Raw genomic sequence first — 62,168 nt, forward strand, 5'->3', positions numbered from 1 at the left:
TGAAAAAATGAATGGAGATATAAAATACAAAACTGGCATTCAGAAAGCATATCAGCAACGAAAACAATAAATACGGGAAAAGAAATATCTGTTTTTCAACCATATTTCATTGGAGAATCGATATTTTTTTTGCTGTTCACAGAAAATGTCATTTGATATCTGTAAAGCTGTTTTTCTGATAACAGCAGCTCTTGTTATTCCTTTATCTATGGAAAAGGTGACCCCTTTTTATCTTTTTTTTTATTATGTCTCCTCCCGCATTTGTAAACAGTTTTGTATGAAATACACAACTCTTCGATGTATCGTTATGCCCCCAAAATAGATAAGCTTATTCAATTAGTGTATCCAATTGGTAAGATTCGCCAATCAACTCTTTTTATTCATCAATACATTCAAACACGTTAATTTTCACCATTTAGACTAAAAAACAACAATATCTGATTGGTTCTTTAACAAATGTTTCTTCTTAATCATTAAAAGATTTTGTCAATCAAATTCCAGAGAGTATCATGTTAACGATCGTCTGAACAGAGGGGACGCTTCAGTTTACCTGTTGGTGTCACATTTGTTCACCGCTACCGGAAATGTTCACCGATGTCAGTCGACACTATTTGCTAACTTTATGACAGAACCTGAAGATGACAAGGAGTAATATGTTTGGTGAATATAAATGTGTAGAATGATATTTCAACTTCATCTTAATTTCAAAGTTTGATAACCTTGAACAACCATGTCTGAAAAAGTTTGTAATGATAACCGACTGGCATTGTACATTGCCGAAAATAAATTCCGTAAAGCATGTGAACAGATTAAACTAATCACCAGACGTTTAAATTTACTACAGATTAGATACGACAAAGCCAAACGAGATGACATGAAGAGCTTTAGATACACATTACGGTTACAACTAGCCACCACAGAAGGTGCCAGAAACATGTTTTATGAGTATGCAGTCAAACAAGCGACACAAGTCGGTCGTCTAAAGAGAGAAATAAAGACACAGCAACTGCCCAAAGTTGAACAGTGAGGTACAACAAATATCAAATCGTTCACTAAGATTTGAATGTTACAGATTTATTGGCAACCATCAGTACCAGAAGAAGATAGCAGTGAGAAAATGGCTGTGGCAACGACGAATCAGAAGATGAAAAGCTGACGACAAGTTGATGAGTTCGAAAACAGCTTTTGCTGAAGAAGGCTCTTTTCAGAGCCAAACACATTTATCAAAAAGAATCTGAAATTGTTGTAACATCTACAAAATATAGCTATTTCCCTATTTATGTCTGATTCCCAGACTTCTCCCCGTTTTTATCCTCCAATCATCTGTTTAGCAATATAAATAAGGCAAACAAGTAAAATAAACTCGTGCCAATAGAAATACAATACAATACAATACAATACAATACAATACAATACAATACAATACAATACAATACAATACAATACAATACAATACAATACAATACAATACAATACAATACAAATACAATACAATACAACATATGGTGTTAAACCACTAGGGTTCTTCTAAAAAACAAGCACCCCAATTGGTAAATTTTATGTTACATGAAAAAATGAATGGAGATATAAAATACAAAACTGGCATTCAGAAAGCATATCAGCAACGAAAACAATAAATACGGGAAAAGAAATATCTGTTTTTCAACCATATTTCATTGGAGAATCGATATTTTTTTTGCTGTTCACAGAAAATGTCATTTGATATCTGTAAAGCTGTTTTTCTGATAACAGCAGCTCTTGTTATTCCTTTATCTATGGAAAAGGTGACCCCTTTTTATCTTTTTTTTTATTATGTCTCCTCCCGCATTTGTAAACAGTTTTGTATGAAATACACAACTCTTCGATGTATCGTTATGCCCCCAAAATAGATAAGCTTATTCAATTAGTGTATCCAATTGGTAAGATTCGCCAATCAACTCTTTTTATTCATCAATACATTCAAACACGTTAATTTTCACCATTTAGACTAAAAAACAACAATATCTGATTGGTTCTTTAACAAATGTTTCTTCTTAATCATTAAAAGATTTTGTCAATCAAATTCCAGAGAGTATCATGTTAACGATCGTCTGAACAGAGGGGACGCTTCAGTTTACCTGTTGGTGTCACATTTGTTCACCGCTACCGGAAATGTTCACCGATGTCAGTCGACACTATTTGCTAACTTTATGACAGAACCTGAAGATGACAAGGAGTAATATGTTTGGTGAATATAAATGTGTAGAATGATATTTCAACTTCATCTTAATTTCAAAGTTTGATAACCTTGAACAACCATGTCTGAAAAAGTTTGTAATGATAACCGACTGGCATTGTACATTGCCGAAAATAAATTCCGTAAAGCATGTGAACAGATTAAACTAATCACCAGACGTTTAAATTTACTACAGATTAGATACGACAAAGCCAAACGAGATGACATGAAGAGCTTTAGATACACATTACGGTTACAACTAGCCACCACAGAAGGTGCCAGAAACATGTTTTATGAGTATGCAGTCAAACAAGCGACACAAGTCGGTCGTCTAAAGAGAGAAATAAAGACACAGCAACTGCCCAAAGTTGAACAGTGAGGTACAACAAATATCAAATCGTTCACTAAGATTTGAATGTTACAGATTTATTGGCAACCATCAGTACCAGAAGAAGATAGCAGTGAGAAAATGGCTGTGGCAACGACGAATCAGAAGATGAAAAGCTGACGACAAGTTGATGAGTTCGAAAACAGCTTTTGCTGAAGAAGGCTCTTTTCAGAGCCAAACACATTTATCAAAAAGAATCTGAAATTGTTGTAACATCTACAAAATATAGCTATTTCCCTATTTATGTCTGATTCCCAGACTTCTCCCCGTTTTTATCCTCCAATCATCTGTTTAGCAATATAAATAAGGCAAACAAGTAAAATAAACTCGTGCCAATAGAAATACAATACAATACAATACAATACAATACAATACAATACAATACAATACAATACAATACAATACAATACAATACAATACAATACAATACAATACAATACAATACAATACAATACAATACAATACAATACAATACAATACAATACAATACAATACAATACAAATACAATACAATACAACATATGGTGTTAAACCACTAGGGTTCTTCTAAAAAACAAGCACCCCAATTGGTAAATTTTATGTTACATGAAAAAATGAATGGAGATATAAAATACAAAACTGGCATTCAGAAAGCATATCAGCAACGAAAACAATAAATACGGGAAAAGAAATATCTGTTTTTCAACCATATTTCATTGGAGAATCGATATTTTTTTTGCTGTTCACAGAAAATGTCATTTGATATCTGTAAAGCTGTTTTTCTGATAACAGCAGCTCTTGTTATTCCTTTATCTATGGAAAAGGTGACCCCTTTTTATCTTTTTTTTTATTATGTCTCCTCCCGCATTTGTAAACAGTTTTGTATGAAATACACAACTCTTCGATGTATCGTTATGCCCCCAAAATAGATAAGCTTATTCAATTAGTGTATCCAATTGGTAAGATTCGCCAATCAACTCTTTTTATTCATCAATACATTCAAACACGTTAATTTTCACCATTTAGACTAAAAAACAACAATATCTGATTGGTTCTTTAACAAATGTTTCTTCTTAATCATTAAAAGATTTTGTCAATCAAATTCCAGAGAGTATCATGTTAACGATCGTCTGAACAGAGGGGACGCTTCAGTTTACCTGTTGGTGTCACATTTGTTCACCGCTACCGGAAATGTTCACCGATGTCAGTCGACACTATTTGCTAACTTTATGACAGAACCTGAAGATGACAAGGAGTAATATGTTTGGTGAATATAAATGTGTAGAATGATATTTCAACTTCATCTTAATTTCAAAGTTTGATAACCTTGAACAACCATGTCTGAAAAAGTTTGTAATGATAACCGACTGGCATTGTACATTGCCGAAAATAAATTCCGTAAAGCATGTGAACAGATTAAACTAATCACCAGACGTTTAAATTTACTACAGATTAGATACGACAAAGCCAAACGAGATGACATGAAGAGCTTTAGATACACATTACGGTTACAACTAGCCACCACAGAAGGTGCCAGAAACATGTTTTATGAGTATGCAGTCAAACAAGCGACACAAGTCGGTCGTCTAAAGAGAGAAATAAAGACACAGCAACTGCCCAAAGTTGAACAGTGAGGTACAACAAATATCAAATCGTTCACTAAGATTTGAATGTTACAGATTTATTGGCAACCATCAGTACCAGAAGAAGATAGCAGTGAGAAAATGGCTGTGGCAACGACGAATCAGAAGATGAAAAGCTGACGACAAGTTGATGAGTTCGAAAACAGCTTTTGCTGAAGAAGGCTCTTTTCAGAGCCAAACACATTTATCAAAAAGAATCTGAAATTGTTGTAACATCTACAAAATATAGCTATTTCCCTATTTATGTCTGATTCCCAGACTTCTCCCCGTTTTTATCCTCCAATCATCTGTTTAGCAATATAAATAAGGCAAACAAGTAAAATAAACTCGTGCCAATAGAAATACAATACAATACAATACAATACAATACAATACAATACAATACAATACAATACAATACAATACAATACAATACAATACAATACAATACAATACAATACAATAGAACTCATGGTGTTAAACTAAACCACTAGGGTTCTCATAAAACAACAAGCACCCCAATTCGTAAATTTCACGTTACATGAAAAAATTGGATGGAGATATAAAATACAAAACTGGCATTCAGAAAGCATATCAGCAACGAAAACAATAAATACTGGAAAATAAATATCTGTTTCTTCAACCATATTTCATTGGAGAGTCGATATTTTTTTTTTCTGTTCACAGAAAATGTCATTTGATATCTGTAAAGCTGATTTTCTGATAACAGCAGCTCTTGTTATTCCTTTATCTATGGAAAAAGTGACCCCCTTTTTTTTTATTTTTATTATGTCTCCTCCCGCATTTGTAAACAGTTCTGTATGAAATACACAACTCTTCGATGTATCGTTATGCCCCCAAAATAGATAAGCTTATTCAATTAGTGTATCCAATTGGTAAGATTCGCCAATCAACTCTTTTTATTCATCAATACATTCAAACACGTTAATTTTCACCATTTAGACTAAAAAACAACAATTTCTGATTGGTTCTTTAACAAATGTTTCTTCTTAATCATTAAAAGATTTTGTCAATCAAATTCCAGAGAGTGTCATGTTAACGATCGTCTGAACAGAGGGGACGCTTCAGTTTACCTGTTGGTGTCACATTTGTTCACCGCTACCGGAAATGTTCACCGATGTCAGTCGACACTATTTGCTAACTTTATGACAGAACCTGAAGATGACAAGGAGTAATATGTTTGGTGAATATAAATGTGTAGAATGATATTTCAACTTCATCTTAATTTCAAAGTTTGATAACCTTGAACAACCATGTCTGAAAAAGTTTGTAATGATAACCGACTGGCATTGTACATTGCCGAAAATAAATTCCGTAAAGCATGTGAACAGATTAAACTAATCACCAGACGTTTAAATTTACTACAGATTAGATACGACAAAGCCAAACGAGATGACATGAAGAGCTTTAGATACACATTCCGGTTACAACTAGCCACCACAGAAGGTGCCAGAAACATGTTTTATGAGTATGCAGTCAAACAAGCGACACAAGTCGGTCGTCTAAAGAGAGAAATAAAGAAACAGCAACTGCCCAAAGTTGAACAGTGAGGTACAACAAATATCAAATCGTTCACTAAGATTTGAATGTTGCAGATTTATTGGCAACCAGAAGAAGATAGCAGTAAGAAAATGGCTGTGGCAACGACGAATCAGAAGATGAAAAGCTGACGACAAGTTGATGAGTTCGAAATCAGCTTTTGCTGAAGAAGGCTCTTTTCAGAGCCAAACACATTTTCCAAAAAGAATCTGAAATTGTTGTAACATCTACAAAATATAGCTATTTCCCTATTTATGTCTGATTCCCAGACTTCTCCCCGTTTTTATCCTCCAATCATCTGTTTAGCAATATAAATAAGGCAAACAAGTAAAATAAACTCGTGCCAATAGAAATACAATACAATACAATACAATACAATACAATACAATACAATACAATACAATACAATACAATACAATACAATACAATACAATACAATACAATACAATACAATACAATACAATACAATACAATACAATACAATACAATACAATACAATACAATACAATACAATACAACACAATACAATACAATACAACACAACACAACACAACATATGGTGTTAAACCACTAGGGTTTTTCTAAAACAACAAGCACCCCAATTGGTAAATTTTATGTTAAATGAAAAAATGAATGGAGATATAAAATACAAAACTGGCATTCAGAAAGCATATCAGCAACGAAAACAATAAATACGGGAAAAGAAATATCTGTTTTTCAACCATATTTCATTGGAGAATCGATATTTTTTTTTACTGTTCACAGAAAATGTCATTTCATATCTGTAAAGCTGATTTTCTGATAACAGCAGCTCTTGTTATTCCTTTATCTATGGAAAAGGTGACCCCTTTTTATCTTTTTTTTTATTATGTCTCCTCCCGCATTTGTAAACAGTTTTGTATGAAATACACAACTCTTCGATGTATCGTTATGCTCCCAAAATAGATAAGCTTATTCAATTAGTGTATCCAATTGGTAAGAGTCGCCAATCAACTCTTTTTATTCATCAATACATTCAAACACGTTAATTTTCACCATTTAGACGAAAAAACAACAATATCTGATTGGTTCTTTAACAAATGTTTTTTCTTAATCATTAAAAGATTTTGTCAATCAAATTCCAGAGAGTGTCATGTTAACGATCGTCTGAACAGAGGGGACGCTTCAGTTTACCTGTTGGTGTCAAATTTGTTCACCGCTACCGGAAATGTTCACCAATATCGGTCGACACTATTTTGCTAACTTAATGACATAACCTGAAGATGACACAGAGTAATATGTTTGATGAATATAAATGTGGAGAATGATATTTCAACTTCATCTTTATTTCAAAGTTTGATAACCTTGAACAACCATGTCTGAAAAAGTTTGTACTGATAACCGACTGGCATTGTACATTGCCGAAAATAAATTCCGTAAAGCATGTGAACAGATTAAACTAATCACCAGACGTTTAAATTTACTACAGATTAGATACGACAAAGCCAAACGAGATGACATGAAGAGCTTTAGATACACATTACGGTTACAACTAGCCACCACAGAAGGTGCCAGAAACATGTTTTATGAGTATGCAGTCAAACAAGCGACACAAGTCGGTCGTCTAAAGAGAGAAATAAAGACACAGCAACTGCCCAAAGTTGAACAGTGAGTTACAACAAATATCAAATCGTGCACTCAGATTTAAATGTTGTAGATTTATTAGCAACTATCAGTACCAGAAGAAGTTAGCAGTGAGAAAATGGATGTGGCAACGGAGAATCAGAAGATTAAAAGCCGACGACAAGTTGATGAGTTCGAAAACAGCTTTTGCTGAAGAAGGCTCTTTTCAGAGCCAAACACAGTTTCCAAAAAGAATTTGAAATTGTTGTAACATCTCCAAAATATAGCTATTTCCCTATTTGTTTGATTCCCAGACTTCTCCCCGCAATACAATACAATACAATACAATACAATACAATAATACAATACAATACAATACAATACAATACAATACAATACAATACAATACAATACAATACAATACAATACAATACAATACAATACAATACAATACAATACAATACAATACAATACAATACAATACAATACAATACAATACAATACAATACAATACAATACAATACAATACAATACAATACAATACAATAGAACTCATGGTGTTAAACTAAACCACTAGGGTTCTCATAAAACAACAAGCACCCCAATTCGTAAATTTCACGTTACATGAAAAAATTGGATGGAGATATAAAATACAAAACTGGCATTCAGAAAGCATATCAGCAACGAAAACAATAAATACTGGAAAATAAATATCTGTTTCTTCAACCATATTTCATTGGAGAGTCGATATTTTTTTTTTCTGTTCACAGAAAATGTCATTTGATATCTGTAAAGCTGATTTTCTGATAACAGCAGCTCTTGTTATTCCTTTATCTTTGGAAAAAGTTACCCTTTTTTTCTATCTTTTTTTGATGTCTCTTCCCGCATTTGTAAATAGATTTGTATGAAATACACAAGTCTTTGATGAATCGTTATGCCCCCAAAATAGATTATTTTATTCAATTAGTGTATCCAATTGCTAAGATTCGACAATCAACTCTTTTTATTCATCAATACATTCAAACACGTTAATTTTCACCATTTAGACTAAAAAACAATAATATCTGACTGGTTCTTTAACAAAAATTTCTTCTTAATCATTAAAAGATTTTGTCAATCAAATTCCAGAGAGTGTCATGTTAACGATCGTCTGAACAGAGGGGACGCTTCAGTTTACCTGTTGGTGTCACATTTGTTCACCGCTACCGGAAATGTTCACCAATGTCGGTCGACCCTTTTGCTAACTTAATGACATAACCTGAAAATGACACAGAGTAATATGTTTGATGAATATAAATGTGGAGAATGATATTTCAACTTCATCTTTATTTCAAAGTTTGATAACCTTGAACAACCATGTCTGAAAAAGTTTGTACTGATAACCGACTGGCATTGTACATTGCCGAAAATAAATTCCGTAAAGCATGTGAACAGATTAAACTAATCACCAGACGTTTAAATTTACTACAGATTAGATACGACAAAGCCAAACGAGATGACATGAAGAGCTTTAGATACACATTACGGTTACAACTAGCCACCACAGAAGGTGCCAGAAACATGTTTTATGAGTATGCGGACAAACAAGCGACACAAGTCGGTCGTCTAAAGAGAGAAATAAAGACACAGCAACTGCCCAAAGTTGAACAGTGAGGTACAACAAATATCAAATCGTGCACTCAGATTTAAATGTTGTAGATTTATTAGCAACCATCAGTACCAGAAGAAGTTAGCAGTGAGAAAATGGATGTGGCAACGGAGAATCAGAAGATTAAAAGCCGACGACAAGTTAATGAGTTCGAAAACAGCTTTTGCTGAAGAAGGCTCTTTTTAGAGCTAAACACATTTTCCAAAAAGAATCTGAAATTGTTGTAACATCTACAAAATATAGCTATTTCCCTATTTGTTTGATTCCCAGACTTCTCCCCGCAATACAATACAATACAATACAATACAATACAATACAATACAATACAATACAATACAATACAATACAATACAATACAATACAATACAATACAATACAATACAATACAATACAATACAATACAATACAATACAATACAATACAATACAATACAATACAATACAATACAATACAATACAATACAATAGAACTCATGGTGTTAAACTAAACCACTAGGGTTCTCATAAAACAACAAGCACCCCAATTCGTAAATTTCACGTTACATGAAAAAATTGGATGGAGATATAAAATACAAAACTGGCATTCAGAAAGCATATCAGCAACGAAAACAATAAATACTGGAAAATAAATATCTGTTTCTTCAACCATATTTCATTGGAGAGTCGATATTTTTTTTTTCTGTTCACAGAAAATGTCATTTGATATCTGTAAAGCTGATTTTCTGATAACAGCAGCTCTTGTTATTCCTTTATCTTTGGAAAAAGTTACCCTTTTTTTCTATCTTTTTTTGATGTCTCTTCCCGCATTTGTAAATAGATTTGTATGAAATACACAAGTCTTTGATGAATCGTTATGCCCCCAAAATAGATTATTTTATTCAATTAGTGTATCCAATTGCTAAGATTCGACAATCAACTCTTTTTATTCATCAATACATTCAAACACGTTAATTTTCACCATTTAGACTAAAAAACAATAATATCTGACTGGTTCTTTAACAAAAGTTTCTTCTTAATCATTAAAAGATTTCGTCAATCAAATTCCAGAGAGTGTCATGTTAACGATCGTCTGAACAGAGGGGACGCTTCAGTTTACCTGTTGGTGTCACATTTGTTCACCGCTACCGGAAATGTTCACCAATGTCGGTCGACCCTTTTGCTAACTTAATGACATAACCTGAAAATGACACAGAGTAATATGTTTGATGAATATAAATGTGGAGAATGATATTTCAACTTCATCTTTATTTCAAAGTTTGATAACCTTGAACAACCATGTCTGAAAAAGTTTGTACTGATAACCGACTGGCATTGTACATTGCCGAAAATAAATTCCGTAAAGCATGTGAACAGATTAAACTAATCACCAGACGTTTAAATTTACTACAGATTAGATACGACAAAGCCAAACGAGATGACATGAAGAGCTTTAGATACACATTACGGTTACAACTAGCCACCACAGAAGGTGCCAGAAACATGTTTTATGAGTATGCGGACAAACAAGCGACACAAGTCGGTCGTCTAAAGAGAGAAATAAAGACACAGCAACTGCCCAAAGTTGAACAGTGAGGTACAACAAATATCAAATCGTGCACTCAGATTTAAATGTTGTAGATTTATTAGCAACCATCAGTACCAGAAGAAGTTAGCAGTGAGAAAATGGATGTGGCAACGGAGAATCAGAAGATTAAAAGCCGACGACAAGTTAATGAGTTCGAAAACAGCTTTTGCTGAAGAAGGCTCTTTTTAGAGCTAAACACATTTTCCAAAAAGAATCTGAAATTGTTGTAACATCTACAAAATATAGCTATTTCCCTATTTGTTTGATTCCCAGACTTCTCCCCGCAATACACTACACTACACTACACTACACTACACTACACTACACTACACTACACTACACTACACTACACTACACTACACTACACTACACTACACTACACTACACTACACTACACTACACTACACTACACTACACTACACTACACTACACTACACTACACTACACTACACTACACTACACTACACTACACTACACTACACTACACTACACTACACTACACTACACTACACTACAATACAATACAATTCAATTCAATTCAATTCAATTCAACAGAATTCAATACATAATATTAAGTACCCAAGTAGGAAATTAGTTTCTGCTTCATTAATGGAAACTATCGTTTTACTCATTGTAAATAGAAATACTGTGATGTTCAAGCTATATTCCATAATGCCTAAATCGAAGTATGGAGGACCAAATTGTTTAACATATATATATTGTCATCTGCGACACAGAACCAAGTGTTGATGTCGTGAAATATGACCCCATCTTTTCCAGGCAGATACCTTTTTGCAATAGCGTCCTTGTATGAAGCAATACGCCTTAGGGGAAATCCTGATAGGAAACGAAAGACCTTAAATATTGTATCAACTGCAAAATATATACTCTAAAAAACAGATCCTGCTAAATGTCACTACAAACAAATGAAAACTTCACCATATGAAAATTGAAATTGTCTCTTTTGTTTAGAAGTATAATATTGTCAACCAATCATCATTGTCAATTTCTGCATGAAGTAGCCTGATGTGTACATATGGTATCGGTTTTCACAATCGAATCAAAATATAGTTCTCTGTTTTGTTATTCTCATATGTACGAGCATGCAAGTTATTGTAGATATGACTTTTAATTAGATTGCAGTTTTTCTTATGTTTGTGCTCACCGGAATCTATTTGCATCAACTATTGCCACTCTTTAACATTGTAGACCGGAATATCATTCATTATTATTTTTTTTTTATGCCTTATTTATGGGCATTATGTATTCTGGTCTGTGCGTTCGTTCGTCCGTCTGTCCCGCTTCATGTTTAAGTTTTTGGTCGAGGTTACATATAAGTTTTTGATGAAATTGAAGTTCAATCAAATTGAAACACATGTTCACTATGATATGATCGGTCTAATTTTTGGACACTTTGTTTGGCTTGCAATATCGTTTGTAACTATATACAACTTAATACAGACATGACATGATGTACAAGTACCAAATATAGTGGTTCTATTGCTAATAGAATCTGAGAAACAGATGAAACTAAAAAATCCTTACATTGACTAATGAACCGTAAAAATGAAGTCATTGTCATATGAACCCTACCAGACAAATATGTACACCTTACAATCATTCCATACACCAAATAAAGTTGACCAATTGCTTACTGTATAGTTCGAAATGTGTTGTTTTTTTTAACAACAGTTGTAATATTTCGCTGGACACTCAAATTATATTTATGAAAATATGAAAAACAACAGCAGAACATAAATGATGGGAAATTTTTGTTAAAGTCTTCAGAAGTAAATCTTTACTCTTGAACAGCTGGGGATGAGTTTGAATCTTTTACAATGCAGGGACGTTTGACGCTCCAGCTACCTCCACCAATACAAACTGACCACCATGAAATACCACAATAGTGTTGAAAATGACGCTAAACCACAATCAATCAATCAGTCTTGAACAGCCTTTTCAATATCTCATAATTATCTGTCTACAATGACTTGGGTATTTCAGACATACCATGTAAAATATCTTGAACAACCTTTTCAATATCATATAATCATCTGTCTATTTCATAAATTGTAAATTTTACGGACGCCATCACTGGTTGGTTGACCGTTATGGGATAATCGTTTCACATATGCTATTGGATATGTTCCTTATGTGGTAGCTACAATACCCTTTCCCTTTTCATGAATGTGACCTACTGAATAAGACTGTTTACCAGATTTGTAATAACATAAGCAACATGACGGGGGACACATGTGGAGCAAGATCGGCTTAACCCTTCTGGAGCTCCAAGTTTTTGGTGGGGTTCATGTTGCTTAGTCTTTAGTTTTCTATGTTGCGTCTTTTGTACTATTATTTTTCTGTTTGTTTTTTTCTATTTTTAGCCATGGTTTTGTAACTTTATTTTCTATCTATGAGTTTGACTCTCCCTCTGGTATCTTTTGCCCCTCTTTCATACATATCATGTAAAAAAAGGAAAAACAATGGTGAAGATATATTGTTTATTGGAAGCCTCATGAGATGAAAACATATTTTTATATAGAAATAACAAAACAAAATGGAATGTGAAATATAACAACGAAATACCAAATTTAACTAAAATCATATAATGCATAAAATAGAACAGTATGATGAAATAGTAAATTACTGATAGTAAAACTACTTAAATAGGTTATTCATGATAATTTAAAGATAAAATGTTAGAACATGATATAAATATACTCAATCAAGAACAGATATACAAAATTATCATAAAGAAAGAGTTTAAATGAGGTAATGTTAAACATCAAGGGAGATAATGTGTTGTTCAACAACAGTTACTTCCCTTGCACTTTTAAATGAATTTGTTCATTGCTTTACATATGATACAAAGCCCATTATTTTTCTTATAGTCTAAACTACAAAAAAGTATATATCAAAATACTAATATTATTAATTTATACTAATTTTAACTACTTGAGCAAATGTCAAGGTATCCAAGATAGGTTCCCTTTTCAGTCTGAATAAATAACTATTTGTTCATACAATGATTTTTTTCTGTCTTTTCTGTGGTTAAAAAAACCTCAGGGTTTTATTTGTTTTTTTTGCAATCATTTTAATAATAAAAAAATTACAAACATCTCAAGCCTATAATTCTTATGGATATAATTGAAAAGTATTTGGCCTATGAGCTCATGTCGTCTGCTCTTTCAAACAAGAAATGAATTCAAAATCTAAGAGATATCAGGTTAAGCAAGAGTAGCCTACCTTTATATGTGAACACACGCTTACATATTAATGTGTTAGCTCTCTTACGAAATGATACATTTAATATATTAAATGTATCATGAATACAATAATTTTTCTCACCAGAAATACTTCATGTGCCCCTTGATATCATTCTGTCATCACAAATAACTCATAAAATGAATAATATAAATAAAAATAAATATATCTTTAAATAATTAAAAAAAATAGTACACAACCATTTTATAAGTTAGTAAAATTACACAAATTTTTCACACATTCTTTCTATGAAGATTACAAATAAAACATATGAAAAAAAACAAACATCCATCTGAGAAGACAATCATTGAAGCAAATAATGTCTACCAATACATATACTTGGATATATATGAAGACTGCTATTTCTCTAAAAAAAAAATATACATTTCTGTTTTCATCAATCAATTTTCTAACGTGTGGAGCACTCTTCAAAAACTATATATATATTATCTTTAATAGATAACTTGATTAACGGTATCTTAAAATATTCTTTGAAAATTCTGTTTTGAAATGTAAATTATAAATGTAATCAAGTTACTAAGATACTATAGATATCCCAGACACCATAAAAGTGTTTTAAAATCATCATCTTATAAGGGTTTATTACTACACAGTAGTATCACTGAGAAGAAACATCAAAATCATGAAAAATAAAATCTATAGCAGTTAACTTCATTATTTTGGGTTGATTTTATGGGTACAGGGGAACTATGGGTTTAAATGTTAAGAAAATTACAAATTTTTGTATTTAGGAATACATGCAGACTTTTTCAAAACCATGGAATTAAATATCCTCAATAATGCAAGTTTTCCTAAATCCATGCAAATTGGTATGTACTCACGAAAATAATTGAATTCACAGTAAACACAAATTCTTAACAAATTAACTTTCAACGGTATAAACATTACAGTTTCAGTGTTCATGAATGGAGCCATACACATCCTTTTCACTCTAAATCTGCATTTAGATGAATGCAGACAGTAATAAGAAATGTGTAGGCTGATGGAATTGAGAGTTTATCTTTTCTTCAGGTGATTTGACTATTGTACTAAAATGGGTGATAAAACTATTTAAAGCATTTATATTCGTTGTGATTTTGTACATGTGTATCCAAAAATTCAATTTCTGTTATAGCTTATAAAATGCAATACTGCAGCACCTATCAACAATGATAACTATGTACACACTGATTGAAGACACACAAAAAATCTGAGTATCAAATAATTACATTTAAGGTGGTACCTAACACTACAGGGAGATAACTCTGTAAAGTCAGCTAAAAGTTTTAATTACATTGTGTTGTAAAGGAAATATTAAGCTTCTCAATGATCAAAATTGGTGTTTGTCAAATTGCTATATAACCAGTGTAATTTTTCTGACAAAACGGTTGGTTCAATTTTTTTTTTTTTTTTAAATTTTTGTTAAAGTTTCAAAGTAAATACTTTGACAAAATTTTATGAAAATTAAACGAGCCAAATTAATTTTAGTGAAAGTGTTGGGTACCACCTTAAGCTTTCCCAATTCTGGCTATTTTTTTTTTTCAACATCTTTTAATTTTATATTACTCTTACAAATAATGCATTTTAGACTTAAAAGGGTACAGATCTAGATCACCTAAGGGAATCAACTACCCCGAAATTTCTTGAGTCAAGGAATTTGTCAAATAATAGAAAAGTTTGTTTGCATTTAATCAAAGGACAAGATTAGGGTTAGTTGACACCTCCCCAGACCAATTTGAAATATAGGATTTATACAATTATTGTTATTATATATTTGAGTATATACATGTACTGGGTAGTATAATTAATTGCTTGACATGGGCTTGTCTATAACAAAGTAAACCTGACTGCACTATTTTGTACAAAACCTCAACCGTACAGTTTAGGCCTGGAAGATATAGCTATAAAGCCAATGAAAATAGGTTTTTGATAGCATTTTATGCAATCATTTCCCCAAAAAATATGAAACACTGATCAAAATAATAAAAATCAATACAATAAAATAATAATATGTTTATACAAAGTTCCAACTGCAAATTCTGGATTAACATATGCATGCATGTACATATTCAGGGGTTCTATTTATGCAAATAATATACATGATATTTCCAACAGATTACATTTTTACATTTTGAGCTTTTAATACTGTCTGATCTATAAAATAGTACATGTACTATAAAAAAAATATTAAAATACTTATTGACATTAAAATTGTTTTCTCCAAATTGTTTTTTGTTCAAATTGTAAATAACATTGTTGAACATACAAATATTTCATGGTATACACACAAACAATAATTATATTCAGCTACAGTCATGACAGTAGGAATCGCTTTCACACATTTTCTAACGTATACTTACATTATCAGTGTTCCAGCTAGGTTTTCAAAAGGGCAGGGTGCCAATCCTGAAAAAGGGCATTTAACGCACGATATGATAATATGAAAAGGGCATATTTTAATAAAACATTTGTGTTTATTCGTTGAATCACAGGTTATACAAGAACAACATCGTTAGCCCATATAGAACTCTATCTTTCTACTTTTAAGGCTGAAAAACTTGTCAAGCAGCTTGTCACACAAGTTTTTTTATCATTGCTTGGCACAGTTGAACTTTATATGCAGTATGTTTTGAAAGGAGATCTGTTTCATACTGTTTCTATGGTCTACCACATTTTACCAGTTTCACCTTTCTACCCCTGCTGTGCTTGATGGCAATACAGCACAAAACAGCTGTGCTCAGTAAATTCACAATTTTAGGATATAAAGCAACAGTGAAAAATAGTATCAAAAATAAAGAATACAGAAAAAGATGACCAAGGCACCCTACCAACACTGCTACTAAGACCCTCTTTAACTTTTCCCATAACTCAAAATAAATACCTAAACATATATATTCTTAAGCAAGAAGTATGGAGACACATTTTAGAATATGTAAATGGGTTACTCAATGCTAGGAAAAAAATCAGATTGAGTTATTTTTCTTTATTCGGGTGTGCTCCTTCTTTGGAGGATTATAAACAGTACGTAAATATGATGTAAATATGATCACAATATGGCGGTCGATTTTGTTATTTTCGTATCAAAAATGAAGGCAGTCAATGACAAATACGTCTGAATTTTCTGTTTATTTTACAGAAAACAAGTAAAACAATGTCTTCAACGAGTTTATAATGGTTTTCCAACTTTCTGTCATTACATTTCTTCCATGAAACTACGGTAAACATATCGCAAATTGTGCCCAAGTTGTTGTATGCACATTTCTTCAAAGATAATTGCCAACTGACCGATTCTATTTGAACGAATTAATGTTGATGATCATTAATGACCCATCCGATAAACGGATTACCTATAACAACAGATTATGACACCAGTTGTAACCATTGATTAGCTTGGGGTGGTAAACAAAGTCATAATCTTTTCCCCAGGTAAAATTTAGTAATTAGCGTATCATATCAATACGCAAATTAATATGCAATCAATCTTCAAAAAAGGCAGGGCGCCCTGGAAACTGTAAAAAGGGCACAGGGCGCCACTCGGAAAAGGGCAGGCGCCGCGCCCTCTGAAAACGGCCTAGCTGGAACACTGATTATTAAAACAATGAATTTTGACACAATCAAGATTCAAATATGAAACTGGCTTTCAGGAAAATGATATGTTTACATGGTACAATATGCATAACTAATAATATTTCTTATTTATCTATTGAAATTTTAAGTGGAATGTATGACTGAATAACAAAATTTTAGATTACCTAATCAAGTACAAAAAAATGTAGCATTTCTATAATTTGTAGATCACCTAGATGAACTAGTGTCTACATGTAGATGGGGTAAGATAACTTCTAGAGGGTAAATTAAAAAAGAAGTACTTTCAGAGGAGAATATTTAGTATGTAAGAATCATAAAAGAGATATTTATATTAAGTTCCATAAAATAGTACACGTTTGTCTTTTTTAAAATTACACAAGTAATTTAGTTTATAAATTTTGATCTATTGTACATGTATAATTCATGATAATTCAAAATGTATTGGAGAAAACAGTTAAAAAATTGGGGAATCAGTGATTCAAAAAGATGTGCCACTGATCTTAGTCATCTAAGAGGTTTAAGATTTGAAATGCATACTAGTTAGGAATAGTTTAAGATAAAGTGTGATTAAAAATGTGGCAAAATCTTAACTTATTCCCATGACTTTATCGATACAATAAGATATAAAGTAAGTTTTAAAATACAGGCAAAATATGTCAGTAATTCAAAAGAATCAATAAATTAAGAATACAATAACAAGTTTGATATGCAAAAGTATCATTCCTAACAGCCTTCACCACTCAGATTTATATGTTGCTTTACAATGCTGTAACAGATACAAAATATAAAAGTTAAAAAAAAAAGCACCAATTTACAGTTTGGTTTTTGTAAACACTGAGATTTTGGCTTAGCTTTCAGCTAGAATAGCACTATTTAGTGACAGATAATACTGGTTTATTTTAAACAAATGTGCATTTAAAAAAGGAGATTACAAACATTTCCAAATCACATGCTCTTTATATATGATAAATAACGTTGAAAAATATAATACTAGTTGAGAGTATATTCTACAGATTTATATGTATTTTGCTGCACTGCTTTTTTACACAAGATATGATTGAATCATCCTTTCCTTTTTATTTTTGGAAGAACTACTGTAAATTCAGAAATATTTATGGCATTTTTTATTGTGATCTTGTCATTTTAGACTTAAATGTGAATTTAATTTTTGTGATATTGAGAAAAAATCCTGTTAAATTCATATCAAATTTCAAAATGCATGTTTACAATTTATAATAACGTTAACCCTGTCACGTTTTCACATAATAAAAACATTGCAATAATTTCTGAATTTACAGTTTAATACTGTAAATTCAGAAATTATTGCACTGTTTTCATTACTATTGAACTTTAAGATTAAGAAAGTTGGTTTGAAAGATGCAAAAAATGCATTGATAAAACCTTCTATCACAAATACAGAACCAATTTATGAGTAAAGTCCTTTAACCAAGATCTACCACCTAGCTTTTACCATTATTACTTAGTAATAATAATAAACATATTTAGCCACATAGATACATGTATGCAAATGAGATACTGTTAGTGATTTTATAATAGAAGTTATGATAAACGATAATTAAGAAAATGAATACAATGAGACATTAATTATGCATGCTCCCATTTCCATTTTTAGCTTTCCTAATGCCATATAAAAAAATAATATGATGCAAATGTTATTACCCTTAAGACATGTCAGATCTTGCTTTTCAGAAAACCATAACAAAAATGTAATAGTTACATTTAGCAAACTTATCTTAACATACATGTATATCCCACCACTATACTTTTTGACTTGTGACATCTACGTCTGATTAGACAATACAATGGAACTAAAGATGAAGGTTGAGTCAATGTATCAATTAAAATGTGCTTTCTTTACAAGATATGGAAACAAAATTGAGTACATCAAGATTTAAAATACCATTGAAAATTCATCAACTTGTAAACACCCAAACAAAATCTGAATTATACTGTTGGTCATTCATTCTCATGGAATTGATCAAATCTATTATTATCTCAGCCTGTTAGTGAGTGTTGATGAAAATATATGGATAGAGATATTCCAAATCCTCCTAGCCCCATATTTGTTTAGAAATAAAAACCATAGTAACCATTCAAAACGGGTTATTTTTTATGGTACTCTTGTGAAAAAAATTACCATAAACACATCAAATTCTGAAGCAAAAAAGGAACATTTAATTTAAATAATACATAGACTCTTTCAATTTAACTGTAGGACTGAGTGTGGGAAAAAGAAATCTTAAGTGAATAATGGTACCAGACTCATTCAAAATTCAACAGCATTTTTAAACCTGGTGTAATAGTCATTTCATCATTTACAAATATTTATAAAAGCAAATGAATCAGAATTGTGTATTAGAAAATCTTTTGCCATCAGATCCTATTCCACTGCCATTTGAGCGATTTGATGGTGATCTTGGAAGAGAGTCTGGAGGTATGTTACTTTCCAAATAATCATCATCAAATTTCATCACTTTTAATTTTTTCAAATTTGTCTGATGCTGTGCAGTTAGCTTACGATTTACATCTTCTGGTAGTTTCCAGCTTGTAACACCAGCCTCATTTTGAAAAAATACCCTCCCATAAGTTGCAGCATCTTTACTACGATGCACTGTCCAACCCAGTGGTAAATCAGATATGTCTCTTGGAATTCCACAGTCACATCTTTCACTGTCACGTATGACTTTTTTCAGTTCTTCTTTTATACTTTTATCAACGTTTCTTGCTTCAGAATAATATGGGTTTACATCACTTTGAGGAATTTGAGGAATCGGAGGCGGAGGACGTTTAGCAATGTCATCATTTGGTGAAGTTGGAGATGGTAGCTGTGGAAATGAACCACCACTTGGTCCTAATGTCCAGTTAGAATGAAATGACCCATCTTTATTAATACTATTACTCGATGCACCTTTAGGAATTGGTATAGGTCCACTATTGCTATGAAAAAGAGGCGTAGCTGAGCTCATAGAACCTGTATCAGTAAAAACAGACATCTGACTATTAAAACTTTCTTGACTTCCTCTCCGAACATGGTTCCTTTCAGGCAAAGGTGGTCTTTCATCATTCCCCCCTACACATGCTGAACGTCCCCCACCAGAACCCTGACTATTAATTGTGTGATAAGAACCACCTGAAGAAGATCGACTTTGTTGATAATTGGATGGTGTTAGTGGATAAAGAAATCGTACATGGGTGACTTTCTGTAAGTTTTTCACATCATGATCATAGTAGTATCTAATGAGTTCATCAACACTGTGAAACTTCTTTTCCTTTACAAGGTAGTACTTTTTTAGAGCACCTGTTCCTTCTATGACAATGTTTGTATGTCTCACTGTTTTATCTGCCACTCTGAAAAGAAATCAAAATCATAATTAGTGATTTTATGTTTATAGAAAAATAAGATGTGGTATGATTTCCAATGAAACAATCACTCAAATCCACTGTATAGACCAAATAATACAGAAACTAATAACTATAGGTCACTGTACAGCCTTCAAAAATTAGCAAAGCACATACCACAGTGACACTGTTTGTTTTTAAGTGATAACCGCCACTTTCATTGAGAATAAGAATCATCATGAAACGTGTACTTACATTTACCATGAGAAACCTGACATGTAAAACTAATGAAGCAGGATTTGCTTACCCTTCAGGAACACCAGAAATCACCCCCATTTTTAGTGAGGTTTGTTTTTGCCTAGTTTACAGGTTCCTATGTGGTGTTTTGTGACTTTGTTTGCTTTTAGTGGTCTTTAATTTTTTGCCATGGTATTGTTTTGAAGTTTTAAATGTTCCTTTCCTGTCTTTGAGATTCATTTTGTACTTGTATCATTGGGACCACTTTTAATTAAGGAAAGAAGCCAGAGTGTCAAGTAAGAATCATCAACCATCAAAAGGACAACCTAGCAATCCTGGTCAATTAAAATTGGAGTCTAACATACACATCTCCATGAGCAGGGGTTTAATCTATCAACTTCAATGTTGACATGCAGATAATCATTTCCTTGTAACGATATGGTTTTTTTTTCATACAAATAGCTTTTAATTCATTTTATGTATCTATAGTATTTTTCAAAGTATCAACAATGGAAGTTTGAATTTTAAAACAAATATTACAAATACTGTTGCATGTTTCATACTTATAATAAATTGAATATATCTTTCCCATATTAATGCAGTTTTTTTTTATTCGATTTAAAAAATCTGACATGGGAGAATTCATAAGTATCATAAGTATCAAAATCTCCTGTTTTATCATGTTTATCAAAATATATTCTACTAAAGCTGGTACAGGGCTCAAAATAAATTAATCTCATATTTTGGCAATAGATTCAATGTAGCAAATGCATTTAGTATAACATGTTGTAAACTAAATGCAATACTCTTCCTGCTTCAATTTTCAAATTAATATACTGGTAACAAAAGTAACTCTGTGTTAATATATTTGTAAACTGACTAAGACATGCAAAAAGGTAGTTTATAAAACATATGCTAATTTAAAATCCTGGTATTGAGGAAGGTTGTTTATGATTTAAAATGTTTCTTCCCTATTCATTCATACATACTGTATATAAAGACATAATCATTGGATCATTGGTATGCAAGAATTTAAGTATGTCAGTCTGAACTTTAAATTATCGGTGAAATAATTTCGTTGAATAGATAATCATACATAAAATAATGATTTATGCTTTTAAATTTTTTCAAACATTTAAATAGGGGCAAAATATCTGTTCTAGATTTATATGTGATTATTCTATTCAAATATTTCATATTTGATCCCTTTGTCTAAATTAAAAGAATGGAGATTTTAGGTTTAAAAAGTTTTCATCTCTGATAAGAAATTTGTTTGTCTGGAAAAAGATAACCTATAAATTTTTAACAAACAGTGAACCCATTTATTTTATTATGTTAAATCCCAGATATCAAACTTAGCATAATTACAATTCATACAAAGGGATCAATCCAAACTAGAGGGCTCCAAGGATATTTTTATTTACAAATGCATGAAATAATGCAACTGTTATCCTTTTGCTTCAGTTTTAGAAATTGAAGTCAAACTGCTTTTTTTTCCCTAAGTTCTATTTTTAGCCATGTCTGCTTTGTTGTTTGGCAGGCAAAGTCATTGGACACATTTTTTAAACAGATACCCTAATGCTGAAAGAGGCTAAATTTGATGAAATTTGTCTCAGTTGTTTCCAGAGAAGACTTTTGTAAAGGATTACAAAAGTTTACGAAAAATTGTTAAATTTGACTTTAAAGGGCAATAACTCCTTATGAGGTCAACTGACCATTTTGGTCATGGTTACTTATTTGTAGAGACTTTGCTGAACATTATTGCTGTTTATAATAATATTCAAGATAATAACCAAACTTTTTTTGTTCGATCAATATAACCAGTAAATAAATTTGTTTAAGAAAATCAAAGGCCTATTGCATTAATATATAAGTTGTCAATACCATTAGTTTTCTACAAGGAATAATATTCACTATCATAGTCATAAAAATATAATTGGAAGAAGGTTATCTCCCTTCTTGGAAAGTAAAACTGTATTGTAGCAAAGGAGCCTAATAAAGAGTCAACCATTAGCAGTTTTTAATCCAGTTGTTTTAAAGATAATATTTGGTTTATATACCAGTAAGTATAAAAATATAATAATTGTCTTTTGTCTTAGATCATTCATGTCAACTTAATTATAAAGTAAGAAATGTTTACACGGTGTTTTACTATCTCGTCATTATTCCACTCCAGCAGGGGGTTACTTCCTATATTTTATCCAGATTTTAGCAAGTTATATAGAAACAAATTTCATGATATTAACTTGACTGCTGGACCTTCAAGCCTTATTCATGACAACCAAGCATTTTGAAATTTTAGCCTTAAATGTGGCACACCTTTTGATGGTAGAGTATTAAAGTAACATAAATAAACTTTCTTGTCACATATCTATAATTAGTTTGTGACAAAAACAAACCACAAACTTAATATACACATAGCAAAGAAATAACAATTCTAAAAGAAATTAAAAAGCAAATGAAGGTCTTTCCACTTAAATTAACTGAAAATGTTAATAAAAAACAATATATCCTGGCTTCAATGATAGCTTATCACACACTGATTTTGAAAATACAATGTTTGAGAAACTTTTTTCATCAATTAAGGGAGACACATGTAATATAAAAAAAAGAAGATGTGGTATGATTGCCAATTAGACAACTGTCCACAAGAGACCAAAATGACAAAGACATTAACAACTATAGGTTACCGTATGGCCTTCAACAATGAGCAAAGCCCATACCACATAGTCAGCTATAAAAGGCCCCGATATGACACTGTAAAACAATTCAAACGAGAAAACTAACGGCCTTATTTATATAAAAAAAATAATCGAAAAGCAAATATGTAACACATAAACAAACGAAAACCACTGAATTACAGGCTCCTGACTTGGGACAAGCATATACATAAATAATGTGGCAGGGTTAAACATGTTAGTGGGATCCCAACCCTCCCCCTAACCTACAATGTAGGACCGTGGTATAACAGTACAACATAAGAACAAACTATAATCAAAGAGCTGAAAGCTCTGAGGAAAAATGACGCCACTGTCTCTAATATTGGGATATTTTTTATGCAAGTCTTGATTTTCACATACCGTAATTAGTTTAACAATACAACATGTCTCGTAAGCATATAATTGATATTCGTGTATGTGTGTGTGTGAAGTGAAGATGACAACTGGCTGGGTTTTTTTAAGACAAATGAATACATGGAATAGGTCAAGACTACCTGAATTGTACAAATAAATACTGTAGAAAGGCTTGTATATTTCTCACTGGTACATAGTCTGAACCCCCTTCTCCCCACAAAATTTTAGGTAAATGATTTTTTTTTTTTACTGTTATCAAAGGTCTAATGAAACTCAGGTAATTTCAAAGAATTCTAGTCAAACCGGCACCTGGTTAAATTAGCACCCGGTATAGTCAAATCGGCACCTGGTTAAATCGACACCTGATATGGTCAATTCGTCACCCATGTTAAATATATATTTTTAACAGTATTTTAAGCAAAAAGAGTAAAAATAAGAAAGGGGTTGCCAGAATTTTGTTCAGAATTTAAGCAAAAAGAGTTAAATACCTATAAATGAAGGGATTGTCCAAAAAACTTTCACATTTTTGGGGGTTCATGTACATTTTGTATATATTTATTTTTCTCAACTTTAGAAAAGTGTATTTTTAATCATATATATGGGGTATTGGATATTTTTTATGCATTTTTTAACCAGTTGAGCATTTTACAGGATTGTTGGTTTAATGCTGTATAAACTTTCCTGAAAAAAACACCTTAAATTTGCTAATTATTTGGCATGAAAGTTTGATTTATTGAAAGGGACTCCATAGTTTTCCATATTTTATTTTTCTAATTGTCTCATTGTTAAAACAACAGCTTGGGTAAGGGCTTCGTTGTTTACCTTTATAAATACACAACAGCACATAAACGGGCGATATCTTTTTGCGCCAAAAAGTAACTCATTTGCGCCACAACTTAATTGCGCCAATACCTCTTTTGCGCCACCTAATTTTCAAAACTATAGGTATCATTTGCGCGAATAAAATAATCATCTAATTGCGCCAATTTTATATATTTTTATTTATATATAACAACTAAATGATTGACTAGGTACCAACAGCAAAAAATTCCTCTGACATTGTAAACTGAAATTTCAAATTAGCCTCGCATTCTAATAAAATTATACCGCTTTCTGGATCGTTACACAATACAAAGTCATCATCTTTGTTTGTAACAACACCAATATCATCCAATATTCTGTGAAATTCTGCTCGATTTTTAGATTAAGCCGGACACAGTTTTCTTCTCTCTCTATACATAGACTGACACACATATTTTAACTCTTTCTTTTCTAAATTTTCTTCTTCAATTTTGAAGATCTCTGAATTTATTATTTTTGAAGGTCGCTCTGACAACACATTGGTTGCTTTTATTTTACACGCAGTTCTCAAAATTTGACGTTCTAATTTCTGGACACTGATAATGAAAAAATTATATTTCTTTCTACAAATGAAAATATGGTAATTTATACTGCGAAAAAAATGTTTTATAGTCTCTCAAAACTCTTTATAGAGTGGCTCTTGTTGTATTTTATACTCGTGATAGTTGACTTGTATTTGCATTATAATTTTAAGAAAAAAATGTTTTATAGTCTCTCAAAACTCTTTATTGAGTGGCTCTTGTTGTTAACTTGTGTTTTAAAAAGCTGTATATTTTATATGAAACAAGTGGCGAGACTTTAATAAAGTATTTGTCTTGTCTTGTCTTGATATAGGTAAAACATGTACAGGTATGATATAGGTAAAAAATATTAACAGGTAAATGCGGCGCAATTTCATTTCATTTATTGGCGCAATTAATACCATCAAAATAAAAGAGAGTGGCGCAATTAATACCTTTTCAAAACTGCAATTGGCGCAAATTGATTCTGCCCACATAAACTATGTACTTGGTAAAATTTATTAATCAATTGAATAGAAAATATTATAACAAATATAATTGGATGCCGATTTGACTTGTACATTTCAAATCCTCTGCGATCGTTTGCGGTATTTTCTTGAGAAAACCTGTTTTCCATCATCAAACAGAAGTAGAAACTGCTGATTCTAGAACGCTTCATGATTGTTAAAATAAGTTTAATTCACTTAAAAAATAATTTGAAACTTGCAATGTTTAAAACAAGAAGTTTAAAAAGCATGTGTAAAAGAAGAAATTAACCAGTGAGAGTCGAAATCCGTACCTGACAGATATCACTATAATACGACTTTGAAAGTAAAACAGTCCATCCTTTTGTAAAACAGTCTTTATTATACCTATCACATTAATGTTTTTAAGGGTCTTAAGCTTATACAAACCATATAAGTCGGTATGAAACACCAAAACGGAATGAACAATAACCGAATATGTTTTGTGGTTTACAAATTCTAAGCTGGTTTTCGGTTGTCTTTTTTACTATGTTTGGATCGTTTCAATCTAGCAGATACCAGTTTATTTCAAATGCATTGAAAAGAAACAAGAAATTTGTAATGAAAGGTTTAGTTTTTATATTAATCAGTTTTACTTTGATATTAAATAGAAATAACTATTAATATGGAAGAGTTAAAATTATTAGTTTAAAATTGTTCTCTTATTTCTTGCTTATTGTACTCTATAGTCCGCACCCCCTCTGGAAGGTCCAATTTTGGAGAATAAAACCGCAGACTATACAAGCCTTTCTACGGACAGGTCAACATTTTTGTTGTAAATAAAATAAAGTAAGTAAACTGGTTCCCTTCCGACTACAAAATTTTGTTCAAGTGCAGCGGAATACAAGCAGATACCAGTTAGTTTGTAAAATAATAAATATGAAACCAAGTGCGGTAGGCGGAGGCAATAATTGACTTCCTGTTGTTCTGGTCAATGGTATCGGAATAATGCCGCTGAAGCGTCATTTTCCAAAATTCACTTGAAAAAGGCTTAACTCATCAGATGGACAAAAATACAAGTGGATGTGGCCGGGTACTTGAACATCCAGACAACAAAAAGACACTAACCACAAATAAGCCACTTCCGTTTAAAATCAAAGTATTATCTTATATTTCAAAACCCCATTTTTCTCAAATCTTTATTTTTTTGTCTATTTTCTTCTATTCTTCATTCTGCACTTTTTGCCTATTACTGTGTGTTGCATACCCTTCTCCCCTTTCCCACATGGTAAAGATCATAAAAATCAAAGCAAAAAAAATGAAATTGAATTACATCATTGACACTGTGCAAAAAAGTTCATTCAAATGGATAAATTGAATGACACAGCAGAGAGTGGGTATATATGCAGGCCAAAACATTACAAATACAATGATATATGTCATGTATGTACTTACACAACAGAAACTGTTAGCATAGATCTATTCTTAAAACTTGGTCTGACCAGAAAAACTCCAACTTTGGACTTTGATTTATGGAGCAAGTAGTCAGCAACCTGGAAAACAAATCATGAACATGTACAGTAAATAAGGTAAAGAAGGCATGATTAGGCAATATTTTTGGATTTTAATGAAATTTCGTTTTTTATAATTAATGAATACATTTAAAAATCAATGAAGATTGAACTGTATCAGTCTATCAGAATTTCAGAAAACCAAGAAAATATATGATATTTATATTATCACATTTTACTTCCAGAGATAAATCAATTACTGTAAACAAACTTATTTTTGGGTTAAGTCCATTCTAGTGTATTTCAAACTATATTTTTGTTTCTATTCTCTAATAGGCAGAGCATAGCGACATAGTGGTAGGTAAGTTGAAAAAAAAGTCAAAATCCCATTATGATACAAAACGGGCCATTGCAGTTAAATAATCCAAATATGGTCTAAGTCCCATAACTCCAGTAACAATTTTTAAAGAACACCATTGCATACCCATTTCCCTTTGCTTTCCAGGTAGATCTGGTGTCTTTTTTTAAAGGCATCCCTTTTGGGCATGTTGCAAAATACTTTTCTGATTTTAAAAATTGTTAATACAGTATCATTTAACATACAAAAAAACATCTAAAACTTCTTTTAACTCTTTATCTACCACTGACGGATATATACGCGGTTATTAAGGTTTATGTACCCTTCTGTAGCCATTTTTGTACGAACTTTTCAAACTTCAATTGTATCAAAACTACAGATATAATGAATAATAGAGATAGGCCATTTTGTACATATTCCAAGGGGAAACTTGATGCAAAGCATTATTTTTTACTGTTCCATTGCATTTAATAGAAAAAGAGGACTTTGTGGCAATTAAATCAAGATTTTTATAGAAAATCCACAGCCTTTATCCTTGTACTCTCATATTTGGTAATTTGATGACTGATAGATATAGGATTATTGCATGCAGTGCTAGCATTGATTTCCTTAAAACAAGTTTATAAATGTAGTTATTGGTTAAGACAAGTATAAATATGGCAAAAATCAAGTACACCTTTTAGGGTGCGCTCGACTTTAGTGACTCAGCACGAGGTGTTTTGGAATTCACAGGTTTCTTAGAACTTTTTGTAAAAAATAAACACTGGCACATCATAGAAAATCAAGTGAGTAATTTATGTTTCAAATTTTATAACAAAAATCTCTGTATTAAAGGCTGTGGATTTTCTATAAAAATCTTGATTTATTTGCCACAAAGTCCTCTTTTTCTATCAAATGCAACGAAACAGTAAAAAATAATGCTTTGCATCAAGTTTCCCCTTGGAACATGTACTAAATGGCCTATCTCTATTATTTATTATATCTTTAGTTTTGATACAATTGAGGTTTGAAAAATTCGTACAAAAATGGCTACAGAAGGGTACATAAACCTTAACACCATTTAGTTCGTAGTGACTGATAAATCCACTTGCCAGTCGACCTGTGTATTCGCAGTGACTGATCTATCCGCTGTAATCAATGCATGCGCAGTCGTGTTGACGGATATTCCCGTAAAATATACCACTGTCAAAACTCTTTAGATTGGACAATACCTAGGGGGAATCCCGAAATGAACCAATCAAATTCGGTTTAACAAATGAATAAACTTTCAACTTGTATATTCCTTTCCATTGAAAGGTAATATGTTTACATTAAAATACATTGTTTTTAACACGTGTTTTTGTTTGCGAAATGCGATTGAAACAATGGCCGTTAAATGGGCTTCATTCTTCGAATCGGAGGAAGAAGATGAAGAGTTTGAGGGTTTTAAGCAGTCTGATATAGACGAAAGTGAAGTTAAAAGTATCGGCAGTTATATCAGTTAATCGGAAATAGTAAGCGAGGAACCGGAGTTGGATAACGACATTTGGACAAATAATTTGTTTTTCAACATAGTTTATTGACTTAATTAGTGTACATAATTGGATCAAAATCAGAAATATAAAAATTCAAACAATTGTGAATTAAATGCATTTTTTATTTTTAATTTCTATACTGTTATTGCTTAATAATTTCATATTTAATTGCACCGTTGTAAAAATTATCTCTGGTAGTTAACCTACAAATCAGCTGCAGTAGCTAACTAATAAGCTGTGTGTAGTAATGAACTGTATGATCGCCTGTGGTAGATAAGAAGTTAAGAGTAAATAATAAAACAAATTAAGTGATGTTATGTATAATTAAAATTTCAGAAAAAAAATCCTTTTAAATCAAGGGCAGATAATTATATTGAATTTGACAATTTGTGTTTTTTTAGAATTTTATAAGAAAATAAAGCCCATATTCCAATATTTCAATTTGACATTTCAGTGATACAATGTATTTATGAAAAGCAATAAATCTCATTGAATTATAATCAATTTTATTAAGCTTAATGTTTTCTCAATAAAGAACAATCCCGAAAAGTTTCGGGATTTAAAGTAACTGTAATATCTTTAATTTCAATGTATTTTCATGAGAAAACACTGAATGTGATGCCCAGTTTTATAATGAAATTTGAAACAATGTAAGCCCAGATTGGCATTAAGTCTTTTACACAAGTTTAAGAAAAATCTATTGTCGAACATTTAGACACCCCAGCTACATTTACAGACACAATTCAAATCTCCAATATTCTATACTAAATATGATTCATACCTCATCTGTATTGCTAAAATTGCTATAAAAATAAGGAAGTTCTCTGCTTTCAATTGAGACAAGGCTACCATTGCTGGCCTCTGATGCAGGTAGTGGGCCGTTTGGAGTCTTCCCTCGTGGCATTTTTATAGATATTCATTTATACAGTTATGCTTATTCTAAATTCTGAAAAACAAAGCATTAAATTATTTGCATTTTTTTCTACAGTTAGAGTTGTATGATCTTTCAAATTAAAAAAATAATATGTTTTTTTTTATATTTCAGTCTTGATTTTTATTTGGTCGGGTTGTTGTCTCTTTGACACATTCCCCATTTCCATTCTCAATTTTATTCTTGAATGACGATGTTTTGCTATACAATATGTGTACATAGACTACCACATTCTTTCAAAATAAAATTGTACCATACAAATATTCAGAAATGAACTACAATGTACTATTGAATTGTTGTCTTTCTGTATCCTTATTCACCATGTTTACCAACTCTTTTTTCCATATGCAGTGACCTTTACCACAACATCTCTCATCAACTTAGGCTATCACACAGCGCAAGTGTGAAGGAAAAAACATGATGAAAAAATACAACAAACGTGGCAGGATGTTTGTATATACAATTGTATAATTGTATTTATAAGTACGTCTGAGTCAGTGACAACTCTACAACAGATGTATCCATCGGATCGCCATCAATGATGGTGATACATGGCTGTGTACATAATGTATATACAACTCGTCTAAACATCAACCCAACAATGTTAGATCTGTAAATTGTATATATATATATTTTGAAAAAAAAATGATAATACACCAAATCATTTGAATACTGTTAAGACCAGGTTACAGCAAACTTTTGTGAAAATTTGTTAACAAGCTCACCAGAGCTCATGTTTTGACCTGCTCTTAGACATGTTAAAACAAAAGTTATGAACATGATGAAGAATTTAAATAAATTTACTTACTTTAAACAGTTTTATGTGGACAAAAGGACATAAAGATATGTATGAGAATAGGTCTGAAGGGCACGGAAAGATGCTTTGTTGGATTTTTTTTAAATTTTGTAAGTCATGTAAGTTGTGAATGAAATGTTTGGTTATTTTAAAATTGTTTAGAAGATTTTTGTGACTTGGGCTGATAATATAAACGCACAAATGAAATATATATATTCTCTACACAACAAAACAGGTAGAAAGCATCAATTGCATTATAAAACTTATTTTATTACTCTAAAGGAATATTCAATATATATAGTCTACATGTAAATGATTTGCCAATACCCTAATTGACCCTGTAATCATTTTGAACTAGTTTCAATGAAACTGATCATGAATGAACATGAAAGCAGAAAATGCAAATTAATTTGTGTGTACAGTAGTGTTGGTAATCTTTCAGTTTTTTTTTGTTCCTTAAATTCTAATTCAATCTTTTCTAAAGGTTAAAACTTTTGAAATGAAAATCATTTTTTTTATTAAAAGTTGATTAAAATGCATAAATGAACAATGCATCACTTTCAACTTATCTGACTTAGTGACAGAGACAGGTTCCCATTACCCCTGGTTTAAAACCAGTCTAAAGTTGGAAAAAAGAAACAAATTGGGTTAAAAATGTTAAAAAAACAGAATTAAATTGGTAATTGGCAAATACATGTAGGCCATTATAAACTATTATATATGTATTTATTCTGCAATCAGCTAACTAATGCACAAATAGCAGGTACAAAAATAATGTTTTGCTTTATTTGTACTCGTACAAATAAAGTCTCCAGGTAGCCCTTTTCCATGTTGAGCAGGCATTAATGTGGATCATATTTCTTTTTCCGTACCAGTTCATTTTGGGATCCTCGTCACAGTGCATGTTTAAACTTTTTGATTTCTTTCAAAAATAAGAAACCAAGATTTAGATATTTTAAATAACTGAAGTTTCAAGTATTGGGAGTTAAATTCAGTATAAAAACAATATATGTACAAAGAATGTACATTGTCGGAAAATATCAAATTTATTTGTACTTGCTGCGAAAAAGCTCAGTGAGCCTTGCTTAATGTCTTGTTTCTAAAGCACATACAAATAAATCTATATTTTCTGACAATGACTTTATTATGTACATCCATTGTTTATTCATTTATACATGTAATTATATATATAAGTTTGTTTTAGTTATAGATGCTTTCTTCTTATCATTTACATATGTTTGTTGACTAAGTTTTTTGTTTATTTTGTCACGTGTGTTTAGTAGTTTAAGTTATGACAACAAAGTTTTCAGTTAGATGAATAATGATTAAATACAAAGAGTGACAATATACTATTTAATATGATAAGTCAAGCTGTAGCCTGCATCAATAATAATACAAGTTAATTAAAGATCTCTAAAAAATAAAATAAAAATATATGTTTTTCAAAGCATATTATTTAAAAACTGTAGGCAAGAATATCACAGTATCCTACTTACACTTTTTCTTAGCCTTGTTTAAGGATAATAATATTATTAAAATTTTAAGGAATAACCTCAAAGGTAAGGGATTTTCCAAAATTAATCAATACATTATCTTACAATAACAAACATGGTAGAACCACGTTAAAATACTTGTCGTGGACAATTTCCCGTATATTCCGTCCCAGGGGTCTATTTAAACGAAAATGGACTATTATCTCTTTTCGAATGTTTATATTTGAGGCAATCTACTGTCTTATATTACCATGTTTTCTTACAAACTTGCTGATATTTTCCATCAACAACAGGTCAACGAAAGCAACCAACCCGGAAGTTTATAAATAATACGCATGACAAGCGGATGTTCGGAATGTCTCGAAATAAACCAGTTTTACAGTTATGTACTGTTGAAACATACTTAAACTGTGAGTGTCGATATTTTTCGTGGAATTCAGTTTATACATTGCCACAGTTACCTGAATTTTCTAGCAATCAGCAAAGTTTTGTGTTTAAAGATCAAATTTATGGCCCAAGACTAAAAAAATATATTTGAATAAACTGGCCAAGGATTTCTATATAGAACCAGAGACATAAAAGATCATATAATACAATTGTTGTATTATATGTCTCTAATAGAACTTTAATATACTATTCCTGGGACTATTATACTAATTATAAGATCAAGGCACATTGTCACTGTCAAAAAAATATGATGTATCAATAAATAGCGCAGAAAAATTTGGTTGCCGATTATATAGGGAATCACTGAAGCATAACTGGAGCCGCCCGCCCCTTTTAGGTCAGTCAGCGCCCACTCCCTTATAAAAAGCTCTGGATCCGCCACTGATGTCTATCGTTTATTTATCATATATCGCACATCATGTTAGAAATCTGAAACGATGCATGAGTGTTTAATTGATTTAAATTGAGTTGATTATAACATGTCTCCTGTGCGGACGTGAAAGAAGCAACGCGATCAAGCGGACGTCAAAGAAAGCAACGTGATCAAACGGACGTCAAAGAAAGCAACGTAATTAAGCGGACGTCAAAGAAAGCAACGTGACAGCGGACGTCAAGGAGAACACTTGCTGGACGTCATTAGGGTCAGAGACATATATGTCTCTGTTAGGGTGAACTCGAAAGCCCTTAAATATCCGAACGTGTTATGGGAGCGAACGGACCCAGTACCTTAATTTTTTGTTTTACTCTTACGAAGAGTTTTTGGTTTAGAAAGAATAACACAATTATGTTTTATTGTTATCTTAGGTTTGCAATATATATGCGTTTTATAGGATAGCACTGGTTAGTACCAAGTTTGGTCTTAAGCGATTATAAGGTGTTGAATGACGGAATTTCGGAAGTTTTGACAATTTTAGTTTATGTTGAAAGCTTTTAGTTTAGTTCAAACATATTTTATTTGCTGAATTAAAGCAAAATGGATCTGACACACTGAGTAAATCATCATGACTGATGAAGTCTTATCCACAATACAATATAAATAAATACTGTTTACAATAATAGAATAATGCGCATGCATGTAAAGCAAACAGTATAGAGCTTTAATAATATAAGCTATACTATATAATGTTGTGAGCACCTCTTATTATGTTGCTACCACTGCATATAATGCTGATCATCAACATAAGGCAGTCATGGCGTTCCATAATTATAGGTCATTGTAGGTAAAAAAAAAAAAAAAAAAAAGAAGAGACAGAGAAAAAAAGTTTAAAAAAGTCATATAATTCTTTGATGATGACACCAGTGTTGATGATGATATTGTTCCGTGTCAGTATCAATAACGCTTTATGAAGGTACAAGACATCTGTTTGACCTTTTAGATGAAATTATGAACATGTTTGAACATTTGAATATTTTGTTCGTTGGAAAGGTCCAAGTTTCCGCTAATTTATAGTTTTGTATCTAAAACAAAGTTTTCGGAAAGCCAGTTAAGATTATCGAATAAGGTTTTCTATATGATGTATTTTGGACAGATGAAGAATTATGATGAACATCCTCAATATCTGACCCGCATTGTCAAGAAGGATCATTCATCATATACGCTCGAAAAGGTCATAGTCAAGTTAAGAATAAAGTGGAGTAACTGTATCGCAATTGCTTTAAGCAAGGAATTGTATAGTGACACTTTACAAATCCTTGCTTTAAGCTAATATTCAATTTCCTCGGGCTGTACAAATAAAACATTTCAACTTAACTTAGTAGAATATCGTTTTACAATTCTTTCTTAAATTTAGCAATAAAGTCGACCGGCTGCGAATTTTTGGATCAAGTTTATTCGACTCACGTAATAAGAGGGAATACACGATTCAATACAAATTGGAACAATAATATCACTAGTGACCATTTCGCAACAAATATTTGATTGTACTCTGGTGCATGTTTTTGGTTCATGTTAATTGCTATATATAACACATTTGTAATCTTCTTTGTCTTTTTTCAAAAAGAGATTCACAGCCAACCTCAGAGTATAAAGATTGAATATCGGTAGACCGGTAACTATTCTTGCGGCCTCTATAAACTACTTTTCGAATTTGTGTGAGTAGCATATTCCACAATTATTCCACACTTCCGTGGCATATTCAAAAATGTATCGAATTAAAACTAATGTATAGTTTTCTAAATTGTTTCGAGATACTTGGTATCTTAAGTTTATGTTAGTTTATGTACTACTTGTCATCTCAAATGTGTGTCGTCATTCGTAAATGTACATTGTTTCAAGATAAAAAAAAAAAAAAGGAAATACATGAACATATATCTGAGATTACTATAGTATATATGTAGTTATAAAACATTGAGACTAACCCGTGGATGACGATTTGTGGTCTTGGCACTACGATACTTTAATACACCATAGACTAGACTCATTGTTGAAGGGCGTACAGTTACCTATAGTGCGACAAATGAGTTGTTTGGGGCTATTTTTCAGGTTTTCAGGTCTTTGAACGCGCATGTTACTGTCGTGTCACTGTCGTGCCACTGCCGTGCCACTGCCGTACGATTGTTGTACGACGGTCGCATAATAGTCGTGGGTCATTCCCGCGTTTGGCTCCGACTCTGAATACTAGTATCTGGGAACAGTATATCTATATCTGCTAGTCACATAAAGAAGGCCCGATATTTTGTGTGCCATTTGTCATGCTTTCAATATTGTTCAGCGTCATTATAAGTTCGGTCCAAGTAAACGAAGTTTTTCGTATAAAGTTTATATTATAGTTCTGCGAATTTAAACCGTTCGATTCATGGCCTAAACCAACATCGAGCGTATCGCTGGTTCCTATACTGTTCATGGGCTCGAATCAACGCTAACAATACGATATTTTGCTCTTGTTGGGGTCTGGCAAGTCGTATATTCAGCAGGACTAATCATAATCGTTCTGGTGGAATAGCCATCTTCTTCTCCCGCCAAGTTGTCTTCTTCTTAATATAACGAAAATATGTTGCACGACGAACGTACCACTGTCGTACGACAGACAATCAATGTTGTGCGAGCATCGTAAGAAATTTGGTATTCGTGAGACAATCGTGCGACTGTATCAAGAGGGTCTTGGGACAGTCGCAGGGGCGGATCCAGCCATTTTAAAAAAAAGGGGGGGGTCCCAACCCAGGACAAAGGGGGGTTCCAACTATATGTCCCCATTCAAATGCATTGATCAGCCAAAAAAAGGGGGGGGGTTCCAACCCCCGGAACCCTCCCCTGGATCCGCCACTGAGTCGTGAGATTGTCGTACGACAGTCGTACGATTGTTTTTATTAAAACTGTTTATGTTGGTACCCACGACATTGTGTTTAATAATAATAATAATTTTATTTGCAAAATACAACATTTAATACAGACAGTGAAGAATTACAAATATAAACATAAAAAAAACATAGTTATAAATGGTAATTAATGTAACCTTTGATCGCATGACAGTCGCACGACTGTGGTAAGACGCTCTCACGACAGCCACCGGACAGTAACACGACAAAAAATCGTAGAGCAAAAAAGGTGCATGTCCAATTTTCGTCCCATGACAGGGCCACGATGCTAAAAATATCGTGCGACTGTCGTACGACGATCACAGATAACCGCGATTTGACTAAATTTCATGTCGTGGGTTCGTTGTGACCAGGGCTTAATTAAGGAACAAATTTATGATCATTTATGTAACATCAATTTGAGCGTGTTATTCCGTGCAATAAGATTTTTTCTCATACAAACAAAAAAAGCATTTCTTTAGGTTTGCCCGTCCCTCAAGTTGCAGGCATGATTTCTTGGTAGAGTCTGACAAATAATAAAGCATAAATTGGCATTTTCACTTTGGTACTGTCATTATCGAGGTATGTCCTGTCATCAATTGACAACAATTGGCCAGGTCACATTACCGCAAGCTTTTTATACCTTTTTCTTATATTTATGTATAAAATGGTCTAATCTTATTATATTTCAAATTTCAGAGATATATTCTGAGAAATAAAAGATTAATTAGCAATTTCATCTAATCCAGTCATTATCGAGTTTGGTCTTGTCAGTCAGCGATGTCACAATTTCGAAAGTTTTTGAAAAAAATCTATATTTTTTATAAAATTTATGTATTTAAAGATGACATCTCATTTTATATTTAAATCTGAGATAATTCCTTTGAAAAATAAAAAAGTTATTAGCATTTTTAGTTGGTCCTGTCATTATCAGCGTTGGTGTTTTCTAAAGTTTCTTGAAAAAAAATCTATTTGTTTCTTAAATTTATATATCAAATGATGAAATTTTATTTTGTTTCAAATTTGAGATTAATCCTTTTAGAAATGAAAAATTTATTAGCATTTTTCATTTGGTTCTGTCTTTCTATAAATATATAATTATATAAAAATCGATTTTCTGTAGATTGCGTGTGTTTTTATTAATTATGAACGCCTTAAACCTTATTATTTATTGTATGCTGTTACACTAATTTAAGCAGTATAACACCTATAACACCATTAAAAATCTTTTTCTCGGGATATATTAGTTTGTTTTGGGGATACATGTATTACGTTTTTCTCGTATTTCTCGCTGAGAAATCGTGGTACTATTGTTTCACTTTTTCCCATGGCCGACCTGGTTTTTACACGCTAATTCGTATCTCTACACGGAGACCGTACTGTAGTGATCGGCTGCAGCTGCAAGGTGCGTGCTAATCACTGAAGAATTGCATTTATTTGTAAGTTTACAGGTATTTTACTAACCTAAATAATTTAGGGTTTCAACCAAACGAAATCTATAAAATAATGTTATGCCTATGCACACATATAAAGTACACAAAATGTGGTTAGAGGCCTAGCTAGGGTCACCAAGAACTAGTAAATGCACATGTATATGACATGCTGATGTGCAATGGGTTAAAGCAGTGCAGTTTACAAGTCGAACCTGTTGCATTTATAGCTTGAAAATGTAATAAAAAAACTCACCAACAGTGACCAATGCCAGTTGAGGTAACATTATGCAGATTAGCTGGCTGAAATGCACACATGTCTTGTATAACCTGTCAGAATGGGTTTGTAATTTTCCTGCGGTCTGTCTACTCTATACATGTGTTTATACATATTTTTCTGCTGTCTGTATAAATGTATCATGGTATGTTCATACATGGTTTCCTGCCTGTGGTTATGTATGCTTTCCTGTTGTTTGTTATCTTGTTGATAAACAATTAAAAGGACAACTTTACATGTCTGTCACTTTTAATTTCACATGTTTTTGTTCCAAATATGCATGTGATATTGGCCACTGCAAATAGAGTAAACATTTAATCAATACTTATTTATTATAAGAAATTAATCAGACACAATTTGTTTATTATTTTTCTGTCAGTTGTTCTGTACACATTACAAATGGTCAAACATGTGACAGTTAAACTACTGACAGCGACAATATTACACAATAGCATAGGTATGGTTCTGGATAGCGTTTTAATAATTGAATGATAGGCCAAAGAATTATGAATAGAGAAAAAATGGCTTGAAAATCAAAGATAATACAGAAATAAAGACCAACTAGACCCCACAGTGTAGATACTATTCTGTACGCTTTCCGGAAGTCGCGATTTTCGAAGCGAGAACTTTTTGGATCAAATTTTAAATTTGTCGGATATACTATATTAAACGGTAAGATGTTCATCTGTACATTGCTTAATGATTAATTCAGCTGACATCGATACTCACAAATGGTTTATAATTAAATTTAGCACATTCATTATTCGTATCTTTGCCTTAATTAAGAGATTTTCAAGTGCATCACTAAGGAAAATCAGTTGGTGAACCTAAAAACAATCTTTTTGCACTCTTACTGTACAAATTAACGTAAAATCCAGACTTAATTTACTAGATAAAGTGTATTTTAAGTGGTGGTAAAAGTTTCAGCCAGATCTTTGAAGCCAGAAATAAGAAAATTACACTTGTTTGAATTTCTCACTGTACGATCAGTCTCGCTTGTATATTTTGAAACTGTATGATCAGTCGTTATTTCACTGTATTCTAGTAGTGATTTCAAAGTTATTTACGATACATTAAAAGATGGCATTTTTCTAAATAACACAAATATATTTTAATAAATTCACATCCTGTAAACTTTTCAAACATGTTTTAGCTTGATAGGGTGTACTCGACTTACTACATTAAGTATAAGGATGTTTGAATGTGGCTGAAATAAGAAAAAGGTTTGTTTGTTTATAGAAGTTTCAGAAATGTCCTCCGTTTTACTTAAAATTGTACAAACACACAGATTTAATAGTTACTATATAAAAATGCATGAATTTACAAACATTCGAGGCCGTACTGTAGCCTATAATTGATCACAGTTCCTTCACTTTGTTTTGGATGTAGATCTGTCTCTTTCACACTCAATTGTACACCACTTTGTGAGGCGATGGTTTATAGTGATAATGAAGTCCGTCTTTCCGTTCGTCCGTTGGACCGGTACAACATGTTTCGCCGGTTTTGCAAGCGCATCTCCACATACACCACTTAACATACATTGGTGTTTCCAGACATTTTTAAATGGAGAGGGGGTCCAATCCAGGAGAAAAGAGAATTCCAAATATATGTTCCCATACAAATGCATTTTATTGACAAGACTCCAATAGAAAACTTGCATCTTGGGTATTGCAAGTTTACCCTTGGCACTAACAAGAGTGCCTCAAATTTTGGTACAAGGAACGAATTGGGAAGACTGCCTATTGAATGTCATATAAAAACCCAAACTATTATGTATTTAGCAAGGCTTTTCACCTCAAATTTGAATCCCTTATTACATGAATCTTTTCAATTAACTAAAACTTTGGATTCTAGTGGCACCTATTCATGGTTCACTTTTGCAAAAGATATTCTTTCTGAATCTAACATTGATATAGATAGACTAAAAACCTGTGATAATTTAAAACAATTAAAAAATATTAAAAGCTATATTAAACCCCAAATAAACTCATACTACAACAACCTGTTGATAAATAAGTTAACATCTATTGATGATAAAAGTAAATTAAATTTTTATAAAGCACTTGAGCCAAATCTATTGATCAAACCTTACCTCTCTAACCCAAACTTTGAATTTAGAAAATTAATTACAAAACTTAGAATCAGTGACCATTCATTATTAATTGAAAAAGGGAGGCATTTTAAAATTCCTCGCGAAGAGAGACTTTGCAAAAAATGTAAAGTACTAGATGATGAGAAACATTTCCTAATAAATTGTTCTCATAATTCAAATATTAGATTAACATATTTTGATTGCATTAATAGAGAAAGTAATTTATTTGCTAATCTCACTGACAATGACAAAGTTATATATATACTTAACCCATCAACACCAACACAAGTGAATAAACTAGGATCCTTTATAAAAAAGTCAATGGAACTGAGGACAGGGGACCCTTTAATATTTACCTGAATTTGTGTATATATATTGAGTTACTTAGTTATTGTCTTTATTTGTTTTTGTTGTTGTTATATGTCACAAACTGTAAAGTTTATATGGCAATAAAACTTTGAATTGAATTGAATTGAATTGAAAGTTAAAAAAAAGAGTTTCAAACCGCCGGATCCCAATTTTCTTGAATCCGTCACTGGTATAACTATTAATTATTTTTTTCTCGGATTCCGTATCATAAATATAAAAAATATAAAAAAGAAGATGCGGTATGATTGCCAATGAAACAACCGTTCACAAGAGATCAAAATGACACAGATATTCACAAATGTAGGTCACCGTATGGCCTTCAACAATAAGCAAAGCCAATACCACAGAGTCGGCTATAAAAAGCCCCCAAATGACAATGTAAAACAATTCAAACGAGAAAATTAACGGCCTTATTTACATAAAAAAAAGGAATGTATTTCTGATTTTATTAAGAATATTTTATGGGGTCTCTTTATATAAGATACGGACATGAACATTGCATTATATGGGGGCACCCATCAGATATTTCCAACCGTGACCTCCAAAACCAATTGTTAAACTTTTCTAAAATTGCTCCATTTGTAATCTATTAATGTATGTATGGACCTTCTATTTCGAATATTTTGTAAAAATATTTTTGATGTTTCTCTATCGTAAATACGGACTTTGTCATAACCTTATATTGGGCGTACCTATTTTATATCCACAACTTCCTTCAGACACTTGTCATAACTTAATGAATCTTTTTTTTTCAGATTCCTTATCATTTAATTCAATTGTGTACCTCTTATTTTGGTTTTTCGAAAAATCATCAGTTTTTTATTTCCATGATATGGACTTTTCCATTACCTTATTGGGTGGTACCCGCTTACTATACGCAACTTTCAAAAACTTACCATATACTAGTATTAATAAAACTTTCTCATATTCGTTATTAAATGATGCCCCTGTGCACCTATAATTTAGTTTTTCTGGTGGTTTATTTTTTTCCAAAACATGGACTATAGAAGTGGCGGGGTATAATTTCGTTAATTCTTTCCTCAATACCTAAAGTTTTTTAACAAAGCTTTCTCTATCTATTTTTTGTCATTTTAAAAGAGACAGGCTTGATGTATGTAATCACCAATTGATCAACGGTAGACGGTGTAAATAGTCTTTAAAAATGTAATAGTTAAACAGATAACTGCAACGACACACTAATACAGTCCACAAGCGAATCATGTATTGCTTTTTAGGCATTTGATTTAAAGTAAGACTGACGGAACAAAAATTAATTTGCCGTCTACAAAAATCATCAGAAATATATTTGTATTGTCTGATGAAAGAAATTACACGTTATAGTTCCATGGACACAATCATAATATCACATAGACACGTATATACCTTCAAATTGCCGTTGTTTTTCAGTCAAGGTCGTTAAAAACTTCCATTTGTTGTTGTTTTTTTCTTCAAAATCACGACTGGTCATACAGACAAAAAATCTGAAATCGCTACTAGAATACAGTCAGTTTTAGACTGATCGTACAGTAATTTATTTTGGGTTCCTCAAGGAAAGCATATTTTTTTATTTGAAATACGAACATTCTACTTAAATACGGTAGGAATATTGAAACAGTATATATTTTACTGTAAACTGATGCAAATCTTCGCAATAAAAGATTATCTGCTTTGTACTACGAGAGCAAAATTGTCAATCGATTTCACTTTTTTCTATGAAGTTGGTGTGATGCACGCGAATATTTTATATTCTACTGCATGTTTTTGTTACAGTTACTCATATTTATGATGTTATACATACATTTAAGATGTGCAAAGCACTTTATAGATATAGGAGTAAACAAATGATGAGAAAAAGCACCAAAACAAAACCGTTCTGTTAGCCAGTTTGAAATCCTCGCTTCGAAAATCGCGACTTCCGGATAGCGTACAGAATAGTATCTACACTGTGGACCCTTGTACATGATCATAGTGAAACAAAATTTTATGACCATCATTTTTACAAACTAATGTTTTTGTAGATCTGTCAAAATCTCAAATGGTCAGGTTGCAATTCCATAAAAGCAGGTATATACATCTTCATAAAAAAGAGAGAAAGTTCTTTAATAAATTCCATTAAAACAGGTAACAGACTATTATTTGAACTTGGAATTATTTTTAATTATGGAATTTGCTTGATTTCTTGTTATTGAAATTTTTAATAAATTCCATGTTTATTCTGTACTGAAATGTTCTGTGCTGCGCACAACACTTTCTATTACAAAGAAAATAGTATATTTTCATAGAATGTACTGTGCCGCGCACAACACTATCTAACCAAAATACATTGTATGGAAAGTGTTATTTAACCGCTCAAAAGATTATAATACCAAATAAACATGGAATTTATTAAAAATTTTAAACACAAGAAATTATGCAAATTCCATAATAAAAAATAATTCCAAGTTCAAATAATAGCCTGTTAGGTGTAAAATTTGAAGATGTCATGTTTGTGTGATGTTTGAAAAATGTTTGAGAGGGTCCCCTCCAGTCATTCTTAGGCTCCCCTAAATTTGATCTGTCTCCTACAGTTTTCAACCCAACCTCTTTTATAAGTTTTGCTGTTAAAGAAGTGATCAAGTTTGGAAAATTAAGTAAAAATTTCTCAAACAATTATATGTGTGCATGTGATCAGCTTTCACATATGTGCAATTTTTTAATACTTATCAATTACATTACACAAAAGTTACCAACTTTTCCCTACCCGTAAGCCAATCTGCTTGCCCATCATCACATACTATAAGCTTGTTTTAGAATAAGTCCAATTTTACCACTAAAAAAAATATTCTGCAGAATAAAAAATAAAGTTATATGTTCTCATTACTTGTCATCCGTCGTCATGGTTTGTCGTCGTTAACTTTTACAAAAATCTTCTACTCTAAAACTACTGGGCCAAATTTAACCAAACTTGGCCATATTCATCATTGAGGTATCTTGTTTCAAAAATGTGTCTGGTAACTCAGCCAACCAACCAAGATGGCCGCCATGGCTAAAAATAGAACATAGGGGTAAAATGCAGTTTTTGGCTTATAACTCAAAAACCAAAGGATTTAGAGCAAATCTGACAGGAAGTGAAATTGCTTATCAGGTAAAGATTTGTCTGCCCTGGAATTTTCAGATGAATCAGATAACCAGTTGTTGCTGCCCCTGAATTGGTAATTTTAGGAAATTTTGCTGTTTTTGGTTACTGTGGATTCATTTATTTTCGTGGGTATCAATTTTCGTGGATAGAGAAAAAAAGACGTTTCGTGGTATACATAAATTTGTGGATCGCTGATTACAACAACAAAAATTAGATACGTAATTCGTGGATTTCTTTTTGATTTAGGAGATCATATAACATCCTTGGTTCGATCAATAATAAAACAAAACAAAAAAGAAGGAATTCATTGAAAAAGTTTTGAAATGTCACAATCCTTGCTTAATTGGTCATTCTAGGTTAAAGTGTTCATTGATAACTTCAATTACAATAATGGGCAGAGACAACTAATTATTTGTTTGTTTTACAATTTATAAATTCTTGTCTGAATTCTATAAGGCATTCAAAACGGGCGATATCTTTTTGCGCCAAAAAGTAACTCATTTGCGCTACAACTTAATTGCGCCAATACTTCTTTTGCGCCACCTAATTTTCAAAACTATAGGTATCATTTGCGCCAATAAAATAATCATCTAATTGCGCCAATTTTATTTATTTTTATTTATATATAACAACTAAATGATTGAAGAGCTCTGAATTTTTATTTTTGAAGGTCGCTCTGACAACATATCGGTTGCTTTTCTTTTGTACGCAGTTCTCAAAATTTGACGTTCTAATTTCTGGACATTTGTTTCATGACTCTTGAAAAAATATTCTATTACTAAACAATTTATTTTTTGGTGAGTTTTCTTTAATTTGATGAGTGATCAGTTAAATCATAAATGGAAAGGTTAATTATAGTACATAAATAATTAGATAAATTTTATTTTATTATTGTGTCACATATTGATTGAACATTTTACAATGAGAAGGGATAGGACATTTATCAGGACTCCGGGATCGGGTGTTTTTAAGCTCAGGGTTTCGGGATTGACCATTTCGGGACCCAGGAATTCTTTTTTTGAATTTCAGGATGTCAGGATTTAAAATTTGAATTCGGGACCTCGGGATTTCGTGTTTTTAAGCCCAGGATTTCGGGATCAGAACCCCTCCTATCCCCTCTATACAATGACATAATAAAAATATACATTAAAACAATCAGCACCCACCCATAAGATTGGCTTATGAGACAAATATCTCCAAACATTTCACACTAATTTGTTTTTTGTACATGTATGATATAGGTAAAACATGTACAGGTATCAGGGGCGGATCAAGCCATTTTAAAAAGGGGGGTTCCTAACCCAGGACAAAGGGGGGTTCCAACTACATGTCCCCATTCAAATGCATTGATCGTCCAAAAAAAGGGGGATTCCAACTACATGTCCCCATGCAAATGCATTGATCGTCCAAAAAAAGGGGGGTTCCAATAAGACCCAAAAATAAGTCAACACAACCAAAATGGTCAATTGACCCCTTAAGGAGTTATTGCCCATCATAGTCAATTATTAACAATTTTCACAAAATTTGTAGGTTTTCACTAACATTTTCCACTGAAACTACATGTGCCAAGTTCATTGTAGATAGAGATCATTGTAAGCAGCAAGAATGTTAAGTAAAGTAAGATCTATAAACACATCACCATTACCAAAAGTTGAAAACACAATTTTGTCATGAATCCATCTGTGTCCTTTATTGACCAAGGTGAGCGACGCAGGCTCTTTAGAGCCTCTAGTTAGTGTCCCCTATTCAACAAACTGCAGGGAACATAGAAATACATGGGTTACATCCCTCCCACTGTGTATGTCCATACTTGTCTGTCGCAAGTTTTGTTTCTGGTTGAATAAAAATAATAAATAACAACTGTACCAATATTTTGAAATTTTAACAGAATGTCTTTGATCCTGAAATACAGGTCAATTTGATACATTGATGGTTTTGACAATACCTTTGAAGAGTTATGCCCTTTACTTGACCATTAGAGTTCGGTATCTTCAGTTTTATTGAAGAAAATGATAACAAGCCTTTATATAGCTTGCTGTTCGGTGTGGGCCTAGGCTCTGTGTTGCAGTCTGTACCTTGACTTATAATGGTTTACTTTTATAAACTGTGACTTGGATGGAGAGTTGTCTCATTGGCACTCATACCACATCTTCCTATATCTATTAAGATAATTAAATCATTTGAAACTTAAAACACAATGTTGTGAACCATCAAATACAAACTAATTAGGTTTTGATTGTTTTAATATTTACTGTGTAAAATATGCCCCTTGTTACCTTAAAAATAGGTATTTTTATTGTTGGAGTTTACAATGAAAAAGTCAGTAAGACTGGACAAAATCTCTAAACACAATGTCATGGACCGTATGATCATTAATTTTAGGTCAAAATCAATTATGATTACATTTACTTAAAAGAGTTATTGCCCTTATTAACCTTAAAATTTAGACTTTTGTTTAGATTTTAAATGCATGATAATAAAATTTGATAACAGCTTTTTTTTAAATTATTATTTTTTGTATTTTAACGCATTGTCACAAAACATAAAAAAACATAAAATACAGGTACCATTCAATACAAATTTGGGTATATTGGTATGAAGCTGTCGTCATTGTAGTCGTTGTCCGAAGACGCATTGGTTTTCGCACTATAACTTAAGTTTAAGTAAATAGAAATCTATGAAATTTTAAAACAAGGTTTATGACCACAAAAGGAAGATTGGGATTGATTTTGGGAGTTTTGGTCCCAACAGTTTAGGAATTAGGGGCCAAAAAAGGGCCCAAATAAGCATTTTTCTTGGTTTTCACACAATAACTTTAGTATACGTAAATAGAAATCTATGAAATTTAAACACAAGGTTGATGACCATATAAGGAAGGTTGGGATTGATTTTGGGAGTTTTGGTCCCAACAGTTGAGGAATTAGGGGCCCAAAGGGTAAAAAATTAAACTTTGTTTGATTTCATAAAAAATTGAATAATTGAGGTTCTTTGATATACCGAATCTATCTGTGTATCTAGATTCTTAATTTTTGGTCCTGTTTTCAAATTAGTCTACATTAAGGTTCAAAGGGTCCAAAATTAAACTTATTATTGATTTAACAAAAATTGAATTCTTTGGGTTCTTTGATATGCTGAATCTAAACATGTATTTAGATTTTTGATTATAGGCCTGCTTTCAAGTTGGTCCAAATCCGGGTCCATTAAGGTTAACAAATTGGTCCACATTGAGGTCTAAAGGGTCCAATTGAACTTTATTTGATTTCATCAAAAATTGAATTCTTAGGGTTCTTTGATATGCTGAATCTAACCATGTATTTAGATTTTGAATATTGGACCATAATAAGTAAATGTCCAATTTAAAATTTTTAAGTTTTTGGGGAAAGACGGCTTCAAGCCGTCAATCCCCTATGGGGTTGACCAGAGTGACACTCCCTCACATCATTCATTTTGTTTTTATACATGTTATAGTGTGGGAAAACCCCCAACAAATCTTACTTAGATTGAAGAGAAGGAGACCCAGAAATGAATAGTTTGACTTTAAACACTTTTTTACACATTTCCCTTCTGTTTCTCACGAAATTATCGTATCTTGAACTCTCCTTTACACTATTTACGTTTATTTAACAATCCGGAAAAATTAGTATGACGAGATATTCTAAATATATCCAACCTACATTGTATTTTATAGTGACGTCATTCTTGGAAGAAACAGGGATATCCTTCACCAGTTCACTGGTTATTTAAATCATTCTTAGAGATCGTGCACTAATCACAAATTTGTATTTGTTAAATCTAAACATAAAATTGTTTACTGTAGATGATTTAAACATCAACATGCAATACTTTAATTTGTAGGTCAACAACTTTCAAAATAAACAAAGATCGTGGGGTTACATGACACAGGGGAAAGAAACGATTTTATTACTTTTTTCGGGTCTCACTAATTAGAGACAAGAAGCGTCAAAAAGCGACAAGAAGCGTCAAGAAGACTATTTAGCGACAAGAAAAACATATTCTTCTTGTCGCTTCTTGTCGCTAAAATTCTTTTTGTTGTTAATTAGTGAGACGCTTTCGGGTCGATCCGGCCCCACGTCGATCCGGCCCAAGTCGATCCGTCCCAAGTCGATCCGGCCCCACGTCGATCCGGCCCATATGTCAAGTCGATCCGGCCCCAATAAAAAATATTTTTATAAGGAATGAAAATAAAGATATATATTAATGTAATTCATAAATGTTTATGATTTTTATATAATGTAAAAGGTATACGGTAAAAAAAAAAAATTTCAGATGAGTATAAAACAACATGTACAAACTAGGTTGATTATGTTTTTATTACAAGTTTTTAAGAGTATTGGGTATAATTATATTAAAACAATTCAGACAAAAATTTGATTTAATTAAGTGATTACAAGTGGCATTATCTTATAGTTCACAATCGCCAGACTATTGTTGAATAAACAAACCAATTATAGACTAATGATTTGATTAATCAAGTCATTATGATGAGTTAAATTTTATAGGTTTCAGTGGACTGTAAATATTTATTTAGATATTCTGTGTATGAACTAATAAAAAATAAATAACCTGCAATTCAACAATAACACTCATTTTCGTATCGATTTAAAATAGTTCTTTAACTGGTACTCCAATACTTCACTTACCTTTTGTCATCTATCATCGGACACTTTTTGAAAATTCCATTTAAACTGTTAAAATGTGTCACAAATTCCTCCAAAATCAATATAGTTATTTCATATTTTATTATGGGGCCGGATCTACTTGGGGCCGGATCAACGTGGGCCGGATCGACTTGGGCCGGATCGACTTTGGGCCGGATTGACTTGGGGCCGGATCGGTTTGGGGCCGGAACGACCGGATACCTAGTGAGACCACTTGTTTCTGTAAAAATTCTGAGAATCTTCCTCCAATTCAGGAGCACCTCAATTGATGAGTAATTATCCACTAAAATAAAAGTTAAAGTTTTTAAACACTTCAAATGTGACATTTCATTGGATTAGTAGTCTTCTATTAAAACTAAATTTTTGTGTACCTACATAATCATTGTAATGGTAAAAAAAAAAAAAAAAAAAATTTGCATTTTTATAGTTTTAACATATTTATATTTACAAATATTTCAAAATTATGATTTGGAAACAAGCTTCACACAGTTTACATCACTCATATTTTTTTTTTTTTTTATTAGTACCTGTTTCCCTGTGATGAGAGTTGTAACTAAGAACTTTAACAATGGAAATTTAAAACTGAATAGATTTTTCAGTCCACACTTTCTAAAGAAAAAACTTTAAAATCCAAGAGTACTGTCACAAAAAATGGAAAATGCCCTAGCCTGCAGTTCAGTGGTACACAATCAAGATTTCAAAAAATATTGTAGTTGTTGTGAAATGACAGAATTCAGTTGAGTTTTAGATAATTAGCTATCAACTTTAATCAAATGTTTAGATTTAGAAGATGCAGATCACTTCCATTGGTCCAAATTGAATCCTAAACTAAGGAAATGAAATTACATAAACAACAATTGATTTCAATATTGTCAACCTTTCTACATGTTCTAGCGGTTCTCTTTTTCATTCTTCATATGTAAACTATCAAAAGATACCCCCCCCCCCCCTTTCCAAAAACATAATAAAATAGAAACAAGGGCCGTCTTTCCCCTCAGAGCTATTCAGCTCTTTGATTAAGTTTAAGTTCTTAGACCACATTCATTCTGTGTCAGAAACCTATGTTGTGTCAACTATTTAATCACAAGCCAAATTCAGAGCTGTATCAAGCTTGAATGTTGTGTCCATACTTGCCCCAACTGTTTAGGGTTCGAACTCTGCGGTCGTAATCTTTGCTGTGTGCAAGACTTTTAGAATGATGTTTTTTTTTCATTTAGTTTGTACTTTTATCATGGTTATATCTTTTTGAAATTGATACATATTGTAAGGAATATATAAAAGCTAAGACAAAAGCTTATTTGATTCTTCTAATTTCATCATCTTTTCTGAAAATCTTGAAACAGCTGATCTTGTCATAAACTTGAACTATTCAGACTTTGTATTTCTCTATCTAGGCCATGTAGGCCAACCTTTCAGTACTTCAAAGAAATTGGGTCACTAACATTTTTCCTAGTTAAAACATAAGAATATATTGAAAATATTATTATTACAATAAATCATATTAAACTAGTATTTAAGTTTAAAGTTTTAAATGCTACATTTTAAGAAAATGAAGGATAATTGATAACTTTAATGTAGACCTGCATTAAAGTAGACCAGACAGAAAAATTAGCTTAAGTTATGAAAAGTATATTACAAAAAAATATTTTAATTTTATTCTTGGGTTTGTTTCTAAAATAAATTCTATATCTCCTCCTCATCTATCTAGTTACATTTGAAGATATAACGTCAATACCACCATGATCAGACTTCCAGCTACGGTGCATCATGCCCTAGAATAGATTTTTCTTTGTCATTAAACAGCTGATCAATAACGTCCACGGGTTTTCAGACCCACACAATTATGTATTCCACTTTTCTGTGATGTCTCAATACACTAAGGTAAAATATTCAATATTCTCGCTTTTTTGCTTTGTTTTTAAAAAAATCTAATTTATGAGTTTGTTGGTCTTTTTTGTTGTTGTTTGAAGAAAGATGTAGGAAGATGAAACGCAAATCAATATCATTGCAGAGAATAGACGAACAATAACATTGCAGAGATGCTAAAACTAATCTGTTCTATTTTTATCCCTTTTAGTTTCCATATGATTTGGTTGAGATTAAAATTTTAATTTCTATTTGAAGTGTGTTTTCAATTAGTTTTTATTTGTCACGATTTGAGTTATTATAAATGGATAAGCATGACAACAATAGCATACACAGATAAAATGACACAGCAGGTCAGCTTGACCACTGGCCATTATTGTTGTTGATTTAAGGTTGCTATATTTATCATGTTAATTTCCAACTAAAATATATGTTCTGGTAGTAAGATGAACTTGAAAGTTGTCAAATATTGACCATAATTATATGTAAATACATTTGAAAAAATATTTGAATTTTGAAATTTAAGATGTACTGTTTCTTTTAAAAGCAAGAAATTTTATTTTATTTTTATATTGGTGATGCTCGCACTTCTCCTCCCAGAAATGATTGAAAGTTAGTGAAGTCAAAAGAATAGGAAGTTCTACATATTAATAATGAATTGAATGTTCTTTTGAAAAATAATTGTCATCATGGCCTAGTTGTACTTAACTTGTAGTAGAAATGTGACAATATATATGTGAACAGCTGGATGGAAAAATGTGAAGATCATTTCTCTGCCATTATTCTTAGTACATGTATATGTTGGGTTTTTTTTACAGTAGATTCTTTTTAATGATTTGCACTATAAGCGTTTCACCATTTGTTATTTGTCTACCAAAATGTATTTGCCTGCTCAACAGTGCAACTAAAAAATGCACTTAATGAAAAACTACACCTACTTTTTTATTGAATTATTAGAAACAAGTGGGAAGACCAATTTAATGTATTAGAATTTAATATTTACTGGCTTGAATGTGGGTTATATCATATATGACAAATATTTATGTCAAACAAAACTAACAATCAATTTTTATATGATCAAGAATGCAAAATCGTGTATATAGAGATACTTTTAGTAAGTAAACATTTAATATATTAGTTGCTTGTTCAATAAGTCTTGTATTTTTTTCAATTTCAGTTCATTTAAACGTTTTGGAGTTTATATGTTATAACTTATATGTCCATTGAACTAGTACACATTTTTATTTAGGAGCCAGCTGGTGCCCACCTCCAGCTGTAGGATTTTCTTACTGCATTGAAGGCCTTTTGGTGGCTTTCGGCTGTTATCTGCTCTTTGGTCAGGTTGTTGTCTCTTAGACATATTCCCCATTTCAATTCTCAATTTTACTTTTTACACAGAATTCCAATAATATGAATAAGCAGTCATTTGATTATTTGTGTATATCTGTAATGATCCCTTAACCTTTTAGATATCATCACCAAGACAGCTTTTTGAGTCTTCAAATACTTTGGTCTCACGTCTGGACCTTTACAGGAATGTACAATGACGAGAACTTATCTATCTATTTGTCCATAATAGCCTTTATCACATTTATAAGTCTTTGTGAAAGCAGATTTTTAATGGTGTTTTTGGAAATACGGTTATTAAACTGGTATAGTATGGATGGCCGGCGACAGACAGGAGGCTGCAAACAGTTACAGTACAATAACTTATAATCTATTTAACCAATGCTTTTTGAATTTGAATATGTTGTTGTTGATGACAAAATGGAGATCAGTTTTGATATTGACAATTTCACTATTACTGTTTAGGTTTTTTGAAAAATTGGAAAACGGCAATTTATGTTATTTCCGTGCTAAAACTTCAAACCTTTCCACCGATGCTTTTCACTTTAAATATATTGCTACTGATGACAAAATAGAGTTCAAGTACAATGTTGATGATTTTTAATTTTAACATTTATAAGTTATGGTCCTTGATAGATTGCAAAATGACACTTTTATGTTACTTTATGTGGTTCTGTTCCATCAATGCTTTTCAAATTTCAATATGTTGTTACTGAGGTGGCAGGAAACAGTTATTTTACAATAAATCTTTAGAATTTCATGGATTTATGATTTGATTTTCTTGAAAATTCATTCAAGCTTATATACAAATAAAATGTATGGTTTCAAGGAACTAAGATGTGTGCGTGCTTATGTAAATATATAGAAAGCCTTTAAATGTGGGTGCCTGTCCAGCATGGAGATTTTAAAATTTATAAATGCATTGCAAATAAGGCAAAAAATGTGATGCTCTGATACCAATCTAATGCTCACCTGCAGAATCCTGCTAAAAGCCGACAAGAATTTTAGGCAAAATTCAAGAGATAAAGGATATTTAGTGAATTAGAGCTTTGTCCGAACCTATCCTTACCATCAAAATCTCAAGATATTTTTGTTTACAAAAAAATGAATATTTCCCACTTTGATTGGATGCCGTCAAGTGAGGAGACCACAATTTTGACATCTGATTGGACTAATGTGTGAAGGAAATCCCCAACCTGTGTATGCAACTACTTACTTGTGTAGTACACTAGCCTAGAATTTACATTCATTTATTTTTTTAGTCCACATGATGCAATTGTATACCTCAATGCTTAACTATAACAAAATTTCTGTGTGGGACACATGTTCTGGTACAACAAAACCGGTACCTGCCACCTGATAACAAAATGGAAATCAAGTTGAATATCGATGACATGGCAGATTAAAATACCATAAAAGTGCATACAAAAAACAGGTTTACTGTCAATTTGACAGCTCATTTCTTGTCTTTTTATTTAGAAACATATTGAAAACTTCTCTAGTTCTGAACAAAAATGAAATACGGTACACTTGTTCATTTCCATAAGGTATTATGGTTTTGGATAAAAGGGAGGTACAATAAGACATGTAATGATGTTTAGTTATTGTGAGACATTAATCATGTTAGTTGTAAAAATTGAAATTTCTTTTTCATTATGTAATATTGTTTTTGTTAGGTTTTTTTTTAATACATATGCAATAAAACTTCAGCTACAAATGAGATATTTGACAGTTGGCCAAGTGCAGTTTTGAAAAACTTATGCAAACATGTAATTAAAACTAAACAAAACAAAACAATTCCTTTATGTTAGGCCAAAGAAAAAAAAATGTTTGTTTTGATATAGTATAGATTTTCAGAGCAGATAGATTTTCTCTTTTATAAACTAATTTGATGTGAAGAGGGGTAACCGTCAGTGTTATTTGAAACAACTAATTTTGAAGTGTTGGTCTGATTTGAAGAAAAAAAAATCAGAAAATATAAGAAGGAGCAAAAGGGTGATTAAGAGGACTTGAAATTTAAAACATAACTTTTGCTTTACAAATTGTTGAAGTTTAGTATAGCAAGTATTTCATAATGTAAATAATAAGAACAGGTGGATATTATGAAATGAACTTACAGGTTCATCAGCCATTGTAAGAAGAGAAGTTAAGATTTGACTCCATAGAAAACTTGTTCACACGTTGTCTCCTTTTGACATTTTAAAGAGTTGCTCTGTCAGCCTCTGGTTTATTATACCCCACGCAACGAAGTTGCGGAGGGTATAATGTTTTTGACCCGTCCGTCCGTCAGTCAGTACCGTCCGTCAGTCCTGTTTCTTGTCATCGCAACTCCTCTCAAACCACACAACAGAATTTCACGAAACCTTTTCAGATAATAAGGACATATTATGTAGTTGTGCATATCGACGGGAAATTGGGATTCAATTTTTTTTCTAGGAGTTACGCCCCTTTGAACTTATTTACTTTAATGTACTACTGCAACAGTTTGTCATCGCAATTCCTCTCTAACCACACAACAGAATTTCACGAAACCTTTTCAGATAATAAGGACATACTATGTAGTTGTGCATATCGACGGGAAATTGCGATTCAATTTTTTTTTCTAGGAGTTACGCCCCTTTGAACTTATTTACTTTAATGTATTACTGCAACCGTTTGTCATCGCAACTCCTCTCAAACCACACAACAGAATTTCACGAAACCTTTTCAGATAATAAGGACATACTATGTAGTTGTGCATATCAACGGGAAATTGCGATTCAATTTTTTTTTCTAGGAGTTACGCCCCTTTGAACCTATTTACTTTAATGTATTACTGCAACCGTTTGTCATCGCAACTCCTCTCAAACCACACAACAGAATTTCACAAAACCTTTTCAGATAATAAGGACATACTATGTAGTTGTGCATATCGACGGGAAATTGCGATTCAATTTTTTTTCTAGGAGTAATTTGCGCCCCTTTGAACTTATTTACTTTAATGTATTACTGCAACCGTTTGTCATCGCAACTCCTCTCAAACCAAACAACAGAATTTCATGAAACTTTGTAGATAATAAGGACATACTATGCAGATGTGCATATCAACAGAAAATTACGGTTCAATTTTTTTTCTAGGAGTTATGCCCCTTTGAACTTATTTGCCTCAATGTACTCTGCAACAGTTTGTCATCTCAACTCCACTGAAAACCCACAACAGAATTTCATGAAATTTTGTAGATAATAAGGACATACTATGTATATTGACAGGAAATTATTATTCAATATTTTTTCTTATACAATTTTTTTTTCTTATACTTTTTTAATTTCTCTAATGACAATGTGGGGACGTGGGGTATGTGAGCGTGCTCACTAAGGTTCTTTAATTAAATATGTGGATAGTAAGACAATATATTAGGAGGTTCCCATAGGCTTCTAATGTTGACATGACCAAATATTAAATTATGTTTTATAACTGTAAGAAGTAAAAGTTTTGCCAGAGTCAGTAAAAATAGCTTCTCAAACCAAGTGGTCGAAAAGATTTCGGTAAACAATTATGTGAACCATTTTAAGTATTCTATCAATATATTATTGTTGAATTTATCTGTAATTGAACTGCAGAATAAGATACAGACCACCATATATCTCATGTTCTGCAGGTGAACGGTGAACGGGTAATTGAATGGATATATATTTATTGATAATATATCTAGTTATATGACCCCCAAGGGTGACTGGGGAATAGAAATATGGTCACTTGGTCTTCTTCCGAACGGCAGTAAAACGCTTGCCGTTTGGCTGTGCGGGATGTATCAAATTTGCCGTCATGTCCGGTCAGATTGGGGACGTTAAATCCAATGCCTCGTGGAAGGAGAGTGCCACGCTATTTGCACATTAAGAACCCTTGCAACAACTCTTTGAGGGGTCCGTAGGTGGCCAGTTGCAAGGCAAAATTTCTGTCCCTATCCAATATACCCTCATTTTCCATTTCCAGTGGCAGTCCAAATTTCCCCGACCATCATCCCAGATGGCCTCTATTATTTAAAGACCTACCTTGTTCTCGTCCTGAATTAGCATGAAATATTTGCCACTGGACATTAAGCAACCAACAATCAATATATCTAGTTATATGAATGATAGAAGACTAAAAATGACTCATGTCATGTTAAGCTATTGATATTTAATAAAAAAAAAAATTCAAAATTCTGGGTTTTATGTCCTTTGAATTTTATGCATGTAAAAATGTATAATGTATTAGTATAACACTGAATTTTGTTATTGTAGGTGATGGTATATAATTAAGAAACAAATTATTAATTGTAATTGTAATGAAAATGACTAGATTTTACTTTTTTTGGCTAGATTCCATGCTATGAGAGTCCACGACCTTGTAAAAATCTTTGTATTTTCAACTCCTTTGAATTTCTATGCATGTACTTAATAGTTATATTAAATTTTCTTTTCTTTTTTGTAGACAAATGTCGAATTAAGATATGAAGAGCCAGTATCACCTTTAAGGTGACTTGCCATGTCACAGAGACCAAAAAGGAAAACTGCTATGATGACTGCTGAGGTTGTGCCAGGACCTTCAAGTGCAATAGAAAGAAGTATCAAAGAAGCTACTACATCACTTGAAATGGAAGAGAAGGAGGATGCAAGTCCAGACAAAAAGATAAAATTATCAGCAGAAGAAGACTCAAATGACGAGAAAAAACAAGAAGAAATCCAAGCATACATGGATGAGACTTTCGATATAAGACGTTCTTTCATTACCGTGGAAATGCCCTCTGCATTAGCAGTGAAGCAGACTTATCCACAGTTGTTTACTGGAAGACAAATGTTGGCGGAGTTTCAGAGGATTACAAATCTTGATATTGATCATTTGATTCAGGAGTACTGTGTAAAATACGCTAACAATATTATTGGTATTTCAAAGTATATTCATGGAGCAAGTGTCATTCTCCGTCAAGCTGATGAAATTAAACAGCAAAATGCAGCATTGAAACAATACTGGGACATGGTTACGGCTTTATCACTTATTCCTATGCTTTTGAAAGAAAATTTTGTTGAAATGGTGGTTGAAATCACTGATGATCAACAAGTTAATCCAAAAGGAAAAATTGTCCCTATTCTAATATCTAAGGGTACCATTTTTAGAAGTGATGAATTTTTCCTAGTCATTGAAGAAGAAATCGTCCAAGAATTTGAAGAATTCACAATAGCTTTTGCTACTTTGTTTGCAGCATACTGGGTTTTCAACATGCAGTACCCTAAAACATTGAACAATGCCTATAACTTTATTCAAAAGGCAATCATACACCTGAAGGATGGAACACCGATACCTCCACCTTGTAAACAACTAGTTCAAAGGTTACAAAAAATGGAAGCAGCAGAAAGTGTAAAGCAAAAGAAAAAATAAATTCAGTGAAATCCTCTATTGTGCCATATATTATATATGCTTTTTGTCTACGACATCATGAAGAATCTCAAAATCAAAAGGCTTGACTAGAATCTCTTACAAATAGTATTTTCAAGAAAGAAATTAACAATATTACTCAAATCATATAATTTTGTCTAGTAGTATAATTGACAAAATTTTACTACTGATTACCACCTTCATTAAAAATATTTTACTTTATGTATTAGTACATTTAAAGAGAAATAATGGCTGATTAAGTGCTTAGTTTCTTAATCCAAGTTATATAAAAACAAAGGCAGATAATTGTTAGTATCTCCCTAATGTGAGGGACTTGTAAAATGACAAAATGAGGTTTTCGTCTTAAAGTTCAATATGTGCACAAAAAGTTTGTGAGTATTTTGACCAATATATTATCAATGTTTAATAAAACTGTCATGTTTTTTTTTAATAATTTTCTTCATATCCAATTTTCTCTATATTCATTCATTATAATGACCATGCTTCCTGACAAGGTTGAATTGTGTTTTAATGTCATCACACAATATTTACAGCTTCCTACACACTAGAGAATTAACCGTTTGTGTTGCATACATGTAATACTTTAGTCTAGAAAATTTGATATACCTTGATTTTATAAAGGTGTAATTATTTTTGGAAAGTATTATATTTTGTGTTATCATGCTGTTGTGAATGTGATTGTAAGTAAAAATGTCAATTTAATTTCACTTAAGCATGACAGACTGTATAGTCATCAGTGAGAGTTATTGGCCTTACTAGGCTTTTTTTTTGTCCACTTTCATTGATATCATAGATTCATTTTAACAATAGACATAAATCTCAGAGAAGATTGTTTGAAAAAAATGTTGATGCTTAAATTTTTAAACATACGTTTCACCTAAAATTGGTTCCTTTTTCTGTAAATTTTATATTAGGCAAACATCGTCATGGGTATTTATTAGAACTTGACGATTGTATTGTCAGAGCAAAGAAATAGCCTGTTTGTGTTAGCATGGTTATAAATAGAAGTTTTCTGAAAAAATTAAGAAAAGTTCTGAGAAATTGACTGATTTTGATTTGAGTTTCATTCCTGTTTAGGACAGTATTCAGCTACACCCCGCCCCTTTTCTGTAACAGTATCTGACAAACATTTGTTTCATCTTCTGAAAATAATATCTAGGGGAAAACAGAAAAAAGTGAAATGGGCCAATAAATGATCCATGGAGCCTCCAGTTTACTTTGAGATCATTTAAGATTTATTTTACACTGACTGCTCTGGTAACTTTGATACTAAAGTATTGTTATTTTATAGAAAAAATAGTCTCACAAATAGTGATTTTGCTTTGTTTGTGAATTTGTTTAAGAATATACTCTCCTCGATATTGATTAATGTTGTGATAAATGACTGAAACAAATTTATATCCTCATGCAGCTCCAAAACAGATATGTAGGTTAAAATGTTTTTTATTCACTTTCCCATTAATGTCAACGACTCATTCATAATATGTTTGCACACAAATGAGAAACTGGGATTAAAAGGATCGACAGGCAGATTTTAGGCAGTATATTATTTCATCTATTTACTGTAAGTTTACTAACAAATAGTCCCTGTACAAGTGACCATCCCATAGATCAAGTGCACCTTAAACATTTTGGTATATTTAATATCCCTATTAACAGTAATTTGATTCATTTAGAGGATGGATAACAGGAAGATTTGAATTATTAAGGTTATATTTGTAAATTGTAGTTGAGGTACGTACTGTGGACACATCGTGTTAAAAACATAATATTTTTATTTGCATTAAATTTCTGAATAAAACCATTTCTTTAAACTTCTTTGTGAATAAAATTCTCTTAATTGCATAGGTCAATAAAACAGTTCCTGTTAATTGCATAAAGAGATGATTTGAAATATAGTATTCCAGGGAAACAATGCAACTATTTTTGTTATTAAACCAATTAGTAAGACATGTAAGAAGGACATCAAAACATCCTAAATAGAGTTTTTAAAGGTTTCATAAGTATTTTGTTTTTGTAACAATAGTGTGTCCTTACATTGTTTGTACCTACATCAAAGATTCTTCATAAGTGTCTTAAGTATGTGTGTTTTTTTCATGACTTTGATCAGGATATACATACAATTGTCAAAAATACAAAAAAAGTAGGAAGATTTTTTAGTACATGTATATAAATAGTTTTGTTAATTGCTTAATTTTCTCTGGGATTTTGCCTATGCAATTAACAGGAATCCACTGAAGTTTAAAGTGATGTATACATTTGATTATTTAAACATTTTAACTTACTGCAAAGATTGTTTCACCATTTGGATAAAAAGTTGTTTTTGAGTTTTCCAACCATAACAATGTGGCTTTGATTCATTAGATTTTTTAAAATTTTACAGCAGATTTCATTGAGTGTGTAGACAAAGGTAATATCTTTTGTGAGCTTGTTTGCTACCTGAACAGTGAAGTCATTACTAGGTTAGGTAAACTACCCTCCTTTAAGAGTAGACTAGTACGACAGATAACCAATATAATCTGTCTGTAGGACTAGGCTACTTAGAAAGGAGGGTAGTATACCTTACCTAATAATGACTTCACAGTCCACCTAGCAAAAGGCTAACCCAAGAAATTATCTTTGCCTACACACGCAATGAAATCAGCTGTAATTGCTGAAACTTTCTTTTACAAGAGGTTTAAATAAAAAGATAAGTATATACATACCAATGTAATATTTGGAATTTGTTATTGTTTGTTAAGAAGTTGTATTAGTTTTTAGGTTGTATATATTGACAGGTAGTCAGTCACTTGTTGTCTCCCTTTGATTTTTTTTAAACCAAAGATTTTAATTTTTAATATAGATTTGTTTTCAATAAAATTCGTCTGTAAAAGTTCTAAGAGCTAAGATTAAACATTTCAGGTAAAATTTCTGTCTACTTAATGAAAGATTATTATTTTTATATTATTTTTCTGGTAAATTCTGGATTTGCTATGTGGCAACAGCAAAATAAGAGTCTTTCTTCATTATGTGTAGATAATTGTATCTGTTAAGCATTCTAATTCCAACATCCAGGGATATTTATTGTTTAACAAATTTTTTGTTTGGTCATGTTTTATTTAGTCATCTGCTTTCATTTTTTTTGTGAATTACTCATTGTCTTAGCTATATTATAAGCTTGTAATAATATTGCTTTCAAAATTTCATGAACAAATAGTACATGTACAATATATATTAAAAATGACTTTTGTCTGTTCTAGTGGCAAAATATGTGTAACTTTGAATTTGAAATCCTGAGATTTTATTTTATCCATGTTATTTATCGTAAACAATGTAACTTGGAAGAATTATGTTTTTGTTTATAAAATGTCATCTTCCACCTTGTCCATTTATTGTTTGGTTGCAAAATCACGTTTTTCATTGCTCCTACGCCCACTTTATTTCTTATATGATGACCTATCGGTATCCTATCGGTATATTTCATGTTGTCATCACTATATAATTTATATAGTTTTTACAAAGCAATCATCAGTAGATATAGGAAGATGTGGTGTGAGTGCCAATGAGACAACTCGCAATCCAAATAACAAATTTATAAAAGTAAACTATTATAGGTCAATGTACGGCCTTCAACACGGAGCCTTTGCTCAGTCACGATGTAAAAAATTACTTGATTTTCATGGTTGTACTTGTGGATTAGATTTTGCTTTAAATTTTTGCTGCGAGTCACAATTTATGTATATTGAAACTAACCCCAAACTGAATAACTGTAGATCTAGAGTCGATTTTGTATCATGTGTATAGTTGAAGCTTAAGGATGTATTTAGGTGAGGTAAGGTAAAAATTAGGGAAATTAAGAAATTAAAATTGATACTTTAAGCTGGTAGAGCATCAATTAAGGATAAAGATAAGCTAAAAATATTGATAGTTCATGGACCTCCTTTTCGAGATATTTGAGATTTATAGCGAACCCTATGATAGTTTTCCATAGATTCACCTGCAAGTTACCTGTCGATTTAAACTTTTGGCAGTTCTATTGTCCCATCTAACAAATACAACAGGTATTGTTCTCTGTATAGTTTATTCACCAGGACCTTTAAATTTCTTCTAGGAGAAATATATCACTCATTGATTAATATACCTGAACAAAAAATTGAACTGTCAATGATGAAAAAATACTTATACCAATACTAAGAAAGGACTCACAAAACTGCATGTGGTGTTGTATTTATTCAATACCAAAAACTCATTTTTAATGTGTTCAATATTAATAATGATTTAAAAATTAAAATTGATTTCTGATCAAATATTCAATAAATATTTTTGTGTGTTTGATAAATAAAAATTTGAATATTATTATTTTTAAATTAAGGTCTTCATAAACATAGTCTATAAATTACAACAACAAAAAAACATGCAAATTCATTGGAAAATACTAAAAAATGTGTCTAAAATAAACTTTTTATTATCAAATCAGATTTTATATTGAACAGATTGAAAATATATTAATGATATATTGAATAAATACAATATTGCATACAGTTTATGTGAGTTTATAGAAGTATTTCAATAAAAAAACAGATAATTTTTTGGTCAGGTAAATTAATCAATGAGTGATATATTTCTCCTAGAAGAAATTTAAAGGTCCTGGTGAATGAACTATACAGAGAACAATACCTGTTGTATTTGTTAGATGGGACAATAGAACTTACAAAAGTTTAAATCGACAGGTAACTTGCAGGTGAATCTATGGAAAACTATCATAGGGTTCGCTATAAAATATGGCGGGAAAAGGCTGACTCAGACTTTTACCTTATATTTGCATTGGTATAATTTGGGTCTCAAAACAAAAGAAAGAAAATCAAGAATCTTCTCAAATTTTGGTTAATGACCTTTCATGAGCTATTAAGTCTTATATGAAAAAATAAATGGGTGTTATGGGGCAAAATATTTTACATTGTATTGTAAAACACTAAGGAGTTCGAACATTTGATACAAATTCAAAACCTCACCTAAGTACATCCTTAAGTTTATTAATGGTTTTCCACCTTTGGCTGTTTTCTGGTGCATTTAAATGGTATCTGTTATCCATGATTATGTGGTCTTTTTATCACTATTAGGGCTAATTATTATCAATACTGTTAGCAATATGTTTTCCAAAGTTAGCATACAAGCTGCTGATTTGTTTCATCCAGAGTATGATTTAATACCAATGTTTAAGAAGGTTAGGGGTATATATAGTGATCACCGTGCATTTCCCTTTTAAGTATTTCTAAAAATTAAGATTATGAGAATGAAGAACTGTTTGACCATTTTTTATTGAAAT

The 62,168-nt window shown here is 31.7% G+C and overlaps 2 protein-coding genes and 1 long non-coding RNA gene across 8 annotated transcripts; 2 read left to right on the forward strand and 1 right to left on the reverse strand.

Annotated features, from left to right (window-relative positions):
• Positions 1-13,063: 13,063 nt before the first annotated feature.
• On the forward strand, positions 13,064-18,403 carry LOC139512978 (uncharacterized). Its single transcript, XR_011662366.1, has 3 exons — positions 13,064-15,077; positions 15,355-16,208; positions 17,461-18,403. It is a non-coding gene; the product is annotated as an uncharacterized lncRNA (long non-coding RNA).
• On the reverse strand, positions 18,049-38,266 carry LOC139512949 (uncharacterized). Of its 2 annotated transcripts, none has more exons than XM_071300953.1 (4): positions 37,956-38,266; positions 30,090-30,254; positions 27,381-27,478; positions 18,049-20,798 (listed from the first exon to the last, which is right to left on the reverse strand). In XM_071300953.1, the coding sequence occupies exons 2-4, from the start codon at positions 30,210-30,212 to the stop codon at positions 19,793-19,795; spliced, it is 1,227 nt and encodes a 408-aa protein (XP_071157054.1). In that variant the 5' UTR covers positions 30,213-30,254; positions 37,956-38,266; the 3' UTR covers positions 18,049-19,792. The 2 variants fall into 2 exon arrangements, with proteins under 2 accessions (XP_071157054.1, XP_071157045.1); XM_071300944.1 differs by lacking the exon at positions 37,956-38,266 and adding an exon at positions 32,779-32,870.
• On the forward strand, positions 37,609-60,223 carry LOC139512960 (sterile alpha motif domain-containing protein 3-like). 5 transcript variants are annotated; one of them, XM_071300965.1, is made up of 2 exons: positions 37,609-37,708; positions 55,901-60,223. In XM_071300965.1, the coding sequence occupies exon 2, from the start codon at positions 55,955-55,957 to the stop codon at positions 56,843-56,845; it is 891 nt and encodes a 296-aa protein (XP_071157066.1). In that variant the 5' UTR covers positions 37,609-37,708; positions 55,901-55,954; the 3' UTR covers positions 56,846-60,223. The 5 variants fall into 5 exon arrangements, with proteins under 5 accessions (XP_071157066.1, XP_071157095.1, XP_071157104.1 ...); XM_071300994.1 differs by having other exon boundaries at positions 37,656-37,720; XM_071301003.1 differs by lacking the exon at positions 37,609-37,708 and adding an exon at positions 37,803-38,041.
• The last annotated feature ends 1,945 nt before the right edge of the window (positions 60,224-62,168 follow it).

Source organism: Mytilus edulis, chromosome 1, assembly GCF_963676685.1.
Source record: "Mytilus edulis chromosome 1, xbMytEdul2.2, whole genome shotgun sequence".
Taxonomy (NCBI): Eukaryota; Metazoa; Mollusca; class Bivalvia; order Mytilida; family Mytilidae; genus Mytilus; species Mytilus edulis.

What these genes read in the sequence shown, in the direction of transcription:
- LOC139512949 (XM_071300953.1), bottom strand. Translation starts at nt 30,212, where the DNA reads ATGCCACGAGGGAAGACTCCAAACGGCCCACTACCTGCATCAGAGGCC. An exon ending in ATTTTAGCAATACAGATGAG is followed by an intron (nt 27,479 to 30,089) that starts GTATGAATCATA and finishes TTTGTTTTCCAG; the next exon opens with GTTGCTGACTACTTGCTCCA. An exon ending in ATGCTAACAGTTTCTGTTGT is followed by an intron (nt 20,799 to 27,380) that starts GTAAGTACATAC and finishes ATTTCTTTTCAG; the next exon opens with AGTGGCAGATAAAACAGTGA.
- LOC139512960 (XM_071300965.1), top strand. Translation starts at nt 55,955, where the DNA reads ATGTCACAGAGACCAAAAAGGAAAACTGCTATGATGACTGCTGAGGTT.